At 50.6% G+C, this 60948-nt stretch overlaps 4 protein-coding genes across 4 annotated transcripts in view; all 4 read right to left on the bottom strand.

The window, feature by feature from the left end:
• Positions 1–2261: 2261 nt before the first annotated feature.
• On the bottom strand, positions 2262–11093 carry LOC142471094 (vomeronasal type-2 receptor 26-like). The gene is made up of 6 exons (XM_075577890.1): positions 10888–11093; positions 9578–9728; positions 7951–8013; positions 7488–7715; positions 3372–3495; positions 2262–3297 (listed from the first exon to the last, which is right to left on the bottom strand). Exons 1-6 carry the CDS (start codon positions 11091–11093, stop codon positions 2381–2383), a joined length of 1689 nt encoding a protein of 562 aa, XP_075434005.1. The 3' UTR covers positions 2262–2380.
• Positions 11094–16894: 5801 nt separating this feature from the next.
• On the bottom strand, positions 16895–26800 carry LOC142471093 (extracellular calcium-sensing receptor-like). Its single transcript, XM_075577889.1, has 4 exons — positions 26680–26800; positions 25827–25917; positions 18711–19002; positions 16895–17746 (listed from the first exon to the last, which is right to left on the bottom strand). The coding sequence occupies exons 1-4, from the start codon at positions 26798–26800 to the stop codon at positions 16895–16897; spliced, it is 1356 nt and encodes a 451-aa protein (XP_075434004.1).
• A 7146-nt stretch (positions 26801–33946) lies between these two features.
• Positions 33947–43221, bottom strand: LOC142471092 (extracellular calcium-sensing receptor-like). Its single transcript, XM_075577888.1, has 6 exons — positions 43100–43221; positions 40589–40880; positions 39115–39936; positions 36295–36522; positions 35933–36056; positions 33947–35858 (listed from the first exon to the last, which is right to left on the bottom strand). Exons 1-6 carry the CDS (start codon positions 43219–43221, stop codon positions 34942–34944), a joined length of 2505 nt encoding a protein of 834 aa, XP_075434003.1. The 3' UTR covers positions 33947–34941.
• An 11292-nt stretch (positions 43222–54513) lies between these two features.
• Positions 54514–60948, bottom strand: part of LOC142471091 (extracellular calcium-sensing receptor-like) — a 9422-nt gene continuing 2987 nt past the window's right edge. The window contains exons 3-6 of the mRNA XM_075577887.1: positions 60136–60215; positions 58729–59370; positions 56216–56408; positions 54514–55427 (exon numbers count right to left, since the gene is read on the bottom strand). Coding sequence (XP_075434002.1) covers positions 54514–55427; positions 56216–56408; positions 58729–59370; positions 60136–60215 — 1829 coding nt within the window. The remainder of the gene's footprint in view (positions 55428–56215; positions 56409–58728; positions 59371–60135; positions 60216–60948) is intronic.

Here is a 60948-nt window from a genome sequence, read left to right as displayed (position 1 = left end):
AGTCTAGGCGCAAAGTTCACCTTTCCTGTCTCACCCTCAAATACTTTCTGGGCAAGCTACCCAGCTACCTGAACAAGCTCCTCACCCCTACCACATGCAGTACCTATCACCTGAGATCAGACTCCAAAAGACTATTCATGGTCCCAAGACTCAACAAAGTATCCGGACGTTCCTCCTTCTCCTTCCGTGCACCCTAAAACTGGAACAACCTACCAGAGACTCTCATATCCACCAACAGCTTAAGTTCTTTCAAATCTAAGGCTGTCTCACACTTTAATCTGGTCTGTAACTGTTTCATACGCTCATAATATATATTTTCTTTAACTGTGCATTCAATGTCTTGTATATAATGTATACCTTGTTCATTTATGTAACTGTATTTGTAACCATGTATTATTTTGTTTTACTCTGTGCCCAGGACATACTTGAAAACGAGAGGTAACTCTCAATGTATTACTTCCTGGTAAAATATTTTATAAATAAATAAACATTGCATCCCGACCGCAAACCGCAGATCGGGGAAAATTTTAACCACAGACCACATCATACCCCTCACCCAATTAAGCAGCTAACTTTGGATAGGAACGTCCTAGCTTTCTAATTTTTGGTGTGCAGAGGGCTAGGGGGTAGACATATCATATAATAAAGTTATTAGAACTGTACTATTTATTTAAAAGGTATAAATGGGAAATAGCTGGGAGTTTAATACTTTAAAGTTTTAGGAACCACGACATTTGCATTTCAGTCAGGCAGGACAGTGGATACATTAAGCAATCACCATTGTCACATGTGGTCAGGGATGAGTCATGCATAATGTCAGTCAGGTCTTCTGAGACCCCCTGTGGTGCAGGCTCCAGAGTGTCTGCAAAAGTCTGTGGCTTCAAAAGACACCGACCGGGTCAAGTTCTAAACGTCAGGAACTGTATGTAAACTGTTTGCCTAGCAGAGGTCCGGGCATCCTGAGGAAAGGTAGACTTTCTGCCACCGTGCAGGGGGGCTTGGTCAGGTATGCTAAGCAGGTGAAGTGTGAAGTTAGCGCATGACCCTCAGCATACCGTGAAGCCCTTTGCCCGGTTACAGGAACTACTGGCAAACTTGCCATTGGTTGGGAATTTAATTCCCACGCCAAGATTGGCTGTGTATTACCCAGATGGCTTGCACGGGCTTATAATACCCTCCCAAGCCTATCAGGTGTGTGTTCTACATGGTTTATCTGTGTGTCATCGGAAAGGACAGCGTGCGGTACAAAGACGTTTCGTCGCAGCCAAGGAATGTACCTCGCTGTAAATGTTCATTAGAACTAAGGAGTTGGGAACTAATTCTGCAAGTGCAGAACGAAGATACTTCCTTCGGCGGAGAAATAGGGGCTGCAAGCGGCTCCCCTAGCCAAAGACAGTTCTGCTTCTCTTGTTCGCTTATTAACCCCGCTCCTGGGAACTAATACCAAGAGACTGCATTTCGTGGACTTTCGTTCTGGAAACCAATTATTTCGTTTGACCCCATTCCAGTAAGTGTTATTTTGTGTTATATTGTAAATTAAGATGTGCGTGTTTCTCGTGTGAATAAATATAATTTATTTTATCTCCCGTTTTGACAGTCAAAGGATCCAGGTATATTTTCGTAAGGTAAGCACTGGTCTCCCGTGACAGATATCATGGATGAAAAGTCACTGGGGTTTTTGGTTTGCCTTCCTATGGATCAATAAGTAAGTATTGATATAGGATAAAGTATCGGTCGTCTAAAATCTAGCATAGGTTGAACTTGATGGACACATCTTTTTTTAAATCTCATCTACTATGTGACGAGTATGTAACTATATATCTCTTTCTCTCCCCCTCTCGCCCTGCCTTCCAACTGGCTCTCTCTCTTTCTTTCTTAACCTCTCACTTTCTTCCTCACACCCTCTCTCTCCCTTTGTGTGTAGTAACACAAGTGTCTCTTCTCACACTTTGTAGTGTTATTGTGAGGCATTTATTAAAGAGTTGTGTAAAGGATACATACATATACAGTACACACACACAAGCATGTCTGTGTTTTACATTGTTATATATACAATAATGATACAATTATTGTTTGTGGGTTAGTACAGGAATAGCAATGGAGGCTACAGAGAGGGATGGAGGTGCAGTGACAGAGCTGTGTACACAGGAAAAGCAGAGGAGGCTGCAGAGAAGGATAGAGGTGCAGTGACAGGGCTGTGTGTACGCAGGAATAGCAGAGGAGACTGCAGAGAAGGGTGGAGGTGTAGTGACAGGGCTGTGTGTACGCAGCAATAGCAGAGTTGGCTGTAGGTCAGTACTGAGTGAAGAGACAATCTCCAAGACTTATTCTCTATCCATTTGCGACCTCCATTCAATGGTGGACCTCCTGAATAAACAGTCTACTCTTTGTCTTTACTGGCATGGGTCCTTAGCAGATGCTTCTTCGTGTTCACCTGGGGTCTGAAAATTATAATATAGCACTTGGGCACAAAGATACAGACCACTAGAGCCCAGCTGGAGGACAGGATGGCGAAGACCTCCATGGCCACGGTGTACTTGCCACGTGCACTGAGGGAGGCCGGGATATAGGACACCCAGACACTGAGGAAGGCCAGCATGCTGAAGGTGATGAACTTGGCCTCGTTGAAACTGTCAGGGAGCCGCCTGGCTAGGAAGGCAACAATGAAGCTGATAGTGGCCAGGAGGCCAAGATATCCCAGCATGCACCAGAATGCAATGGGGGAGCCCTTGTTACACCCAAAGATGATTACCCCAGGTTGAGTTTGGATGTCGTGTTCTTGGAAGGGAGGGGAAATGGACAACCACATCACGCACACGCAAAGCTGAATGAAAATGCTTGGTATGATGACAAAGTAGGACACCTTTGTCCCTGTCCATTTTTTTAATGTGCTGCCTGGCTTGGTGGCCTTGAAGGCGATGACAACTGTAATGGTTTTGGCCAAGACACAGGAGACACAGAGTGCAAAGTCTATGCCAAATGCCACTTGCCGCAGAAGGCATTTCTCAGGCTGCGGGTAGCCGATGAAAGCCAAAGAGCAGAGGAAGCCGAGGCACAGGGACACCAGGAGTAGACAACTGAGGAACCAGTTGTTGGCACGGACAATGGGCGTTGTCCTGTGGCCGATGAAAACTCCCAGAATGCCAATTGGGATCATTGAAGAGGAGAGGGAAATGGCTGCTATGCTGATACCAAGTGGTTCTTGGTAAGAGAGGAACTGTATGGACTTTTGGAGGCACCTGTCATGTTGAAGACTGGGCCACGTGTCCCAGGAACATCTGTGACACTCCACAGCATCTGGAAGGGGACACTGATGTCAACTTTTGTCAGGAATTGTATGAGTTTTCCTAAAACATCTGTGACCTTCTTACCTGTTTGGTTGGAAATCTCTCCTTGGGGACATGGGACGCATTCAAAACAACAGGCAGCTTTTCCTGGTAAGGTCATCTTCCTAAACCCCAAGGGACAACTTGGGCTACAGATCGAGAGAGGAACCTATGGGAGGTTCAATAGATAAAATAAGTTCAAAATTCTACATATCTATCTATCTATCTATCTATCTATCTATCTATCTATCTATCTATCTATCTATCTATCTATCTATCGCTCTCTCCTCTCTCTCTCTCTCTCTCTCTCTCTCTCTCTCTCTCTCTCTCTCTCTCTCTCTCTCTCTCTCTCTCTCTCTCTCTCTCTCTCTCTCTCTCTCTCTATATATATATATATATATATACAGCTAAACCCCATTATAACGAGCCTCGTTATACCGCGATTCGGTTATAACGCGGTTTTCCCGTGGCTCCCGTTTTTTTTTTTGCACACTGCACACACTGCACACACTCACTGCACACACACTGCTCATTGCTCACACTGCCACACTGCACACACACTGCACACTGCACACACACTGCTCATTGCTCACACTGCACACACTGACACACTGCACACACACTGCTCATTGCTCACACTGCACACACTGACACACTGCACACACACTGCTCATTGCTCATACTGCACACACTGACACACTGCACACACACTGTACACTGCACACACACTCCTCATTGCTCACACTGCACACACTGACACACTGCACACACACTGTACACTGCACACACACTCCTCATTGCTCACACTGCACACACTGACACACTGCACACACACTGCACACTGCACACACACTGCTCATTGCTCACACTGCACACACTGACACACTGCACACTGCACACACACTGCTCATTGCTCACACTGCACACACTGCACACACTGCACACACACTGCTCATTGCTCACACTGCACACACTGACACACTGCACACACACTGTACACTGCACACACACTCCTCATTGCTCACACTGCACACACTGACACACTGCACACACACTGCACACACACTGCACACTGCACACAATTATTATATAGAAATAAACAGACAACTGCACTTTAACAGATGTATTTTGCCTGTACAACGTCTTGTGACTTTTGTTTGACAAAGTTAAGGGGGTGGGAAGTCATTGTGCTGTGGGGGGGTGGGGGGGTGGCGGGGCCCTTCACTGCGGCTACGGCGGGCGCTGTACTGCGGCGGGGGGGGGGGTTGGTGGTCTGTGTGTGTGAGTGCGAGTGCCTGTCTGTGTGTGTGTGTGTGTGTGAGTGCGTGAGTGCCTGCATGTGTGTGCGCGTGTGTGTGTATGAGTGCGTGAGTGCCTGTGTGTGTGTGTGTGTGTGTGTATGTGTGTATGTGTGTATGTATGAGTGCTCCAGCCCGAGTCCGTGGAGGGGGGGGGGGAGAGTAGCGGGTCCCTCCTGCAGCCAGTGGAGGGAGTGGGGGGAGAGTAGCAGCTCCCTCCTGCAGTCCGGGGAGGGGGGGGAGAGTAGCAGCTCCCTCCTGCAGTCCGGGGAGGGGGGGAGAGTAGCGGGTCCCTCCTGCAGCCCGTGGAGGGAGGGGGGGGGGGAGAGTAGCAGCTCCCTCCTGCAGTCCGTGGAGGGATGGGGGGGAGAGTAGCGGGTCCCTCCGCTCAAGCCACGCCCCCCCCCTCCCTGTGAAACCTCCCACCTCCCGCTCACCTCCCGCTCCGGCTCTAACACTTACCTACACACACACTCAGACACGTATACATACTCACACACACTCACACACACTCACGCACACTTACGCACACTTACGCACACTTACGCACACTCACACACTTACAGACACTCACAGACACTTACACATTCTCACACACACTTACAGACACTCACACACACTCACACACACTTACACACACTTAGACACTCACACACACTCACACACACTCACATACACTCACACACACTCACACACACTCACACACACTCACAGACACTCACAGACACTCACGCACACACACGCACACGCACGCACACTCACGCACACTCACGCACACTCACGCACACTCACGCACACTCTCGCACACTCTCGCACACTCACGCACACTCACGCACACTCACGCACACTCACACACACTTACACACACTTAGACACTCACAGACACTCACACACACTTACACACACTTACACACACTCAGACACTTACATACACTCACAGACACTTACACACACTCACACCCACATACACACACCCATATACACACACACTTTCTCTCCCATATATACATACACACACACTCTCTCACTCTACACAGACGGGGGGTGGGGTCGGAGCAGAGGAAAGGCCGCGACCAGCACCACCACCCGCTCCCCCCCTCCTCCCGCGCAGGCAGCGGGAGCACCGGGGACAGCGGTGGGGAGAAGAAACCCCCCGCTACCACCTCCATGCAGGCAGCGGGAGCACCGGGCACGTGGAGGGATCTGAGGTAAGCGGGGACAGGAGGGACATCCCCGCTCCCATCTCCTGCCCCGCGGCCTGTCCCGCGGTGACAGGGGGAAGCGGGGACAGGAGGGACATCCCCGCTCCCATCTCCTGCCCCGCGGCCTGTCCCGCGGTGACAGGGGGAAGCGGGGACAGGAGGGACATCCCTGCTCCCATCTCCTGCCCCGCGGCCTGTCCCGCGGTGACAGGGGTAAGCGGGGACAGGAGGGACTTCCGCGCTCCCATCTTCTGCCCCGAGGGCTGTCCCGCAGTGACAGGGGGAAGCGGGGAGCGGAGGGACATCCCCGCTCCCATCTCATGCCCCGCGGGATGAATATGCGCTAAAGCGGCGGCCATTTTTTTTCTCGCGACCCCGTTAGTAACGCGGTGGTCTCGGGGTGGACCCTGAGACCCGCGTTATAACGGGGTTTAGCTGTGTATATATATATATATATATATATATATATATATATATAGAATATGTATATATATATATAGAATCCAATGCACAGCCGGCACACCATATGCAAGTAAATAAGTTTTGGTGCTTATCCCATAAAGCAATAACAGACCATACGATACCGGTTGCAACACGACATCAAGGGACAGCACGCAGGTAAGTAAATAAAAAATGTTCTATATTTGATAGAAGACACAAAAACCGACGTTTCGGTCCCCCAGTGGGACCTTTCTCAAGGTGGTGCACCACCTTGAGAAAGGTCCCACTGGGGGACCGAAACGTCGGTTTTTGTGTCTTCTATCAAATATAGAACATTTTTGATTTACTTACCTGCGTGCTGTCCCTTGATGTCGTGTTGCAACCGGTATCGTATGGTCTATATATATATATATATATATATATATATATAAAAAAGGAAAAGAGCGTACACCCTAGTGCAATAATCTTCAAGCGCATCAGTGAGTGGATATATAATAAAAACTGGGCAATACACCTCCACAATACTCTCTACGCATTTCGTCTCAAAGAGACTTCATCAGGAGTATATATAAAAGGAAAAGAGCTTACACCCTAGTGCAATAACCTTCAAGACATAGAATAATTACAATTTTAATTAAATAGATGTGTGGTAAACAGTGCACACTTACAAGATGGATACAGAACAATTCATATAAAGGTATCTTTGGTAGTATCGTGTGGTTAGCCGGATTAACGGAAAGGGATGCAACCGCCAATACTCACTACCACAGCAAGCCCGTGGTACACCGCCGTGGACTGTAGGTAACAGCAGAATACTGATATCAACAGGCAACGATGTCCCGATCACTTCAGGTTGATGCAAATGGGTCCGATAGAAACTGAGAACTCTGGCTTACCACCACAATAAAAATCCAGTGTACTAGTGTCCACGATAAACTAAAGACACCACGTGATCAACGTGGTGACGTCAGTCCGACGCGTTTTGTCGTTCTCAGCTGACTTCATCAGGGGTTTATATATATTTCTCTCTCTCCTTCTCCCTCACACAAACTGTTTAAAACACCATTACCTCCTTCTCTCTCTCTTTGTTTTCTCTCTGTCTCCCACTGCTTTATCAGCAAGCTGAGTTTGTGGATATAAAAAGGTTCCCTGGGTTGAAAAGCCATTCATCCAACCTACTCCATGTATTAGTTCATAGTATAAGGTTTGCTCAGACATACCTGTGTATTTCCAATGGCCCAAATAATAGCCGCACTGTCTACTCTTAAAATCTTTCCATCGGGGGCGCTTGAGACATAACTTCCCACTTTCACCTGCTCCAAGGTGCCTGTGGCGCTCAGATGCCAGTTCACGATATCGTAGAGGGCTGGGGGGTTCCCTTTAGCATCGAAAAACATCTGGGTCCTGTCTTTGGTCTCAAAGTTTACACCCTTAATGTAATGGAGAAGCTGGAAGAAGAAGACGATGTGAGACATTTAACCAGTGAATTAAATGGTCAGTCCCACGTAGAAGCAACGTGACCTAATGATAGTGACGACTTTAATGGGTTAAAGGGTCAGTCCTATGTAGGAGCAAACAACCCATAAAAAAGTGAACAAAATCAGGAACTCATTGGTCAGAGCAGATCTGGGAGCCAAATTGTCACATCGAACCTTCATCAGCACCCCTACATTTGGGACATACCATTGTTGTAACTGTTAAATAGTCGATGAGGTAGAAAAGACATAGATGTCCATCACGTTCAACCTGTGTTAAATGAACATGACAGAAACGTATTTTATATTTGTATTTACAGTATATTGATAAAGAGGAAGGGAACCCCCCCTAGCCCCCCCAGGAAATATTTGGTATATCCCGGTACACCTTTCCTTTCTTTTTTTTTTTTTTTTTTTTTTTTAAATATCTTTCCTTTATTGGTGTCATACAGCGGGTAGGTACATGTTACAGAAACTGGTTAACAAGCCAACTTGTATATACGGCGCAGTACATGTACATTACATGGGGGAGGTAAGCGACACACAATAATCCCTTTTCCTTTTTTCAGAGATGAAAAGAAGAGGGGGAGACAAAGGAAGGGTGGATAGTTGGGAACGACTTTGGGAAGAGAGAGGGGGAGGACGGGGGGGGGGGAAAGGATTTTGAGGTTCGTTGGTCGGGGGGGGGGGGGGTGGGTGTTGCTGTAAGGTTTATGTGGGGGTTGGTAGTCCTGGCCAAGGTTCCCAGACTGAATAAAATTGTGGGTTTTTTTGTTTCAACATTGCCGTCAGTTTTTCCATAGTCATAATTCCGTCTATCCTAGAGATCACTGTCCTTCTGGAGGGGGCTTTAATTTTCTTCCACGCCGCCGCAACACAGCATCTCGCAGCCGTCAATATTGCCGCTGTGAGTCTGGCAGCAGGGGCAGGGAGGTTGTCGATTGGTTTTCCCAGCACGTAGGTCAGCGGGTCCAGGGGTATTTCTATATCCAGGGTCTCGGTCAGGAGGCCCTGGATCCGGGACCAGAATCTTTGGATCTCCGGGCATGTCCACCAAATATGGGACATGTCCCCCCTTTGACCACAACCTCTCCAGCATTCATCTGAAGTGCCTGGGTAGATTTGGCTCAGTCTACTCGGGGTCAGGTACCAGTGAAATAATATTTTATAGATGTTTTCTTTTGTGACGGAACAAATTGATGTTTTGGTGGCTGCCTCCCAGATATCCTCCCAGTCCTCAAGGTCCAAGTTGGTATTTAGAGCTTCGTTCCATTTCTGCATATACAGGTGATTGGGGGGGGGGCTGGGATGCCTCGAGCGTTTTATATATCTCTGATATGAGGCCCTTTTGGTATTCGCCTTTGAGGCAGAGGGTCTCGAATCTGGAGCGCGGCGGGAACTTTAGGGTAGGGGACTGGGTTCTAAGGAAGTGTCGAAACTGTAGGTATTGGAATGTGGGTAAATCGGGGGACGAAAATTTAGCTCTTAGTTCCAGGAGGGGCATGGCCTCGTCTTTTTCCAGCAAATCCGCAACCACTCTGATGTTTAAGCCTTGAAATTGGCTGAATTGGGTTCGGGCACACCCGGGTGGGAAGTCCGGGTTTCCGAATAAGGGGGTCAATTGAGAGGGGGTTGAAGCTAGGCCGTATTTCCCTTTGGTTTTTAACCATGTCGACCATGTGCATCTCATAGCCCCGAGGCCAAGTCTCAACGATTTCTTGTTTTTGTGGGATGGGGACCACAATAGAGTTGGGAGGGTGTTCGGGGACGCGTGGTGTGTCTCTATCTCCAGCCAACAATTGGAGGTGGGGGGGCTGTTCCATACTACCGCCTACCTCAATTGGGCTGATTGGTAGTATCGGAGTATGTCCGGTGCCCCCAGGCCCCCTCTCGTCCTCGAGGCCAAGAGTACTGACCGTGGGGCCCTGGCTATCCGTTGTTGCCAAATAAACCTTAGGATATGGGCCTGGATATTCCTCAGTTCTGCTAATGGTACAGGGACGGGGAGGGTCTGAAAGAAATAGAGTAAACGGGGTAGGATATTCATTTTGGTGGATACTATTCTTCCGAACCAGGAGATCTGGTGGGTTAGCCAGGTCTCTAGATCTTTTAAGATTTGGCGGAAGAGGGGGGGTAGTTAATTTGGTATAATGAGTTATATGAGCTCGTTATTTTAATTCCAAGGTACTTGATATGGGAACTATTCCATTTGTATTTAAATTTCTTTTGTAGGGCTGACCAAACGGGGTTCGGTAGGGAGATGCTGAGCGCCTCCGACTTGTCAGTATTGACTTTATAGTCTGACAGTTGGCCAAATTCGTTGAGGAGTTTTTCAAGGTTAGGGAGGGAGGTGAGGGGGTCTAACATGGTGAGGATTATGTCATCGGCGAACAGGGATATTTTGTATTCCCTGTCTCCGATTGGGATACCTTTAATAGTGGGTTCAGTTCTAATTCGGGCGGCCAGGGGCTCTATGGATAGGGCGAAAAGTAAAGGTTAGAGGGGGCAGCCTTGTCTAGTGCCGTTTTGTATTTTTATTGGGTTGGAGCGGCCTCCCGGGAGTTTTAGTAGGGCTGTTGGGTTAGTATAGAGGGCCCGTACGCCAGCCAGAAATGGTCCGGAGAAGCCGAATTGGCTCATCGTTTGGTCGAGGTAGGACCATCTGATGCGGTCAAAGGCCTTCTCCGCGTCGAGGCTTAGTATCAGGGCCTGGGATTGTTTGAGGTGCACGTGGTCTATTATATCAATAATTTTGCGGGTGTTGTCAGAGGCCTGTCTTCCTGACACAAATCCCACCTGGTCTATATGAATTAGTCTTGGGAGAATAGGATTCAGCCTGTTTGCGAGAATTTTGCTGAAAAGCTTGAGGTCGGAGTTTAGCAGGGATATTGGGCGGTAGCTGCCGCATTGAAGTGGGTCTCTGCCCTCTTTATGTATAATAGCCAGATTGGCTGCTGACATAGTGTCTGGGATCTGTTGATCCTGCATGAAGGAATTGTACATTTCTAGGAGGTGAGGGGACAGGGGGCCTACAAATTTTTTATAATAACCGTTGGTAAATCCATCCGGTCCAGGTGTTTTAGCTATTTTAAGTGAGAATATTGCTTTTTTTAGTTCCTCTTGAGTTATTTTCTTATTTAAGAACTCGAGTTCTTCTTGTGTGAGGGTTGGGAGGTTGCATTTGGTTAGGTAGTCGGAGGTATTTTTGGCGTTATCCTTTGGGTGGCCAGTGGGGGGAAGGTTGTAGAGATCCGTGTAGAACTCTGCAAACTCACTTGCGATATCTTTCTCATTATAAGAGATTAGACCGCTTTTAGTCCTGATCTTTGTGATCTGGGTCTTTGCTTTCATGCCTCTTAATTTGGAGGCCAGAAGTTTGTCCGCTTTGTTGCCCCTATCGTAAAACCGCTGTTTGGTCCATTTCAGGGCTCTCTCTACCTCGTCAAGTTGAAGCAATTTTAGGTCGGATCTCGCTTTCTCGAGTGCTCTGAGCACCTTTTTCGATAGGGATAGCTTGTGTGAGCGCTCTAACGCAAGAATTTTATCAGTAAGTTCGTTCTGGGCTTTCTGTTTAAGTTTTTTCTTGTAGGAGGCTATTGATATGAGTTCCCCTCTGATGGTGGCTTTGTGGGCCTCCCATAGAGTTGCTGCCGAAGGTACTGAGCCTTTGTTTATTTGGAAAAAGGTGAGCAGTTTTTGCTTAATTGTTTTGACTACTTGTGGGTCGTTGAGAAGCGAGTCGTTAAGTTTCCAATTATATGTTAATGACTTGACGAAAGGCAGAGAGAGGGTGAGTGCGATAGGGGCATGGTCGGACCACGTTATTGGGCCTATTTCGGAGTGGGAGGATGCCTGGAGAACATTATTGGTGCCTAGAAAATAGTCGATCCTCGAGTAAGACTGATGGGGGGTTGAGTAGAAGGAGTAGTCCCGCTGACCCGCGTGCTGGGCCCGCCAAATGTCTGTCAGAGAGTACTCTCTGAGGATATCTTGGAATTTTTGGGCTTTTGTCTGTAGTTGGGTGGAGTATGGGGCAGTAGTTTGGCCTGATCTGTCATGGTCTGGACTAAGTACCATATTTACGTCTCCGACAAGGAGAAGGGAGGAGAGCGTCGATTGGTCGAGAGTGCTAAGGAGGTTCTGTAGGAATTGAGTTTGGTTGGCGTTTGGGGCATAAATATTAAGGATAGCTATGGGGGAGCCTGAGAGCGTGCCTTGGAGTAATATATATCGTCCCTCGGGATCTTTAGTTATCAGCGTCGGGGCAAATGGTATATTGTTTTTAATCAGGATGGCCACCCCTCTTTTCTTGCTGGGGGAGGAAGCAAAAAACGCTTGGGGGTACGTGTGGTTAAATGTGTTTGGTGGGTCTGTATTGTTATAATGGGTTTCTTGAATGCAAATTATATCACCTTTAGTCTTTTTAAATTCTTGGAGGGCTAATTTGCGTTTGCGGACCGAGTTAAGGCCTTTGACGTTCAAGGAAATAATTTTGATCGACGCCATTAGTGGGGGGGGGGGGGGGGTCTCGGGGATAAGCCCCTGTCCCTGAGTTATTCCCATGTCAGGGTTGATTTGAGCGTCGGGGTGCATGTGCGGGGGGAAGTTTCTGGTTTTCCCGCGGGGGGTGCTGGGGGAGGGCCGACGGGGGGAGGATGGGGTGGGGGGGGGAGAGAGGGAGGGGGGGGAAGACACAAGAGGACAAGAAAGAGAGTGGGCTATCCTGGAGCCCGAAAAAGGTTCCTCTTGACATTCTAGTGTCAAGGGGCTGGGGTGCAAAAAGACCCCTAGGAGAACTTTCGGGGTGTCACTCACGGACCGCAGCCAGTAAGAAGGGTCCGGCGCCCCCATCCTATTGCTAGTAGGGGGGGGGGGAAGGGTCCTAAGTAAGGAGGGAGAACTCTGGTTTACGGAGGCCTTACTCTCCTACGGTTAGTACTATAACTGGTCTTTTACATCCTTTGCGAACATTGTTTCCTTTTTTGTGTTACGTTCTTGTTTCCCCGGGGGGGGGGGGAGGGGGGGAAGAGGAGGGGGAAGGGGGGAAGAGGAGGGGGGGGGAGGGGGAGGGGGGGGAGGAGGGGGGGGGAGGAGGAGGGAGAGGGGGGGGAGGAGGGGAGGGGTGGGAGGAGGAGGGGGGGGGGAGGGGGGGGGGGAGAGGGAGGGAGGGGGGGGAGGGGGGAGGGGAGGGGGGGGGAGGGGGGGAGGAGGGAGGGGGGGGAGGAGGAGAGGGGGGGGAAGGGGAGGGTCTGGTGTTTATAGTTTGCACTGGTAGGGCAGCGTTACTCTTTAGTGGGGGTATGTCCTCAGGTTGATTCCCACATTAACCTTGTGATTGTACATTGATATGCAGTAAGCAAAGGTGGATATACATGCAATATTTCGGTTTTGAGGGGGGGAGGGGGGGGTAGGGGGAGAAAGAGGGGGGGTGGGAGGGGGGGGGGGTAGGGAGGGGAGGTGTGGTGAGAGGGGGAGGAGGGAGGAGGGGGGTGGGAGGGGGGGGCGGGGAGGTGGGAGCATATAGGATACACATGGTTGGCAGCTGGTTTAAACATTACTCTCGGGGGGAGTTCCATTCCCAGGCCGAGGTCACTCTTATACATTGCTGTTTGGCTATGCATTTATACATTGATATGTAGCATTACTGGTTGGTTTGACATAAGACATTTCTCCTCTAGTGGGGGGGAGGGGGGGGGAGGGAGGGGGGAGGGGGGGAGGGGGGAGGGAGGGGGGGAGGGGGGGGAGGGGGAAGGGGGGAGGGGGGGAGGGGGGGAGGGAGGGGGGGGGAGGGAGGGGGGGGGGAGGGAGGAGAGGGGGGGGGGAAAGGGGGGGGTCTGGTGTTTATAGTTTGCACTGGTAGGGCAGCGTTACTCTTTGGTGGGGGTATGTCCTCAGGTTGATTCCCACATTAACCTTGTGATTGTACATTGATATGCAGTAAGCAAAGGTGGATATACATGCAGTATTTCGGTTTTGAGGGGGGGGGAGAGGGGGGGGGGGGGGAGAGAGAGGGGGGGGGAGAGGGGGGGGGGAGAGAGGGGGGGTAGGGAGGGGAGGTGTGGTGAGAGGGGGAGGAGGGAGGAGGGGGGGATGGGAGGGGGGGTGGGGAGGTGGGAGCATATAGGATACACATAGTTGGCAGCTGGTTTAAACATTACTCTCGGGGGGAGTTCCATTCCCAGGCCGAGGTCACTCTTATACCTTGCTGTTTGGCTATGCATTTATACATTGATATGTAGCATTACCGGTTGGTTTGACATAAGACATTTCTCCTCTAGGGGGGGGGGGGGGGGGGGAGGGGGGCAGGTGGGGGGGAGGGAGCATACATTATTCGTGACCTTGACATTTTATTTAAACATTGCTCTCGGGGGGAATCTCATTCTTAGGCCTAGGGGTCCCTTGCATTATGTCTTTTTCATCTAGTCAGTCAGTAGTTGGTCATACATTGGCATATAACTATACAGACTGGATAAACATAGTACCGATGGTTAAGCATAGTACAGGTCTTCTCTTGGGGGGAGGGGGGGGAGGTGGGGGGGGGGGAGGGGGGAAGGTGGGGGGGGGAGGGCTGAAAGCTATCCGTGGGGGGGGGGGGGGGGGGGGCAGGAGGAACACTTGGGGGGTTATCTAACATAGTAATTTGTCTGATTAGTGAGGGGGGGTGGGGGGGGGGGCATATTGTATATAGCCTTTTCTAGCATTTGGGAATTATCACTGAGGTGGGGTTAGTTTCGTGCCGGGATGTTGTTTGGAGGTGTATGGTTGAATCTTGAGGCTTATATGATGTGTCAATTGCTGTGATGTAAGCTGTTGTGTCTGGTGCTACTCTGGTTCTGTTCAGGGGGGGTGGGGGTGGGGGGAAGTATACGGGGCGGAGAGGGGTGAAGGGGGGGGCAAGGGGAGACAAGGGGGTTCAGGGGGGGGACCATACAATTGCGGGTTCAGTTGGGAGCCTTATAATTCTGGGGGGGGAGTTTCAGTAGGGGTGTTCAATTGGGTCTGGATCTTGTACACATATATCCTCGTTTTGGTGGTAAGAGGGGAGAGGGGGGGGGGGGAACTCGGGGGGGTCGTGGAAAACCAGAGAGGTAGGATATCTTATATACCTTTGGGGAATATCGGGGTACATCATAAGGGGAGAGAGAGAGGGGGGGGGAAGTTTCTGTTTATACAACCTGCCCCCTGTGGAAGAGGGGGGGGGGGAAAGGGTGGCTCCGGGAACGGATCCTGGGTTGCAGTGTCCATAGCAGGAGTCTCTGGCTCTGTTATCTTGGCGTGCGGGCACATTGAATCAGGAATCCAGGGCACTTCATGCTCGTCAGGAGCACCGACCAGGTGTGCCTGTGTAGGTATGCAGCAGCCGACCCGCGTCTCCGGAGCCCGGATCTTCGTTGGTGCAGCTCTGGAGCACGTAAGTGTCACGAGAGGACCGCGCCCGGGGAGGAGCAGCGCGGATGCCGTTTCCTCCCGTTGCAGTCCGAGACACCACGGGTGGGGCCTCTATTCCCCTCGGTCTCGGGGAGAGACAGAAAAGGTGAGTGGACGTTTTACTCGTGGGGGGGCGGGAGGTAGGAGAGGGCTTTGGTTAGATAGTGGCGGGGGGGGGGAGGGGGGGAGGTAAGAGAGGAGGGGGAGAGTGGTGAGGAGTGGAGGGGGGGGGGACTGGAGGGGGGGGACTGGGGGGAGGGGGCGGGGAGGGGGAGATAGTTCGTGGGGTGGGAGTTGGGGGGCCTCTCGGGGCCAGAGGGGTGCTTTGTGCACTGAGGGTTCTTGCGTTGGGTGCTTGCTGTTATCTTCAGGGCCTCTGGGTCCGCGTGGGATGACTGTGGGGGCCTCTTGTGTTTTTCTTGGGCCTCGTAGTTGTCTGGATCATCCGGATTCACCGTTGGCGCTGGCTCGCCAGTCTCTCCGATGTTCGGGGGGCTTCTTGTAGGGGCGTCTCTGACGTCTCCTCGGTATTGGGGCGGCTGCTCTTCTGTGGTGGGAGAGGGATCCCTAGCGCTTTCAAGAAGTTTTTAGCGCCTTCAGGGGTTGTCACTGTGTGGTGGCGGCCATTACGGAGCACCACTAATTTGAAGGGGAACCCCCAGCGATACTTTACCCCCTGGTCTCTGAGGTAGGAGGTAAGTGGGCGCAGCGCGTTTCTTTTATTCATTGTTATCTGGGAAAGGTCGTTGTAGAGTTGGATTTGTGCCCCGTCCATGGACACAGTCCTCATTTCTCTGGCCGCCGCCATGATGCGGTCTTTAGCAGAGTATGCTTGCATTCTCAGCACCACATCTCTGTGTCTATTTGGGTCCGATGATTTCGGGGCCAGGGCTCTGTGGGCACGGTCCGTGTGCAGGTCATGATCTGATAGATCAGGGACGAGCTGCAGAAAGAGTCTGCGGAGGAATGGTTGGAGTTCTTCGTGGGAGATAGTTTCTGGGATGTTTTTGAGGCGGATGTTTTGCCTTCGCTCCCTGTTCTCCATGTCCTCTAACTTGTCCTGTATATGCTGAATCGCCTCTCCACATCTCAGTACTTCTTCGCGTGTCTCAGCCTGTTCATTTGAGGCTACCTCCATCTTAACCTCCAGGTCTTCCGTCCGCTCCGTCAGTGCTTCTACTTCTGCCCGGATGGTTTGGAGGGCTTTTCCGTGTCCTCCTGAACTCCCCTCCTCATTTTAATAATTAGGGCATCAAAAAAGTCTTTATTTAGGACGGGGGGATCTGAGTCAGTCGGGCTCTGTCGGCCGCTGCGCACCTCGTGCTCCGGTTCTTCTCCGGCGCCATCTTGCTCCTCGGAGCTGATCTCAGCTAGGCGTTGCGCCGGAGCGAAGAACTTGGTGACGGGGCATTGACTCTTCCTCTGCGGCTTCCCTGCCATCTCTTCAGAGTGAGTTCTCGGGGTGGGATCGATTTTCGGGGGGTTTGGGGTGGGGAATGAGCTTATTCTATTATTTATCTTGGTGAGGGCGCCGGGAGCTCCTCCACTAGCAGACCATCGGCTGTGACATCACCGGAAGTCTCCGTACACCTTTCCTTTCTAAAGAGATGCCCAATCTTTTTTTTAAATATCTATTGTATCTGCCAGTGTGCATCTAAGGGAAGTGAGTTAACGTGCCTGACCCTACCTCTTAGTTACAAGGGGCTAGATGGCCAGAACAAGTCTTATGAAATACTTAGCCTTACTTGCCAAGGTTGAAACGATGAGATGTTGGCACAGGCACCATGATGGAATGGTCCTCTTCCGGGCTTACAGTGGAGCAGGCTTTGTAAGGCCCATGCAAAGGCGTAAACTGATATGTACACATTGAAACTTATTCTCAGATCTGCTTCAGCCATGTCGCTGTCCAGTTTCTCTCTTCCTGTACATTGTGGAATTGTGGTGTTATCTGTCCAGTCATCTAAATTCTTCTGGTCCCACCACTTACAAGAGAAAGTCTGTTCCCAAAACTCCCTTATGAATATATCATTTGGGGATTTGGAGGAGTTGGAGGAGTGGAGGGTATGGAAATACTCAAAGAACCCTGGCATCTTCCCAGAATGGATGGCGAAACCTATGGTGCCCACCAGGACCCTATGAAACTTCTTCTTGGAAAGTTGAACAGAGGTTGACCAAGATTCACTTGCCACCCAAATTTTCCCAGTCACGTTCTGCCTCACCAGCTCTTCTACAACTGGCAGAAATGCAGATTCAAAAGAGAACACCACAACTGCATTGGCCGTTGACTCCCTGATGACGTGGACGAGGTGGGGAGCATTACTGTTGGGTTGGCTGGTCAAAATGTTCTCAACAAAGGCCACGCAAGCTCCGTACTTGACGATCTCCTGCTGGACCACCTGAATCCCAAATTGACCATAGTCATCGTCAGTGGCAAGGAGACCAATCCATTTCCATCCAAAGTGAGACACCAGCTGGGCCAGACCTTTGGACTGAAACTCATCACTGGGGATGGTCCGAAAGAAGGACGGGAACAGATTCCGGTCACTGAGGAGAGGGCTGGTTGATAAATAACTGATCTGTTGAAAAAAAAATTACAAATGAGAATGAAGAGAACTTCTACAAAGTAACATTTGGCACTGTCTGTTTTATTATTAACCAGGGTTTACAGTTGAAAAAGAGACCTGTGTGATTTGGAAAAATCTGTACACATGAAGAACAAAAACACGCTCCCTTTATGGAATACGAATCTAGGAAAAAGATTGGCCCCACATATATGGAAAACACGCACACTCCCTGCGCCCCTCCCAAATTGACTGCAATTTATCCATGAGATTTCTACATTTTGAACCTAAATCTCATAACTGAAGAGCCATTTAGTGGCATCTTTTGATCCAAAGATGATGAAGCCTGCCAGGGTAACCTCCAGTTTAGCAGGTGCCTGTACTCAATAAATTGCATTTCTTATTGTACTATGTGCTAAACGTGTGATAGTGTCTAAATGGTTAAATGAATGAAGCATAATGCTACCTGTGATTTAGTGAAATTAATGACTGACATAAGTCATTAACAAGGTAACAAGTAGCATTGTGATGGGAAACGGCGAGCGCGCAGGTTCCTTAGTGATACATAATAACACAACACACACATTTCTCTCAAAAATACACACTACAACGCCCACCGTTTCCCGTCACGATGCGAAGGGAACCTTGTTACTGGCTTCTGCCTGTTATTAATTGCACTAAATCACAGGTAGCATTATGCTTCATTCATTTAATCCTCTGGGCACTGTCACATATTTTACAGAGTTTAGTCCATAGTACAATAAGAAATGTTTCATAATGAGTATACTATAGGTACCTGCTAAACTGGAGTTTACCTTGATGGGGTTAACAGCCTTGAATCATTTTTTTGATCAAAATATGCCACTAAGTGGCTCCTCTGTACCCATGAAGAAGAGACCTCCTGGGGATCTAAAACCGAAGCTCATGTGCCCTCTTATTTCATGTCCGTCTATTTATAACACACTCGTAGCTCTCTTACCTGTGGGTATCTGTACAGTCCCAACATGTGGGCTATTAGGATGGAGCGTGTGGTCGCAGAATCTCCAATCACACCTGCTAGAGGTGGCCCTCTGTGACACCGGTAATTGGGAATGCTTCCTTGTCCTACTGATAGCATCCAGAATATCCCTTCTACTGCCCGTCTCATGGAAATGCAGGAGTCAAATATCTGGAAGCCCAGGGAGATGTTGGGGAGGAGGTCGGGGTTTAAGTTAATCTCTTCTATAGCAAATATCATCGCTCGCATGCCCTGATATCTCTGGGATTCAAACCTAGAGGGTTAGGTGGAAATGTCACAGACAGTGTTAGTGTCCCACACACAAACTGGTGGACTTTGGACTGTAAGACCTAAAGAAGAGACCATCACAGCAAAGAGACTGAGTAATATTAATGTTATAATGCAGAATAGGGTTAGTTTGAAGAAGATAAACAAAACATCTGGTCAAGATGCCGACAAATATAGCGTCAGCAACTTTCAGTAATTGCGCAATGGACAATAGACGATGGACCATCACTAAAGATAAAGACTTCGGCAACACAATTATCTTGACTAACCCCAAGTTTGATAACATAGGAACAAGGCCATCCCGTCCCCTACACTAATGCACAGAACGAAGATAGCAGAGAAGTGCTAATGGAAAATAAAAGCTAGGGTGTAAGATATCTGGCTGTGTCACACACAAACACACACACACACACACACACACACACACACACACACACACACACACACACACACACACACACACACACACACACACACACACACACACACACACACACACACACACACACACACACACACACACACACACACACACACACACACACGAGAGGTGCTCAGTCTGTCAGTGTCACACACACAGGATGATGGGCTCCCTCAGTCTGTCAGTCACACACACACACACACACACACACACACACACACACACACACACACACACACACACACACACACACACACACACACACACACACACACACACACACACACACACACACACACACACACACACACGGAGAGGGGTCCCTCAGTCTGTCACTATCACACACACAGGGAGAGGGGCTCCCTCAGTCTGTCAGTGTCACACACACAGGGAGAGGGGCTCCCTCATTCTGTCACTATCAGGAGCTGGTTTGCCCTCAGTGGAAACTAAAGATTTCTTAAGACACACGCTTCCGCAGACGTGCACGAGCCCCTGCTAAAGCTGCTCTCATTGCGGCTGCAGGGGCTCAGTGCTGAGCAGCAGCACGCCTCAGCACAGGTCAGCGCCTAAGCGCTGACCATGCCCGAAGCCTCAGTCTGTCAGTGACACACACACAAGAGGGGATCCCTCAGACTCTCAGTGTCACACACACACACACACACAGAGGAGACAATGGCTTACCTGTCAGTGTCACACACACACACAAACAATGTCCCCTCTGATAGCAACAAAGATAGTACCATGCAATTAAAACTTACGTCTGACATATAAGATCTGCAGGTTTGCTTGTGAAAAGGTTTTCGCTGTAGCTTCTGCCCACGTGAATTGGAAAAGTCCCCCCTATAATAACGTCTCCAGCCCCGCTCAGATATTCATTCATATTTCCACCAAACAGATTGCATCCTCTCCCTGACCCCCAGCACATACACACTTCCACAGCTAATGTGTATAACACCCACATTATAACGGGGAGCAATCTTCCAATTCTGTATAAACAGCAGCTCTGTCTGTGTCTGTGATTCATATCTAACTCACAGGGAGAGGGGACCCTCAGTCTGTCACTGTCACACACACAGGGAGAGGGGACCCTCAGTCTGTCAGTGTCACACACACAGGGAAAGGGGCTCCCTCAGTCTGTCACTGTCACACACACAGGGAGAGGGGACCCTCAGTCTGTCAGTGTCACACACACAGGGAGAGGGGTCCCTCAGTCTGTCAGTGTCACACACACAGGGAGAGGGGACCCTCAGTCTGTCAGTGTCAAGGGAGTGGTTCCCTCAGTCTGTCACTGTAACACACAAAGGTAGAGGAGCTCCTTCAGTATGTCAGTGTCACACACACACACACACACACACACACACACACACACACACACACACACACACACACACACACACACACACACACACACACACACACACACACACACACACACACACACACACACACACACACACACACACACACACGGAGAGGGGCTCTCTCAGTCTGTCACTGTCACACACAGGGAGAGGGGCTCCCTCAGTCTGTCAGTGTCACACACACAGGGAGAGGTGACCCTGAGTTTGTCAGTGTCACACACACAGGGAGAGGGGCTCCCTCTGTCTGTCAGTGTCACGCACACAGGAGAGGGGCTCCCTTAGTCTGTCACTATCACACACACAGGGAGAGGGACTCCCTCAGTCTGTCAGTGTCACACACACAGGGAGAGGGGCTCCCTCAGTCTGTCTGTGTCACACACACAATGTCCCCTCAGTCTATCAGTGTCACACACACTGTGTCCCCACAGTTTATCAATGTCACACAGACAGGAGATGGACTCTCTGGGTCAGTTTTATAAGTTGTGTAGATGTCCTGGGAATGCAGATATTAATTACACCTTCTCTCCTCAATTATCTTATCAGGGAAATGACTGCACCCAGGGAATCAGTGCTAATCCCAAATGTACATTGAATTATTTTCCTGCTCATCCATTCCCACGAGGGACACATGACAGCAGTCTCAGTGTGACGGCCCTAGCAATGAGAGGAAGCAACATATTGTGTCCTGATTTGGCAGTGAGAGATTTGGAGAACCATTATATGGCTCCCAATTTTTATATTTATATATACTTTACAACACGATTGTTGGCGTCTTAAATACTTTATTGTACAATGCTTACAATTGTACATTATTTCTAACGCGATCCGCTTATAACGCGACGTGATTCTTTGGACCCCCAAGCACAGCGTTATAAGGGGGCTGAGCTGAATTTTGTTAAGAAACAGATTTCTACATTATCATATAGAATATTATAGTATAAAATGGCCAGTAGGGATGGGCACATTTTTGGGGCAGATCGCCCGGTTTCTTTAATCCGTGGAATTCAGCGGTTCAATCTCAAAAAGGGCGAGTCGCGTTTTGTGGACGTTTCGGTTATTATTACCAGTACACTCTGCGTATTTCCGCCAACATTGATGTTTTTGTAATGTTCCTTCAACGGGTCGCGGAATTCGCGTATTTTGTCCAAAAAATGCATGCGCGGGGCTGTATCCAATGGTGGAATTTGGTGAATCCGCGCAGATTATAACCGGATCAAATCCGTTTGCGGATTTTACATTGTGTAATGCATTTTTTTAGGAGGAGGAGGGGAAGGGGGCGGAGGTGCGATTAAATCCAGGAATCGGATTTGGGTGGAGACACCCGTCTCTGATCTCAGGAGACGTGCACCGAGGTGTAACAGTTCACAGGTGGAGGTCCGTTAATTTTGGCTGGAGTAGGGTTCTGTGTTTGTGTGCAGGGTTCCTCTCCCCAGCGGTCCAAGGTCCAGTGTCCAAGGTTCAGCGTCCAAGGTTTAGGGTCCAAGGTTCAGTGTCCACAACCTTCCTGGCCAGATCTCAGTAGTGAGTCTCTGTGGGGTTTTACACCCCTGACGAGTCATACAACTTCACACTGATGAGACCCATTAAGGGTGAAACATGTCTGTGAGTGGTTCCTCTGGCTTTGCATCTGATTCCCATGTGAATAGAAGTGAGAATAGGTGCGCAACTACAAACAATACACAACGTGGAGTGATAATCAGTGATAAATGTATAAATCAATACGTGAACTCTTAGGTACTGAACAAATGGAGCGTCTGCAGCTGTGATACCAGGGATGGGTCAAAACACCCCCTACAAGTTTAGACAAATACACAAAAAAACACAGCGCACAACGCTCATAGTGTATTAAAGATACATTAAGAATAACCAACAAATAAGGGTAAGTATTGTGCGTACATCAAAACAAAATAAAAAATTCCCTGATGAAGAGACCGTAAGGTTTCGAAACGCGTTGGAAAGAGGTTCGATCTGCTGTATCTCATTGGACTCTTTACTCCATCACTGCGGGCTTACTCGGCGACTGGAGAAAAAGATCGCGACGCGAGTTGCAGTGTCGCTCCCCAGTGACGTCACAAACCCGGAAGTGCCGGATTGGCGGGCTGAGAAGTTTGTATCCAGCCAGTGTATGAACTTCACCGATTTCGTGATGCCACTCGTGTACATCACGAGTCTGTTGGACATTCTAACCTTGCGAGTGGATCTATCCAGGTTCTACTTGATCTGATGTGGGACCGAGAGACCGAGAGACGGGGAACTGCTTAAACCATCGCTGATGACATTCGATTTGGCGTTCTGTCTGGTGCATGGGTAACAATAACCCTTGACATGCCTGTTTAATTTTGTTTTGATGTATGCACAATACTTACAGTACCCTTATTTGTTGGTTATTCTTAATATATCTTTAATACACTATGAGCGTTGTGCGCTGTGTTTTTTTTGTATCTGATTCCCATGCTGTGCTTTAAAGCTGTGTTAACAGCGAGCATTAGCTTATATGGGCACCATGTAACAATGGGTTTTCAGGCAAAAGGTGACGCATTGGGTGCTCATTTGCATGTCATTTCCCAGGATCCCTTGCTGCAGTGGAAGCACTGAATGCGGGGGGGATAATGGTGAAAGGCGGGGTTGCAGACCTGCCTAAGACGTGAATGTGCTCACAAGTGATATTCTTTATTTGCTACTAGCTGAGAGACCCGGCGTTGCCCGTGAGTTACATTTAGCGCTAGGAAAAGGGGGGGGGGGGGAGAGGGGGAGAAAAGGAGGGGGGGAAAGGAGGGGAGGGGGGGACAGTGGACAGGAGGGGGGGGAGAGTGGACAGGGGGGAGGAGAGTGGACAGGAGGGGGGGGACAGTGGACAGGAGGGGGGGACAGTGGCCGGGGGGAGGGGGGGTGCAGTGACCGGGTGGGGGGGGACAGTGGAGAGGACAGTGGACTGGAGGGGATGGGAGGGGGGGGGAAGTGGACAGGAGGGGGGGAGAGTGGACAGGGGTGGGGGGCAGTGGAAAGGACAGTGGACAGGAGGGGATGGGAGGGGGGAAGAGTGGACAGGAGGGGGGGGGAGAGTGGACAGGGGGGAGGAGAGTGGACAGGAGGGGGGGAGAGTGGACAGGAGGGGGGGGTGACAGTGGACAGGAGGGGGGGAGAGTGGACAGGAGGGGGGTGACAGTGGACAGAAGGGGGGGGCAGTGGACAGGAGGGGGGTTGGTTTGCTTTAAATTGACGGGTCCCTCCTCTCCACTCCCCCTGTATCTTTCTCCGCTCCTGACCCCCCCCGCCACCCCCCCCATGTGTAGCTCCGGTCCCCACTCTACAGTGTCTGAAACACAATGTAACGCACACAGACACACACACAGTGTCCCACACACACACACACTGTCACGCTGTGACACACACACACACACACACACACACACACACACACACACACTCACCTCTCCTTCTGGCCGCCGCCATGTTAGTTAGTCCGCGAGGGAGGAAGGGCTCCTTCCGTCTGCCGCCATCTTAGGTGCCGCGTGGCAGCGGTAGGCTTCCCTGGCCAATGCCTGTCCCCGCGCCAGGGAGGTGAGTGGGAGGGAGGTGAGCAGGAGGTGAGTGGAGGGAGCGGGAGGTGAGTGGAGGCAGCGGCAGGCTGCCCTGCCCACTGCCTGTCCCCGCACCGGGGAGGTGAGTGGAGGGAGCGGGAGGTGAGTGGAGGCAGCGGAAGGCTGCCCTGCCCACTGCCTGTCCCCGCGCCGGGGAGGTGAGTGGAGCGGGAGGTGAGTGGAGGCAGCAGCAGGCTTCCCTGCCCACTGCCTGTCCCCGCGCCGGGGAGGGAGTTGAGCGGGAGGGAGGTGAGTGGAGAGGGAGGTGAGTGGAGCGGGAGGTGGAGGGAGGTGAGAGGAGAGGGAGGTGAGTGTGATGGGGGGGGGAGAGGACAGAGAGAGAGGTGTGTGTGTGTGTGTGTGTCCCTGTGTGTCCTTTGGCCCATCACTCTGCCTCAGGCCAATGAGGGCGGGCGGGCCAAGGGACCAATGAGATTGCCGCTAGGGACACAGGCCATGCAGACATACAGTGCTTTCAGAAATATATAGTAGATATGCAATTCGGTGGAGTTTTCTTGTTGCCTTTTTCACACCCACCATAACTTAAAACGTATATATATATATATATATATATATATATATATATATATATATATATATTTATATACACACACACATACAAGTCTCGTCTAATTTTTGTTGTGTGCTGGGTCTGACTATAGTGTACTAGATGATGGACTCATGACCCCGCTCTGACAAATGCACGGAAATAAGAGGGGTTACATGTATAACGCGAAACTCAGTTTCAATTTAAAAAAAAAACCATAATGACGTTGAAGGTTCAATCAGAACTTAATCGGGCGCCAAAAACATACAACTGACAAAAGAAAACGTATAACAGACCTATCAGTAATAAATAATAATCAAACATAATGCCAGTGCAAGAACGCCACACTCCGTACGTCCAGGAGCAGTATGGGAAAAACACTCTGGAGTTAACGTCCCAAAGTCGGTAGCTGCTCTGCAAAGAGAGGCCAACAATCTGACCATAGGAAAGGAAATCCTTCCCCGGGGAGCTTACAATCCGTAGCGACAGGCGGACGTGACATGGAATAGAGACGGGGCGGGGACATACAGGTGTAGCGCTATTTACTGTCGCTGTGAGCTCAATGTGAAGTGGATGGAGCTCAGGCTGAGCGTGGCCACCTCGAGGCTCGCTGTTCGCATGGCCCAGCATGGAGTGCATTCCCCAAGGTATAACATTAAAGCAACGGTCAGTGAATATATCACCGCCACGAAGAAGAAAGTCCTCCGTTGGAGAAATGTTGCATGGCTCTCCAGATGAACAGCTTACACGTCTCGATGGTATAAAACGCCTTGCTGTTAGTGTACGAGCTCCCTGCTTCCAGTCTGAGTACTATTCCTGGCACGATCCGGCCTCGATCGTGTCTCCACGTGATGACGTAGTGCCGTGTTCAAAGGGGCCCTTACGCGTTTCGCAGCTCACAGCGACTTCATCAGAGGCTGGTTGGTAGCGTCGGACAGCAGCGTCTGAAGTACTCTCACGTTGCTAGCTGTAAAAATCAAACCAATCCAGACTGCCAGACAACAAAGGACCAATTGGGATCTTAATACTAGATCACCAATAGGAGATCTCCCCATACAGTATACACAGTATAGTACAGTATGTCTTTGCAACATTCGCGTTCTGTAACCAACCACTATACCCCTTTTGTATATGCAATCTACAATGCAGTAAGTGCTGTCCCTGGGCTCCAATTGAACATGGGAAACATGTTGTATAGTGCTCAAAAGAAAAAGCAATACCAAAAAAAATGATAATCTTCTTGTAGAATAATGAACCCAATAAACAGATGTAACAGATAGTTCCAATAGATGTATAGCTGGTAACATTAATCCCACACAGCACGATAGTAAGGATATAATTATAGCAAACACCTGCCGGTGACCAGTGTAATGAACATCTAATTCTATGGAACAAAATGATATGAACAATGTCCACAAAAGGTCAACTGGAATAAACTCACATGGGATGAATGTCCACGATAAACAGCAAGTCCAAATGTATCCAGCGATCCAAGGGTTAAGTGTGCCTCCGCCTGTAGATGAACATGATGAACGAGGGAGAGAGAAAAACGGAGCACTACGTCCACTGCTGGCAAAGCCAGAAAAAAGTACAAGGATGCGTTCCCACAATAAAAAATATAGCTGGATCAAAAACAAAAACCACACCAACGCGTTTCGGACTATAAATAGTCCTTTATGAAGGTGAATAACTACTTACCCACTGCTGTAATTGGTAATGAAGTAGGGCGCATCAGTGCTCTCAAAAGGCGTACCTAGGTCAGATTTATCTAAATCCATATTGATTAGCAAATCTCTTTCAGTGCCCAGGGCTATTTCATAGGCTGTATCTATGGCCTTTTTGGCATACCCTCTTGCCAGAAATCTGTCCCTCATCTCACCCGCCCTGTGTACAGTATAAAGGCCTCCAGACAGGAACAGTTCCGACGCAAGCGAAGGAACTGGCCCCTCGGGATGCCCCTAACCAGAGGGCGGGAGTGACAACTTTTAGCGTGAAGTAATGAATTCCTGGCATTTTCTTTTCTAAAAATATCAGATTGGATTTTGTGGTCAATATCAATGTATAAATTGAGACCAAGAAATTGTATTTGATACATATCAAACACATGTGTAAATCTGAGATTTAGTGTGTTGTCTGCCAGATAGACAAAAAACTTTCTAAGGTCCTCCTCCCCACCACTCCAGATCATAAGCAGGTCATCTATATAGCGCTTGTAGAACGCTATATGATGCCTGAAGGGATTTGAATCTCCAAACACGTGGGACATCTCCCACCAACCCATGAATAGGTTAGCACTAGCTGAGAGACCCGGCGTTGCCCGGGATGTAATGTTCCCGCTCCTCTCTGTCTCCTCTCTCCTCCCCCCTCTCTCTGTTTGTCCCCCATTCACATCAATCCAGTCCCCCACTCCCTCCTTTACAGCTCTGTTTGTCCCCCTTTACAGCTTCATGCAGTGTGTGCGTCAGTCATTGTGTGTGCGTCAGTCAGTCAGTGTGTGTGTGTGCGCGTGCGTCAGTGAGTCTGACGCAGAAATACAAACACACACACACAGACTGAGTGACGCACACACACACACACACTGTCAGTGTGCGTGCGTGTGTGCCTCAGTCAGTGTGTGTGTGCGCCAGTCAGTGTGTGTGTGTGTGCGCCAGTCAGTGTGTGTGTGTGTGCGCCAGTCAGTGTGTGCGTGTGCGGCAGTCAGTGTGTGTGTGTGTGCGCCAGTCAGTGTGTGTGTGTGCGCCAGTCAGTGTGTCTGTGCGTGCGTCAGTCAGTGTGTGTGTGCGTGCGTCAGTCAGGGTGTGTGTGTGCGTGCGTCAGTCAGGGTGTGTGTGTGCGTGCGTCAGTCAGGGTGTGTGTGTGCGTGCGTCAGTCAGGGTGTGTGTGTGCGTGCGTCAGGGTGTGTGTGCGCGTGCGTCAGTCAGGGTGTGTGTGCGCGTGCGTCAGTCAGGGTGTGTGTGTGTGCGTGCGTCAGTCAGGGTGTGTGTGTGTGTGCGTGCGTCAGTCAGGGTGTGTGTGTGCGCATGCGTCAGTCAGGGTGTGTGTGCGTGAGTCAGTCAGGGTGTGTGTGCGTGCGTCAGTCAGGGTGTGTGTGCGTGCGTCAGTCAGGGTGTGTGCGTGCGTCAGTCAGGGTGTGTGTGTGCGCGTGCGTCAGTCAGGGTGTGTGTGCGTGAGTCAGTCAGGGTGTGTGTGCGTGCGTCAGTCAGGGTGTGTGTGCGTGCGTCAGTCAGGGTGTGTGCGTGCGTCAGTCAGGGTGTGTGTGCGCGTGCGTCAGTCAGGGTGTGTGTGTGTGCGTGCGTCAGTCAGGGTGTGTGTGCGTGCATCAGTCAGGGTGTGTGTGCGCGTGCGTCAGTCAGGGTGTGTGTGCGCATGCGTCAGTCAGGGTGTGTGTGTGTGCGTGCGTCAGTCAGGGTGTGTGTGTGCGTGCGTCAGTCAGGGTGTGTGTGTGCGCGTGCGTCAGTCAGGGTGTGTGTGCGCGTGCGTCAGTCAGGGTGTGTGTGCGCGTGCGTCAGTCAGGGTGTGTGTGTGCGTGAGTCAGTCAGGGTGTGTGTGCGTGAGTCAGTCAGGGTGTGTGTGCGTGCGTCAGTCAGGGTGTGTGTGCGTGCGTCAGTCAGGGTGTGTGCGTGCGTCAGTCAGGGTGTGTGTGCGTGCGTCAGTCAGGGTGTGTGTGTGTGCGTGCGTCAGTCAGGGTGTGTGTGCATGCATCAGTCAGGGTGTGTGTGCGTGTGTGTGCGTCAGTCAGTATGTGTGTCTCAGGTGTGTGCGTTAGTCAGGGTGTGTGTACGCGCGTCAGTCAATGTGTGTGCGCGGGCGCCATTCAGTGTGTGTCAGGCAGTCAGTGTGTGTGTGCCTCAGTCAGTGTGCGTCAGTCAGTGTTTGCGTGCGGCGGTGAGTGGGCGAGTGTCTGTGTGTGACTGTGTGTCAGTCAGTGTGTGTCAGTCAGTGTGTGACTGTGTGTCAGTCAGTGTGTGTCAGTGTGTGACTGTGTGTCAGTCAGTGTGTGTCAGTCAGTGTGTGTCAGTCAGTGTGTGACTGTGTGTCAGTCAGTGTGTGTCAGTCAGAGTGTGACTGTGTGTCAGTCAGTGTGTGTGTGTGTCACTGTGTGTGTGTGTGTCAGTGTGTGTGTGTACCTCCTTGCGCCAGCGGGGGGGGGGGGGGTTGTGTGTGTGTGGGGTTGTGTGTGTGTGTGGGGGGGGGTTGTGTGTGTGGGGGGGGGGGGTTGTGTGGGGGGGGGGGTTGTGTGGGGGGGAGTTGCGTGGGGGGGGATGTGTGGAGGGGGGGGTTGTGTGGAGGGGGGGTTGTGTGGAGGGAGGAAGGTTACCTCCTGTCGCCCCCGGTGCTCCCGGTTCGGCCGCGGGGGGGGTTGTGTGTGGTGGGGGGGGGGGAGGTTACCTCCTTGCGCCCCCCGTGCTCCCGGCTCGGCCGCGGGGGGGTTAACTGCTTGCTGGCGCTCCCGGCGGTAAGACGGGGCCACGATGAGAAGAGCTGAGTGAGGCGGTGTGTGAGAGGCGGCGGGAGTTTTGCTGGCGGTGTGTGAGAGGTGAGGTGGAGGAGGCTTGGCGCCGGGGAGGCTGAGGTTTGCGGTGAGGGGGGGCGGGGATTTTGCGGTGAGGGGGGGCGGGGAGTTTGCGGTGATGGGGGGCGGGGAGTTTGCGGTGAGGGGGGGAGGCGGGTTTGCGGTGAGGGGGGGCGGGGGGTTTGCGGTGCGGGGGGGATTTGCAGTGAGGGGGGGCGGGGAGTTTGTGGTGAGGGGGGGCGGGGGGTTTGCGGTGAGGGGGGGCGGGGGGTTTGCGGTGCGGGGGGTTTGAGGTGAGGGGGGCACACACACACACACACACACACACACACACACACGACGGGAGTGAGGGGGTGGAGAGTGGGACTGGCGCAGATCCGAGGAGAGTGAGTGTGTGTGTGTCTCTCCTTTGGCCCGTCACTCCGCCTCAGGCCAATGAGAGGTGTGCAGGGGCGGGCGGGCGGGTGGGCCAAGGGAGCAATCTCATTGGCCTGGCCCAAGGTCCAATGGGATTGCCGCTAGGGACACAGGGAGGGACACAGGGAGACACATACAGACATAGAAACATATGACTGTTTGAGAAATATATAGTAGATAGGAGGGGGCAAACGAAGTCCCCATGGCTGTCCCACGTGTTTGGAGTTAAAACTGACGATCAAAGAGAAAATAATTATGAGTAAGTTAAAATCTAATGCTATCCAATAAAAAAGCAATATGTGCAGGGGAAAGAGAAGAATGATCAGTGAGAAAGAATTCCACAGCTGTGAGCCCATGGTCATGGTGAATGATGTTGTAAAGAGAAGCTACATCCAGTGTAACCCAGATGTAGTGTGAGTGCCATGTGAAAGGTGCTAAGAGTGCTAAAACATGCTTGGTATCCAAAATGTGTGAAGGTAAGGTGTGCACAAGTGGTTGTAAAAAGTGATCTATGTATTGAGAAAGGTGCTCTCCCAGGGATCAATTACTAGAAATCATTATTACCACTATGACATTGGCTAGTTCCCTTTGCTGTGTTCCTCCTTGCATATGTAGTCCAGCATCTTCGCTGTTCAGTCTGCATTTTTAATCTTTGCCTTCGCGTTGCTATGGTTACCGCGATCACACCTCTGATGTGTTTTACTGCATGTACTATACCCTTAGTACTCAGCCATGTCTCACTTTATATTAAGATTATTGCGATTGTTTGTGCGGCACGAGAAGTTTCACAATTTGTGCGGCTCCGGGTGATTTTCCCGGAGGTTGTATCTTCTCTACGAATTACACAAGATGGCTGCCGACCTCAGCCATGGAATGTATCCAGTGGGTGGTTGGGTGGGGGCTCGGTGACCGTGGCAACATATGGCGATTTTCCCGGCAGCCATTCCATTGCTAATCATTAAAAGAACTCAGCTGCTTTTTTTAACCTCGATTTTGGCTCGAAATCACTTGGTGTTTTCTCCTAAAAAATAAGCCGGTTTTCTCTTCCTCTCCCAGAAGAAAACTGCTTGTCGAAATGCGTTGGAGCGGGAGCTCTTGCAGGGGGGCCCCTTTCTCCTCACCACGCTTCAGGGACTGTGCTTCAGCACTCATTGATTTTTTTTTTGGTGATGTATTGAGATATATTAAGAATAGGATTTTTTATTTTTTTATCCTGGACTTTGTTTTTTTACTTGGACTGACTTTGTTGGCTCTTAATGTGTATTACCTGCTTTAAACATCAATGTGAAGCGTTCCCAGCACCGTGTCCCTGCTTTATCTCTGTGTGTGTGTGTGTGTGTGTGAATATGTATGCTTACTTTCTCTAGTTGCATGGCCTTGGTACTATTCAGGTATTTGGGCATTCCATTGTGTGTGCTAGGAGAGTTACTTTGTAGCAAGCTTGGATACTGAGTACCACTTTGTATTTTGTATCAAGTCACACCAATTGCTGGTATATGTCCAATACTCACTCTTTTGTCCCTTTGTGGTTTGTTTGAGCCCCCCTTCATTTGAGATTTTCTCCCCTGTTTTTAAGTTCATGAATAGTTAGTTATTTTCATTCTTTGGTACACCTGTGGGCTCCACTCTGGTTCTATTTTTTGTTCTCATATTATTATTGTTCCAGGAGCACCGCTGTCTGTTGGTCACGGTAATGTATATTTGACAGCTTTTGGTAACCAGTTTTTATATTAGGCGTGTATGCGGTATACTGTGTGTTTGTGATATATATATATATAGATATATATATATACTGTAGTCACACTATTAGAGAGTCGGTCTGTTACAATGTATCTGATCTCAGACGCGCTATTAGAGAGGGTTGGGGTTCCATACAATGCATCTGATCCCAGACGCGCTATTAGAGAGGGTTGGGTTCCTAACAAAGCATCTGATCTTAGACGCGCTATTAGAGAGGGTTGGGGTTCCTTTACAATGTATCTGATCACAGACATGCTTTTAGAGAGGGTGGGGGTTCCTAAAAAATGCCTCTGATCTCAGACGCGCTATTAGAGAGGGGTGGGGTTCCTTACAATGCATCTGATCTCAGACTCGCTATTAGAGAGGGTTGGGGTTCCTTACAATGCATCTGATCTCAGACGCGCTATTAGAGAGGGTTGGGGTTCCTTGTAATGATCTGATCTCAGACGCGCTATTAGAGAGGGTTGGGATTCCTTATAATGCATCTGATCTCAGACGCACTATTAGAGAGGGCTGGGGTTCCTTACAATGCATCTGATCTCAGACGCGCTATTAGAAAGGGTTCGAAGAAGCAGAATTTATCATTATTAATTTATATACTGTACTAGCTGAGAGACCCGGCATTGCCCGGGATGTAAGTGCGTAATAGGTAATATCTACTATATATTTTTGAAAGCACTGTATGTTTGTCTGCATAGCCTCTGTCCCTCAGGCCAATGAGATTGCTCCCTTGGGCCGGCCGCCCCCGCACACCTCTCATTGGCCTGAGGCGGAGTGACGGCCCAAAGGGGAGAGACACACACACACACTCTCTCTCTCTCCCCCTCTCTCCCGTCCCCCCACCGTCCCCCCCTTCACGTGCGCCGCCCTGCACCGGCTCCGGACGAGGAGGAGGAGATAGCGCCGGGGAGGTAAGGGAACGCTGGTGGCTGGGGTAGGAGGGCCGTGCTTCCCCTCCGTCCGGAGCCTTGGGTAGGAGGGCCGTGCTTCCCCTCCGTCCGGAGCCGGTGCAGGGCGGCGCACGTGATGGGGGGGATGGTGGGGGGATGGGACAGAGGGGGAGAGAGAGAGTGTGAGTGTGTGTGTGTGTGTTTGTGTGTGTCCTTTGGGCCGTCACTCCACCTCAGGCCAATGAGAGGTGTGCAGGGGTGGCCGGCCCAAGGGAGCAATCTCATTGGCCTGAGGGACAGAGGCTATGCAGACAAACATACAGTGCTTTCAAAAATATATAGTAGATATATAATATAATGAATATAATTATTCAGTTTCTTAACCATACAAAAGTTTAAAAAAAACACTGCTCTAGCTAAACAAAGAAATACAAAACCAATAGAGAAAGCTTAGAAGCTGAATGGACGGATCGGTAATGAGATTTACATGACTATAAATAAAACGCTTGTTCAAGTAAACACTCGTAAACAATACCGCGGTTTAACTGCAAGGCTCCAGTTACGAAGACAAGTAAAAAGGCAATTCGCAGATACTGAGCGAATGTACAGATGTACAGTACAGTAATAACCTGTTCTCTACCACATCATGGGACAAAGGCACGACCATCTGACGTGTTTCGCAGGTGACTTAATTAATCTACATTCCCTCCAAGTCGCGACAAGTTGCTGAGTTGTCCATCACACCTGTATTTACACCAGTAGATGTCAGAATGAAATCTGATTTGAGTGGCTGCAGTTGTGCGCGTGTCCGGCAGATGGCAAAGTGAATATCTTTGCCTGCGGGGGACATTGGATGCTACAGTACATATAACAACTCAATGTCTGAAAACAGGTGTCTCTAAAGCCAGATAAAAAGCACGGCCATTACAGTAATCCATTGTTAAATGACCTTGGTCAATCAAGACGTTATCAAATGTAGGCGTTTCACATTTTATTACAAAGCAGAGTATCCAGTACTTTATTTAACATTGACTTCACTGCCGACTTGTGCATGGGACATACAGTACGACGTCAACTCATTTTATTAGAGCCCGATGCAGTTTCACATACAGACGAGACTACAAGTATTCTAAAGCTTGCCTTAAACTAGCCAGTTACATGCTGGGTACATGCTGTGTGTAGCCTGGCTAGTTTAAGGCAAGTTTAAGGCATTTCTGCATTGACTAATTACCCATCGGATTAACACAGCAGGGGTCCCTGGCAGTCCTATTCAGTTTGATTGGGACTGCCAGGGACCAACACTGTAAATCTGATGGGCCATTAGTCAATGCAGTAATGCCTGAAACTTGCCTTAAACTAGACCCAGCATGTACTCAGCACGTACCTAGGTCTTTTTGGCGATTGCCACTGGTTTGTGTTACAATAACTGTCGGCACAACAGTACATTATATTTTCTGCTATTAATACTGCACCAGATAAGAAATCGACTTTATCTGTGATCTATGACTAGACTGTATCATTGACAAGTAAGAATACTTCAAACATTCACCAAACCCGCATGGCTGGAAGAATTCTATACAGCATAATTTGTCAATAAACGATTGCTTTATTAGAACCACACGCGTGCAGGCGGCAAAAGAGGTTTGTTGGTCACTGCACCCATCTTTTGTGGGTACGTTTGATCATGGCAACTTCAAAAAGGAGAAATATCGGTACAAAGAGGTTGAATAATCGTAGTTCCTGAGTATCCAATGTGCCACCACCGTTTCCCCAGTCGGAGTACCAGCCATACCAACTCTACAACTATTATGGTCCAACCGGCACTGAAAAACCCCTACCGTAGTACCAGCCTCAACCTGATAATACTTGTATAGCTCCATCTAGCTACCTGTCCCAAAATAATAATAATAATAATAATAATAATATAGCTTATAGTATAAAATAGCTTATAACCCTATGGGGGACAGTATAAGGGGAAAAGAATTACAGGGCAACACGGTAATGTACAATTTTAGACCCAAGAGCTGACACTCTCAGCCCTTGCCATACAGTTTAAGGGGTAACGAGCTGGGCGTGACCTCTATTAATGAAGGTCGGCTACCCCTTACCGTCCCATTCCACTTCCTGGTTAATGACAAGCAGGGCTGTTGCGTTCCACTTCCCACGCATGCTAGATAGCATGGTTGTGCAGTGACAGAGCTGTGTGTACACAGGAATAGCAGAGGAGGCTGCAGAGAAGGATGGAGGTGCAGTGACAGAGCTGTGTGTACACAGGAATATCAGAGGAGTCTCCAGAGAGGGATGGAGGTGCAGTGACAGAGCTTTGTGTACACAGGAATAGCACATGGGGCTGTAGGTCAGAACTGAATGAAGAGACCTCCTCTAAGCCTTATTCTCTCTCCATCTGCTACCTCCATTTAATGTTGGACCCCAGGAATAACCATGGATAAAAAGCCTATTCCTTGCCACCACTGGCATGGCTGCTTAGCAGATGCTTCTTTGTGTTCAGCTGGGGTCTGAAGAGGATGATGAAGCATTTGGGCACGAAGATGCAGACCACTATGGCCCAACTGGAAGACAGGATAGCAAAGATCTCCATGGCCACGGTGTACTTGCCGTGTGCGCTGAGGGAGGCCGGGATATAGGACACCCAGACACTGAGGAAGGCCAGCATGCTGAAGGTGATGAATTTGGCCTCGTTGAAGTTGTCAGGGAGCTGCCTGGCCAGGAAGGCAACAATGAAGCTGGCGCTGGCCAGGAGGCCAAGATATCCCAGCATGCACCAGAATGCAATGGGGGAGCCCTCATTACACACAAAGAAGATTACCCCGGGTTTGGTTTGAATGTCGTGTTCTTGGAAGGGAGGGGAAAGGGACAACCACACCACACACACACACAGCTGAATGAAAATGCCCGGCCCGATGACAAAGTAGGACACCTTTGTCCCTGTCCATTTTCTTAATCTGCTGTCCGGCTTTGTGGCATTGAAGGCGATTACAACTGTAATGGTTTTGGCCAAGACACAGGAGATACAGAGGGTAAAGACTATGCCGAATGCCACCTGTCGTAGAAGACAATTCGCAGGTTGCGGGAAGCCGATGAAAGTCAAAGAGCAGAGAAAGCAGAGGAACAGGGACACCAGGAGTAGACAACTGAGGAACCAGTTGTTTGCCCGGACAATGGGCGTTGTCCTGTGGCTGATGAAAACTCCCAGAATGCCAATTGGGATCATTGAAGAGGAGAAGGAAATGGCTGCTAAGTTGATTCCCAGTGGATCTTTGTAGGAGAGGAACTGTATGGTCTTTGGGAGACACCTGTCATGTTGAAGACTGGGCCACGTGTCCCAGGAACATGTGTGGCACTCCACAGCATCTGGAAGGGGACACTGAGGTCAACTTTTATCATTAATTATATGACTTTTCCCAAAATATCTGCAACTGTCTTACCTGTTTGGTTGGAAATCTCTTCTTGTGGACATGGGATGCACTCAAAACAACAGGAAGGTTTTCCAGGTGAGGTCATCTTCCTAAACCCAGAGGGACAGCTTGGGCTACAGACCGAGAGAGGAACCTATGGGAGATTCAATGGAATTGAGGGGAATTGCTCCATATATAAAATAAGTTCAAAGTTCTACATGGTCTCATGGGCTTTCTCTCTCTCTCTCTCTCTCTCTCTCTCTCTCTCTCTCTCTCTCTCTCTCTCTCTCTCTCTCTCTCTCTCTCTCTCTCTCACGTGAATATAAAAGGTGGCCTGGGTTGAAAAGCTATTCATCAAACCTACTCATAGTATAAGGTTTGCTCAGACATACCTGTGTGTCCCCACTGGCCCAAATAATTGCCGCACTGTTTACTCTTAAGATCTTTCCATCGGAGGCGCTTGAGTCATAACTTCCCACTTTCACCTGCTCCAAGGAGCCTGTGGCGCTCAGATGCCAGTTCACGATATCGTAGAGGGCTGGGGGGTTCCCTTTAGCATCGAAAAACATCCGGATTTTGTCTTTGGTCTCAAAGTTTACACTCTTAATGTAATGGAGAAGCTAGAAGAAGAAGTGAGACATTTAACCAGTGACAAAAACGGTAATTCCCACATAGGGGCAAAGTGACCTTATGACAGGGGGGTGTTTAATGGGTTAAAGGGTCAGTCCCACGTAGGGGCAAATTGACCTAATGACAGGGACGTGGTTAATGGGTTAAAGCAGCAGTGCGCAAACTGTGGGGCGTGACCCCCAGGGGGGGCGCGACACTGCCGACGGGGGGCGCGGGGTTTACAGAGGCCCCGCGCGCTTCCCGAAGGCACTTGAATTAAGTGCCGGGGGAGCTGCAGGGCCTCTGTAAACCTAACTTACCGTGGCTCCGGCGGCTTCCTCCCTGTGTCGCCATGGCAACGCGGCGTCAAAATGACGCTGCGAGATCATGTGACGTCACGTTGCTATGGCAACGTGACGTCATTACGCCGGAGCGCGGGTAAGTTGGGGTTGGGAGGGGGGCGCGGGAGTGAGGGGACAGCCGGCAGGGGGGCGCAGGGAAAAAAGTTTGCCCCCCCCTGGGTTAAAGGGTCATTCTTTTGTAGGAGCAAAGAATTCACAAAAAGGGGGAAAATATCATGAAATCATTAGTCAGAGCAGATCTGGGAGGCAAATTGTCACATCGAACCTTCATCAACACACAGATTTGGAACATGCCATTTTAACATACCAGCTGTTAAATAGTATATGAGGTAGAAAAGACATAACGTTCAACCAACAGTATGTTCAATTTAGATGACAGATACTTTTTCTGTATTTGTATTTACAGTATATTGATAGAGAGGAGGGGAGACAAAAAAAACCACTCAGTGAAACATGTGGCATATCCCTGTATATCTTTCCTTTCTTAAAAGATGCTCAATCTTTTTTTAAAGATATCTATTGTATCTGCCATCACAGTCTCCATGGGTGATGAATGCCACATTGTAACTTCCCTCACTGTAAAGAACACTTTCATTTGTTGCTGGTGAAATCTCCTTTCCTCCAACCTTAAGGGATGACCCCGAGTCCTTAGTACTGCCCGTGGGATGAATAGTTATTTTGAAAGGTCCATAAATTGTCCCCGATTAATAGGGACATGTTTAATAGATTAAAGGGCCAGTTCCACGTTGGAGAAAAGTGACCTAATGACAGGGATGTGTTAAATGGGTTAAAGGGTCAGTCCCACATAGGGGCAAAGTGACCTAATGACAGGGACATGGTTAATGGGTTAAAAGGTCAGTCCCACATAGGGGCAAAGTGACCTAATGACAGGGACATGTTTAATGGGTTAAAAGGTCAGTAACACGTAGGAGCAAAGTGACCTTATGAGTCTGTCCCTCCCCCTGCAGGGTGAAAGTGACACAGACAGAACTGAGCAATGAGTCGGTCCCTTACCCCGCAGGGAGACACAGACAGAAGGGAGCTATGAGTCTGTCCCTCCCCCCCGCAGGGTGACACAGTGACATAGACAGAAGGGAGCTATGAGTCTTTCCCTCCTCCCGCAGGGTGACACAGTGACACAGACAGAAGGGAGCTATGAGTCTGTCCCTCCCCCCGAAGGGTGACCCAGACAGAAGGGAGCTATGAGTCTGTCCCGCCCCCAGCAGGGTGACACAGTGACACAGACAGAAGGGAACTATGAGTCTGTCCCTCCCACCCAGGGTGACACAGACAGAAAGGAGCTATGAGTCTATCCCTTCCCCCGCAGGGTGATACAGACAGAAGGGATCTATGAGTATGTCCCTCCCCCCACAGGGTGACACAGTGACACGGACAGAAGGGAGCTATGAGTCTGTCCCTCCCCCGCAGGGTGACCCGGTGACACAAACAGAAGGGAGCTACTGTATGTGTCTGTCCCTCCATCCGCAGGGTGACACAGTGACACAGACAGAAGGGAGTTATGAGTCTGTCCCTCCCCCACAGGATGACACAAACAGAAGGGAGCAATGAGTCTGTCCCTCTTTCCACAGGGTGACAGTGTTAAAGAGAGAAGGGAGTATTGAGTACGTCTCTCCCCACCCGCAGAGTGACACGTGACAAAGACAGCAGGGAGCTACTGTTTGAGCTTTCCAAAGAACTATTCATCCCACAGGCAGTACAAAGGACTCAGGGTCATCCCTTCAGGTTGGAGGAAAGGAGATTTTACCAAAAATATACTGTATGTATAAACATACTGTACATCTACATTGAGCCTGCCTGCCTCCCACACTGCTGCCCCTCTCCATCACTGTCCTGCCGGTGGCTGCGAGGGGCCCAGCCATGCTGGAGTCTCCCCAGCTGCTAGCCAGCCTCTCTTCTGCACTGTCCCATGCCAGGCCTGTCTTTGACGTCCGCTCATGCCAGAAGTTGCGGCACACGCTTCCAGTGTGCACCGGCATTTTAGAGCCTGGTGTGGTACAGTGCAGGAGAGAGGAAGGCCACTGTGGAGACGCAGGGCCTGGCAGCAACTGAAGCAGGACTCCAGCCACACAGAGATGCAGAAAGAGCCACTTGCAACTTGCGAGCCTCAGGTTGCTGACCCCCTGGTCTAAAGGGTGTGTCCCAGGTAGGAGAGAAGTTACCTTATGGCAGTGACCTTTTTAACAGATTATGGGAAGGAACACAGTACATTCTTAGACTTACTTGCCAAGGTTGAAACGATGAGATGTTGGCACAGGCACCATGAAGGAATGGTCCACTCCCAGGCTTACAGTGGATCAGGCTTTGTAAGGCCCATGCAAAGGCGTAAACTGATGTGTAGACATTGAGACTGCTTCTCTGACCTGCTTCAGCCATGGAGCTGTCCAGCTTCTCTCTTCCTGTACATTGTGGAATTGTGGTGTTACCTGTCCAGCCATCGACATTCTTCTGGTCCCACCACATACAAGAGAAAGTCTGCTCCCAAAACTCCCTTATGAATGTATCATTTGGGGATTTGGAGGAGTGAATGGCGTGTAAATACTCAAAGAACCCAGTCATCTGCCCAGAATTTATGGCAAAACCGATGGTGCCCACCAGTACCCTATGAAACTTCTTAATGGATAGGAGAGCAGAGGTTGACCAAGATTCACTGGCCACCCAAATTTTCCCTGTCACGTTCTGCCTCACGAGCTCTTCCACCACTGGCAGAAATGCAGTATCATAGGACAACACCACAACTACCTTTGCTGTTGACTCCCTGATGACATGGACGAGGTGGGGAGCATTACTGTTGGGTTGTCCGGTCAAGATGTTCTCAACAAAAGCCACACAAGCCCCGACCTTGACTATCTCCTGCTGGAGCACCTGAATCCCAAATTGACCATAGTCATTGTCAGTAGCCAGGAGACCAATCCAAGTCCATCCAAAGTGAGACACCAGCTGGGCCAGACCTTGGGACTGAAACTCATCACTGGGGATGGTCCGGAAGAAGGACGGGAACAGATTCCGGTCACTGAGGAGAGGGCTGGTTGAAAAATAACTAATCTGTCGAAAAATGACAAATGAGAATGAAGAGAACTTCTACTAAGGAACATTTGGCGCCGTCAATTAAGTTATTAACCAGGGGTTACACATGAAAAAGAGACCTGTGTGGTTTTTAAAGCGCTGTACCCACAGACAAAAACATACCCCCTTTATGGAATATGGAGCTAGGAATAAGATCGGCCTCACATTTATACACATACACAATCCCTGCTCTCCTCCCAAATTGTCTGGCAATTTATTTGTGCGATTTCTAAATTTTGATCCTCAGTCTAATAACACAGGAACCATTTAATTAAATCTTTTGAAAGAAATTTGTGTACGTATTATTATGTATCACTGAGGGACTTGCGCATTGCAGTTTCCCATCAAAATATTAATTGCACTAAATCACAGATAGCTTTATGCTGCATTCATTTAACCCTTTGGGTACCGTCATATATTTTACTAAATTTAGTCCATAGGACAAAAATAAATACGATTAATTTAGTACGGGTAACTGATAACCTGGAGTTTACCTTAACAGGGTTAACAGGATGCCACTAAGTGGCTCCTCTGTACCCATGAAGAAGAGACCTCCAGGAGATCTTAAACTGATGCTCATGTGCTCTCTTATTTCAAGTCCATCTATTTATAACACACATATCTCTCTTACCTGGGGGTATCTGTACAGTCCCAACATGTGGGCCAATAGGATGGAGCGTGTTGACGCTGAGTCTCCAATGACACCTGCTAGAGGTGACCCTTTGTGACACCGGTAATTGGGGATGCTTCCTTGTCCACCCGACAGCATCCAGAATGTCCCCTCTACTGCCCGTCTCATGGAAATGCAGGAGTCAAATATCTGGAAGCCCAGAGAGATGTTGGGGAGGAGGTCGGGGTTTGAGTTAATATCTTCTGTAGCAAATATCATCGCTCGCATGCTCTGATAGCTCTGGGAATCAAACCTAGAGGAAGATGAGGAAATATCACAGACAGGGTGTTAGTGAAGACACACACAAACACTCACACACAGTCTGTCAGTGTCAGACATGCCCACGTGGACTTCACTCTGTTAGACCCCCCATAAGAGACCACCATAATAGAGAGACCGAGTAAGACAATGGGACTATGTGAGCATGAGTCAGCAAGGGATGGGTTAATGTTACAATGCAGAATAGGGTTAGTTTGAAGAAGGTAAGCAATGTATCGTATAAAGAAACAGGCGGATAAAGCTGAAGGCAGATTTCAAGAATTGCGCAGGGTCAGCGGACAACGGACCTTCCCTGAAGATAAAGACTTTAGCAACACGATTATCTTGGCTAAACCAACTTTTCTAACATAGGACAAGTATGTCAGTGTCACACACACAGGGAAAGGGACTCCATCAGTCTGTCACTGTCACACACACAGAGAAAGGGAATCCATCAGTCTGTCAGTGTCACACACACACAGGGAGAGGGGCTCCCTCAGTCTGTCATTGTCACACACACACACACACACACACACAGGGAGAGGGGCTCTCTCAGTCTGTCAGTGTCACACACACAGGGAGAGGGGCTCCCTCAGTCTGTCAGTGTCACATACACAGTGTGCCCTCAGTCTGTCAGTGTCACACACACACACACACACACACACACACACACACACACACACACACACACACACACACACACACACACACACACACACACACACACACACACACACACACACACACACACACACACACACAGGGAGAGCGGCTCCCTCAGTCTGTCACTGTCACAAACACACACAGGGAGAGGTGCTCCCTCAGTCTGTCAGTGTCACGCTCACAGGGAGAGTGGCTCTCTCAGTCTGTCAGTGTCACACTCACAGGAGAGGGGGTCCCTCAGCCTGTCAGTGTCACACTCACAGGGAGAGGGGCTCTCTCAGTCTGTCAGTGTCACACACACAGGGAGAGGGGTTCCCTCAGTCTGTCACACACACACACACACACACACACACACACACACACACACACACACACACACACACACACACACACACACACACACACACACACACACACACACACACACACACCACACACACAGGGAGAGGGTCTCCCCCAGTCTGTCAGTGTCACAAACACAGGGAGAGGGGCTCCCTCAGTCTGTCACTGTCAAACACACACACAGGGAGAGGGGCTCCCTCAGTCTGTCACTGTCACACACACAGGGAGATGGTCTCCCTCAGTTTGTCAGTTTCAAACACAGGGAGAGGGGCTCCCTCAGTCTGTCAGTGTTACAAACACACACAGGGAGAGGGGCTCCCTCAGTCTGTCAGTGTCACACACAGAGTGTGCCCTCAGTCTGTCAGTGACACACACACACACACACACACACACACACACACACACACACACACACACACACACACACACACACACACACACACACACACACGGAGAGGGACTCCATCAGTCTGTCATTGTCACACACACACACACACACACACACACACACACACACACACACACACACACACACACACACACACACACACACACACACACACACACACACACACACACACACAGAGGCTCCCTCAGTCTGTCACTGTCACACACAGGGAGAGGGACTTGGGCTCCATCAGTTTGTCATTGTCACACACACACACACACACACAAGGAGAGGGGCTCCCTCAGTCTGTTAGTGTCACACACACAGGGAGATGGGCTCCCTCAGTCTGTCAGTGTCACACACACACACAGGAAGAGGGACTCCTTCAGTCTGTCAGTGTCACACACACACAGGAGAGGGGCTCTCTCAGTCTGTCAGTGTCACACACACAGGGAGATGGGCTCCCTCAGTCTGTCAGTGTCACACACACACACAGGAAGAGGAGCTCTCTCAGTCTGTCAGTGTCACACACACAGGGAGAGGGGCTTCCTGAGTCTGTCAGTGTCACACACACACACACACACACAGGGATAGGGGCTCCCTCAGTCTGTCAGTGTCACACACACACACACACACACACACACACACACACACACACACACACACACACACACACACACACACACACACACACAGGGAGAGGGGCTCCCTCAGTTTGTCAGTGTCACACACACGGGGATAAGGGCATTTCTGTCAGTGTTACACAGGAACACAGATTCCTCTGATTGCAACACAGATAGTAACATTCAATTAAAACTTACTTCTGACATGTAAGATCTGTAGGTTTGGTTGTGAAAAGGTTTTCGCTGAAGCTTCTGCCCACGTGAATTGCAAAACTTCCCCCTATAATAACGTCTCCAGCCTCGCTCAGATATTCATTCATATTTCCACCAGACAGATTGCATCCTCGCCCTGACCCCCAGCACATACACACTTCCACAGCTAATGTGTATAACCCCCACATTATAACGGGGAGCAATCTTCCAATTCTGTATAAACAGCAGCTCTGTCTGTGTATGTGATTCATCTCTAACTCACAGGGAGAGGGGACCCTCAGTCTGTCACTGTCACACACACAGGGAGAGGGGACCCTCAGTCTGTCACTGTCACACACACAGGGAGAGGGGCTCCCTCAGCCTGTCACTGTCACACACAGGGAGAGGGGTCCCTCAGTCTGTCAATGTCACACACACAGTTAGAGGGGACCCTCAGTCTGTCACTGTCACAAACACAGGGAGAGTGGACCCTCAGTCTGTCAGTGTCACACACACACAGGGAGAGGGGTCCCTAAGTCTGTCACTGTCACACTCACCTGGAGAGGGGCTTCCTCAGTGTGTCACTGTCACACATACAAGGAGAAGCGCTCCCTCAGTCTGTCAGTGTCACACACACACACACACACAGGGAGAGGGGCTCCCTCAGTCTGTCAGTGTCACACATACAGGGAGAGGGGCTTCCTCAGTCTATCAGTGTTCACTCAGATTATAATTGAAACACACAGTCTATCAGTTTCACACAAACAATGTCCCCTCAGTCTATCAGTGTCACACACACAATGTCCCCTCAGTCTATCAGTGTCACACACACAGTGTCCCCACAGTTTATCAGTGTCCCACAGACAGGAGATGGATTCTCTAAGTCAGTTTTTATAAGATGTGTAGATGTCCTGGGAATGCAGATTATAATTACACCATCTCTCGTCAAGGAAATGACAGCACCCTGGGAATCCGTGCTAATCCCAAATACACATCTGTCTATTTTCATGCTCAACCAACAAGGGACCAATGACAGCAGTGTCAGTGTGACGGCCCTAGCAATGAGAGGAAGCAACATATTGTGTCCTGCTTTGGCAGTGAGAGATTTGGAGAACCATTATATGTACAGATAAGAATAGTTATAGGGAACGGTTATATGGGGTAATAGGAGCAGTTATAGGGAGCTGGTATATGGGGTAATAGGAGCAGTTTTAGGGAGGGGTAATATGTGGTAATAGGAGGAGTTATAGGGAGGGGTAATATGCGGTAATAGGAGGAGTTATAGGGAGGGGTAATATGGGGTAATAGGAGGAGATAGGGAGCGGTTATATGTGGTTATAGGAGGAGTTATATAGAGAGGTTATATGGGGTAATAGGAGGAGTTATATGGAGAGGTTATATGGGGTAATAGGAGGAGTTATAGGGAGCGGTTATATGGGTTAATAGGAGGAGTAATAGGGAGCGGTTATATGGGGTAATAGGAGGAATTATAGGGAGGGGTAATATGGGGTAATAGGAGGAGATAGGGAGTGGTTATATGGGGTAATAGGAGGAGTTATAGGGAGAGGTTATATGGGGTAATTAGAGTAGTTATAGGGAGAGGTTATATGGGGAAATAGGAGGAGTTATAGGGAGCTGTTATATGGGGTAATAGGAGGAGTTATAGGGAGCGGTTATATGGGGTAATAGGAGGAGTTATAGGGAGCGGGTATATGGGGCAATAGGAGGAGTTATAGGGAGAGGTTATATGGGGTAATAGGAGAAGTTATAGGGAGTGGTTATATGGAGTAATTGGAGGAGTTATAAGGAGGTTTTCATGGAGCAATAAGTGTAGCATGCGCGACGCGCCACCTGAACGAAAAATAAATGAACTGGAGAGACGGTAACTACAAAATAATATTTTAATAATTCATCTGATCAACGGACCGGCAATAAACCGGATCCGGCGCTTTTCATGCTTGCAAGGCTCCCCTGATATAGTTCACAAGCCAAAACGTGCCGGCTCCGTTTTTTGGTTTTTGAGGGAGAGAGTTATAAGGAACAATTGTAGGAGTTACAGTATAGGGAGAGATTATTTGCGACAATAAGAGGCGTGACATGGATCGGTTATGTGGGGCAATAGGAGGAGTTATAGGGAGAGGTTATATGGGGCAATAGGAAGACGTACAGTTAGGTCCAGAAATAATTGGACACTGACACAATTTTCATAATTTTGGCTCTGTACGCCACCACAATGGATTTGAAATGAAACAATGAGATGCAATAGAAGTGCAGACTTTCAGCTTTAATTCAAGGGGTTGAACAAAAATATCGTATGAAACGTTTAGGAATTGCAACCATTTTAATACAATGTCCCCCTTATTTCAGGGGCTCAAATGTAATTGGACAAATAAACACAATCATAAATAAAATGTTAATTTTAAATACTTTTCGAGAATCCTTTGAAGGCAATGACTGCTTGAAGTCTGGAACGCATGGACATCACCAAACGTTGGGTTTCCTCCTTTGTGATGCTTTTCCAGGCCTTTACTGCAGCTGTTTTCAGTTGTTATTTGTTCATGGGTCTTTCTGCCTTAAGTTTCGTCTTCAGCAAGTGAAATGCATGCTCGATCAGGTTGAGATCAGGGGATTGACTCGGCCATTGCAGAATATTCCACTTCTTTGAAAGTCTGCACTTAAAAAACTCATGGGTCCAATCAACTTTGCTGAATTTTGCTGAATCTGAGCAGACAATATATCCCTATACACTTCAGAATTCATCCGGCTGCTTCTGTCTTTTGTCACATCATCAATAAACACTAGTGACCCACTGCCATTGGAAGCCATGCGTGCCCATGCCATCACACTGCCTCCACCGTGTTTTAAAGATGATGTGGTATGCTTCAGATCATGAGCCGTTCCAAGCCTTCTCCATACTTTTTTCTTCCCATCATTCTGGTACAGGTTGATCTTAGTTTCATCTGTCCAAAGAATGCTGTTCCAGAACTGGGCTTGCTTTTTTCTCAGAATGTACCAAACTGTTGATTTGGCCGCTCCTAATGTTCCTGCTATCTCTCTGATGGATTTTCTTTTTTTTTTGCAGCCTAAGGCCTGGGACATAGTAAGCGCTTAGGCTAAGGCCCCGCTCCCTCCGTCAGCGCTCCCGCACTGCAGACAAGCGGGGCGCTGACATACACAGACCGCGATATGCGGTCTGTAGGGAGCGGGAGCCGGAGCGGGAGGTGGGCGGGAGTGGGAGGCTTGAGCCGTGGGGACCCGCTACTCTCCCCCCCTCCCTCCCTCCACGGGTTCGGGCTGGCATTCATACACACATGCATGCACACATACACAAACACAGACAGGCACTCAGACACACACATACACACACACAGACAGGCACTCATGCTGCTTTCCCTCCACACTCCCCCCCGCTCCCCGAAGCCTCTCCTCCCGAAGCCTCCCCTCCTCATTGGCTCACAACCACACCATGTGACGCGTCAACGCTAGGGATCACCATTCTCTTGTATCCCGTAGCGACTGACGCGTCACAGCGTGTAGTGCGCTGTGCAGCCAGGGGGGACCGGGACCGGCTTGGGAGGATTTCCCTGCTGGTGGGGAACTCGCGTGTGGCCGCCCGCGCCACCGAGCGCAGCGGATCCCAGGCCTCAGGTGCTGCTGCTCGCCTTGGGAGGCGGGTATCACTGTGTGTGTGTTTGTCACTTGGCAGCTGTCAGTGTGTGTGTGTCACTTTGAAGTGGTCTGTGTGTTTGTGTGTCACTGGAGAACGTGTGTGTGTGTGTGTGTGTGTGTGTGTGTGTGTGTGTGTGTGTGTGTGTGTGTGTGTGTGTGTGTGTGTATTATATAATATTTTAACAATTAAAAAAAAAGACATGTTGTGAGAATAAATTATTTATTATCATTGTGCAACTTAAATATAAAGATAAATATATTCACACACGCGCGCGCACATACACACACACATGCACACGCACACAAACATGCACACGCACACCCACACACACGCGCATACACACACGCGCGCATACACACACACACGCGCATACACACACACATGCATACACACACATGCATACACACACACACATGCATACACACATGCACAAACACATGCACACACATGCACACACATACACATGCATACACACACACACACAAACGCAAATGCACACACACAATGCACACACACACACACACAGGAGACAGGGATCGGGCAGAAGGGAGACATGGATTGGGGCAGAAGGGGGACAGGGATCGGGCAGAAGGGGGACAGGGATTGGGCAGAAGGGGGACAGGTATCGGGCAGAAGGGGGACACGGATCAGGCAGAAGGGGGACAGGGATCGGGCAGAAGGGGGAAAGGGATCGGGCAGAAGGGGGACAGGGATCAGGCAGAAGGGGGACAGGGATCGGGCAGAAGGGGGACAGGGATCGGGCAGAAGGGGGACAGGGATCGGGCAGAAGGGGGACAGGGATCGGGCAGAAGGGGGACAGGGATCGGGCAGAAGGGGGACAGGGATCGGGCAGAAGGGGGACAGGGATCTGGCAGAAGGGGGACAGGGATCGGGCAGAAGGGGGACAGGGATCGGGCAGAAGGGGGACAGGGACCGGGCAGAAGGGGGACAGGGATCGGGCAGAAGGGGGACAGGAATGAATCGGGCAGAAGGGGGCAGGGATCTGGCAGAAGGGGGACAGAGATCGGGCAGAAGGGGGACAGGGATTGGGCAGAAGGGGGACAGGAATGAATCGGGCAGAAGGGGGACAGAGATCGGGCAGAAGGGGGACAGGGATTGGGCAGAAGGGGGACAGCGATCGGGGCAGAAGGGGGACAGGGATCGGGCAGAAGGGGGACAGTGATCGGGCAGAAGGGGGGCAGGGATCGGGCAGAAGGGGGACAGGGATTGGGCAGAAGGGGGACAGGGATTGGGCAGAAGGGGGACAGGGATTGGGCAGAAGGGGGACAGGTATCGGGCAGAAGGGGGACACGGATCAGGCAGAAGGGGGACAGGGATCGGGCAGAAGGGGGACAGGGATCGGGCAGAAGGGGGACAGGGACCGGGCAGAAGGGGGACAGGGATCGGGCAGAAGGGGGACAGGGATCGGGCAGAAGGGGGACAGGGATCAGGCAGAAGGGGGACAGGGATCGGGCAGAAGGGGGACAGGGATCGGGCAGAAGGGGGACAGGGATCTGGCAGAAGGGGGACAGGGATCGGGCAGAAGGGGGACAGGGATCGGGCAGAAGGGGGACAGGGACCGGGCAGAAGGGGGACAGGGATCGGGCAGAAGGGGGACAGGAATGAATCGGGCAGAAGGGGGGCAGGGATTGGGCAGAAGGGGGACAGGAATGAATCGGGCAGAAGGGGGCAGGGATCTGGCAGAAGGGGGACAGAGATCGGGCAGAAGGGGGACAGGGATTGGGCAGAAGGGGGACAGGAATGAATTGGGCAGAAGGGGGACAGGGATTGGGCAGAAGGGGGACAGGGATTGGGCAGAAGGGGGACAGCGATCGGGGCAGAAGGGGGACAGGGATCGGGCAGAAGGGGGACAGTGATCGGGCAGAAGGGGGGCAGGAATGAATTGGGCAGAAGGGGGACAGAGATCGGGCAGAAGGGGGACAGGGATTGGGCATAAGGGGGACAGCGATCGGGGCAGAAGGGGGACAGGGATCGTCGGGCAGAAGGGGGACAGGGATCGGGCAGAAGGGGGACAGGGATCGGGCAGAAGGGGGACAGGGATCGGGCAGAAGGGGGACAGGGATTGGGCAGAAGGGGGACAGGAATGAATCGGGCAGAAGGGGGCAGGGATCTGGCAGAAGGGGGACAGGGATTGGGCAGAAGGGGGACAGCGATCGGGGCAGAAGGGGGACAGGGATCGGGCAGAAGGGGGACAGTGATCGGGCAGAAGGGGGGCAGGAATGAATTGGGCAGAAGGGGGACAGAGATCGGGCAGAAGGGGGACAGGGATTGGGCATAAGGGGGACAGCGATCGGGGCAGAAGGGGGACAGGGATCGTCGGGCAGAAGGGGGACAGGGATCGGGCAGAAGGGGGACAGGGATCGGGCAGAAGGGGGACAGGGATCAGGCAGAAGGGGGACAGGGATCGGGCAGAAGGGGGACAGGGATCGGGCAGAAGGGGGACAGGGATCGGGCAGAAGGGGGGCAGGGATCGGGGCAGAAGGGGGACAGGGATCGGGCAGAAGGGGGCAGGGATCTGGCAGAAGGGGGACAGGGATCGGGCAGAAGGGGGACAGGGATTGGGCAGAAGGGGGACAGCGATCGGGGCAGAAGGGGGACAGGGATCGGGAAGAAGGGGGACAGGGATCGGGCAGAGGGGGGACAGGGATCGGGCAGAAGGGGGACAGGGATCTGGCAGAAGGGGGACAGGGATTGGGCAGAAGGGGGACAGGGATTGGGCAGAAGGGGGACAGGGATCGGGCAGAAGGGGGACAGGGATCGGGCAGAAGGGGGACAGGGATCGGGCAGAAGGGGGACAGGGATCGGGCAGAAGGGGGACAGGGATCGGGCAGAAGGGGGGCAGGGATCGGGGCAGAAGGGGGACAGGGATCAGGCAGAAGGGGGACAGGGATCGGGCAGAAGGGGGACAGGGATCGGGCAGAAGGGGGACAGGGACCGGGCAGAAGGGGGACAGGGATCTGGCAGAAGGGGGACAGGGATCGGGCAGAAGGGGGACAGGGATCGGGCAGAAGGGGGACAGGGACCGGGCAGAAGGGGGACAGGAATGAATCGGGCAGAAGGGGGCAGGGATCTGGCAGAAGGGGGACAGAGATCGGGCAGAAGGGGGACAGGGATTGGGCAGAAGGGGGACAGGAATGAATCGGGCAGAAGGGGGGCAGGGATTGGGCAGAAGGGGGACAGGGATTGGGCAGAAGGGGGACAGCGATCGGGGCAGAAGGGGGACAGGGATCGGGCAGAAGGGGGACAGTGATCGGGCAGAAGGGGGGCAGGGATCGGGCAGAAGGGGGACAGGGATTGGGCAGAAGGGGGACAGGAATGAATCGGGCAGAAGGGGGCAGGGATCTGGCAGAAGGGGGACAGGGATTGGGCAGAAGGGGGACAGCGATCGGGGCAGAAGGGGGACAGGGATCGGGCAGAAGGGGGACAGTGATCGGGCAGAAGGGGGGCAGGAATGAATTGGGCAGAAGGGGGACAGAGATCGGGCAGAAGGGGGACAGGGATTGGGCATAAGGGGGACAGCGATCGGGGCAGAAGGGGGACAGGGATCGTCGGGCAGAAGGGGGACAGGGATCGGGCAGAAGGGGGACAGGGATCGGGCAGAAGGGGGACAGGGATCAGGCAGAAGGGGGACAGGGATCGGGCAGAAGGGGGACAGGGATCGGGCAGAAGGGGGACAGGGATCGGGCAGAAGGGGGGCAGGGATCGGGGCAGAAGGGGGACAGGGATCGGGCAGAAGGGGGCAGGGATCTGGCAGAAGGGGGACAGGGATCGGGCAGAAGGGGGACAGGGATTGGGCAGAAGGGGGACAGCGATCGGGGCAGAAGGGGGACAGGGATCGGGAAGAAGGGGGACAGGGATCGGGCAGAGGGGGGACAGGGATCGGGCAGAAGGGGGACAGGGATCTGGCAGAAGGGGGACAGGGATTGGGCAGAAGGGGGACAGGGATTGGGCAGAAGGGGGACAGGGATCGGGCAGAAGGGGGACAGGGATCGGGCAGAAAGGGGACAGGAATGAATTGGGCAGAAGGGGGCAGGGATCTGGCAGAAGGGGGACAGAGATCGGGCAGAAGGGGGACAGGGATTGGGCATAAGGGGGACAGCGATCGGGGCAGAAGGGGGACAGGGATCGTCGGGCAGAAGGGGGACAGGGATCGGGCAGAAGGGGGACAGGGATCGGGCAGAAGGGGGACAGGGATCGGGCAGAAGGGGGACAGGGATCGGGCAGAAGGGGGGCAGGGATCGGGGCAGAAGGGGGACAGGGATCGGGCAGAAGGGGGCAGGGATCTGGCAGAAGGGGGAAAGGGATCGGGCAGAAGGGGGCAGGGATCTGGCAGAAGGGGGACAGGGATCGGGCAGAAGGGGGACAGGGATTGGGCAGAAGGGGGACAGCGATCGGGGCAGAAGGGGGACAGGGATCGGGAAGAAGGGGGACAGGGATTGGGCAGAGGGGGGACAGGGATCGGGCAGAAGGGGGACAGGGATCTGGCAGAAGGGGGACAGGGATTGGGCAGAAGGGGGACAGGGATCGGGCAGAAGGGGGACAGTGATCGGGCAGAAGGGGGGCAGGGATCGGGCAGAAGGGGGACAGGGATTGGGCAGAAGGGGGACAGGAATGAATCGGGCAGAAGGGGGCAGGGATCTGGCAGAAGGGGGACAGGGATCGGGCAGAAGGGGGACAGCGATCGGGGCAGAAGGGGGACAGGGATCGGGCAGAAGGGGGACAGTGATCGGGCAGAAGGGGGGCAGGGATCGGGCAGAAGGGGGACAGGGATTGGGCAGAAGGGGGACAGGAATGAATCGGGCAGAAGGGGGACAGGGATCGGGCAGAAGGGGGACAGGGATCGGGCAGAAGGGGGACAGCGATCGGGGCAGAAGGGGGACAGGGATCGGGCAGAAGGGGGACAGTGATCGGGCAGAAGGGGGACAGGGATCGTCGGGCAGAAGGGGGACAGTGATCGGGCAGAAGGGGGGCAGGGATCGGGCAGAAGGGGGACAGGGATTGGGCAGAAAGGGGACAGGAATGAATTGGGCAGAAGGGGGCAGGGATCTGGCAGAAGGGGGACAGAGATCGGGCAGAAGGGGGACAGGGATTGGGCATAAGGGGGACAGCGATCGGGGCAGAAGGGGGACAGGGATCGGGCAGAAGGGGGACAGTGATCGGGCAGAAGGGGGACAGGGATCGTCGGGCAGAAGGGGGACAGTGATCGGGCAGAAGGGGGGCAGGGATCGGGCAGAAGGGGGACAGGGATTGGGCAGAAAGGGGACAGGAATGAATTGGGCAGAAGGGGGACAGGGATCTGGCAGAAGGGGGACAGAGATCGGGCAGAAGGGGGACAGGGATTGGGCATAAGGGGGACAGCGATCGGGGCAGAAGGGGGACAGGGATCGGGCAGAAGGGGGACAGGGATCGTCGGGCAGAAGGGGGACAGGGATCGGGCAGAAGGGGGACAGGGATCGGGCAGAAGGGGGACAGGGATCGGGCAGAAGGGGGACAGGGATCGGGCAGAAGGGGGACAGGGATCGGGCAGAAGGGGGGCAGGGATCGGGGCAGAAGGGGGACAGGGATCGGGCAGAAGGGGGAAAGGGATCGGGCAGAAGGGGGCAGGGATCTGGCAGAAGGGGGACAGGGATCGGGCAGAAGGGGGACAGGGATTGGGCAGAAGGGGGACAGCGATCGGGGCAGAAGGGGGACAGGGATCGGGCAGAGGGGGGACAGGGATCGGGCAGAAGGGGGACAGGGATCTGGCAGAAGGGGGACAGGGATTGGGCAGAAGGGGGACAGGGATTGGGCAGAAGGGGGACAGCGATCGGGGCAGAAGGGGGACAGGGATCTGGTAGAAGGGGGGCAGGGATCGGGCAGAAGGGGGACAGGGATCTGGCAGAAGGGGGACAGGGATCTGGCAGAAGGGGGACAGGGATCTGGCAGAAGGGGGACAGGAATCGGGCAGAAGGGGGACAGGGATCGGGCAGAAGGGGGACAGGGATCGGGCAGAAGGGGGACAGGGATCGGGCAGAAGGGGGGCAGGGATCGGGGCAGAAGGGGGACAGGGATCGGGCAGAAGGGGGACAGACCGTCAGGGGGAGGGCCGGGGGCGGGCCAGTGACGTCACGGAGCTGGTTCGCCCTCATTGGGCGAACCGCTCACGTGACCGGCCTGTCTCGCCGGCAAGTGGGGCAATTTTAAATTCCCCTCAGACCTGCGCTTTCGCAAGTGCGTGGAAGCGCAGGTGAGCCCCTACTAAAGCCGCTCGAATTGCGGCTGTAGGGGCTCAGTGCTGAGCGGGAGCGCGCGTCAGCATGCTTCCGCCAGCAAGCGCCAAACATGGCCGAGGCCTAAGGATGCCCTGTTTCACTTGCATTGAGAGCTCCTTTGACTGCATGTTGTGGTTTCACAGCAACAGCTTCCAAATGCAAATGCCACACCTGGAATCAACTCCAGACCTTTTATCTGCTTAATTGATGTTGAAATAATTAAGGAACAGCCCACACCTGTCCATGAAACCTTTTTTGAGTCAATTGTCCAATTACTTTTGGTCCCTTGAAAAAGAGGGGGCTACATATGAAAGAGATGTAATTCCTAAACCCTTCCTCCAATTTGGATGTGAATACCCTCAAATTAAAGCTGATAGACTGCGCTTTAAGCCCACATTCATTATTTAACTGTAGCTTGAATTTATTTTGGTACACAGCCGAAATAACAAAACTTGTATCAGTGTCCAATTATTTCCGGACCTAAGTATAACTATGTAATGGTTTCTCTCCACCTCTCTCGCTCTCTGTCTCATCCTTTCATCCTCACATCCCCTGTCTCCTTATGCGAGTAGTAACACAGGAGTCTCTTTTAAAACTTTGCAGACACACGCACACACACAATCTCTGTCTTTTTAAAAGTCATATACAGTATAACAACATGATACAATAATTGCATGGGTGTGTGAGTCAGTACAGGAATAACAGAGGATGGCTGCAGAGAAGGATGGGGGTGCAGTGGCAGAGCTGTGTGTATGCAGGAATAGCAGAGGAGGCTGCAGAGAAGAATGGGGGTGCAGTGACAGAGCTGTGTGTATGCAGGAATAGCAGAGGAGGCTGCAGAGAAAGATGGGGATGCAGTGGTAGAGCTTTGTGTACGCAGGAATAGCAGAGGTGGCTGCAGAGAAGGATTCAGGGCAGTGACAGAGCTGTGTGTATGCAGGAATAGCAGAGGAGGCTGCAGAGAAGGATGGAGGTGCAGTGACAGAGCTGTGTGTATGCAGGAATAGCAGAGGATAGCTGCAGAGAAGGATGTGGGTGCAGTGGCAGAGCTATGTGTATGCAGGAATAGCAGAGGAGGCTGCAGAGAAGGATGGGGTTGCAGTGGCAGAGCTGTGTGTATGCAGGAATAGCAGAGGAGGCTGCAGAGAAGGATGGGGGTGCAGTGGCAGAGCTGTGTGTATGCAGGAATAGCAGAGAAGGCTGCAGAGAAGGATGGGGGTGCAGTGACAGAGCTGTGTGTATGCAGGAATAGCAGAGGAGGCTGCAGAGAAGGATTCAGGGCAGTGACAGAGCTGTGTGTATGCAGGAATAGAAGAGGAGGCTGCAGAGAAGGATTCAGGGCAGTGACAGAGCTGAGTGTACACAGAAATAGCAGATGGGGTTGTATGTATTGACTGTGTGAAGAGACAACCTCCAAGCCTTATTCTCTCTCCATCTGCTCCCCTAATTACTGCTGCACCCAACTGAGTAAAATAGGCTCAACAGTCTACTCTCTGCCTCCCCTGGCTGCTTAGCAGATGCATCTTCGTGTTCACCTGGGGTCTGAAGAGGATGATGAAGCACTTGGGCACAAAGATGCAGACCACCAGAGTCCAGCTGGAGGACAGGATGGCAAAGACCTCCATGGCCACGGTGTACTTGCCACGGGCACTGAGGGAGGCCGGGATATAGGACACCCAGACACTGAGGAAGGCCAGCATGCTGAAGGTGATGAACTTGGCCTCTTTGAAACTGTCAGAGAGCCGCCTGGCCAGGAAGGCAACAATGAAGCTGACACTGGCCAGGAAGCCAAGATATCCCAGCATGCACCAGAAGGCGAGTGGGGAGCCCTGGTTACACACAAAAATGATTACCCCGGGTTGAGTTTGGATGTCGTGTTCTTGGAAGGGAGGGGAAAGGGCCAACCAAATCACGCACAGTTGAATGAAAACGCTTGGACCAATGACAAAGTAGGACACTTTTGTCCCTGTCCATTTTTTTAATCTGCTGCTCGGCTTGGTGGCCTTGAAGGCGATGACAACTGTAATAGTTTTGGCCAAGACACAAGAGATACAAAGGGCAAAGACCATGCCAAATGTCACCTGTCGCAGAAAACATTTCTCAGGATGCGGGTAGCCAATGAAAGCCAAAGAGCAGAGGAAGCACAGGGACAGGGACACCAGGAGTACACAACTGAGGAACCAGTTGTTTGCCCGGACAATGGGCGTTGTCCTGTGGCTGACGAAAACTCCCAGAATGCCAATTGGGATTGTGGAAGAGGAGAGGGCAATGGCTGCTAAGTTGATACCAAGCGGTTCGGTGTAGGAGAAGAACTGTATGGTCTTTGAGATACACCTGTCCTGTAGGAGACTGGGCCACGTGTCCCAGGAACATCGGTGACACTCCACAGCATCTGGTAGGAGACACTAATGTCAACTTTTGTCGTGAATTAAATGAGTTTTCCCCAATTATCATGACCGTCTTACCTGTTTGGTTGGACATCTCTCCTTGGGGACATGGGACGCACACAAAACAACAGGCAGCTTTTCCTGGTATGGCCATCTTCCTAAACCCCGAGGGACAACTTGGGCTACAGACCGAGAGAGGAACCTATGGGAGATTCAATGGAATTTTGGAGAATTGCCCTGTGTATAAAATAATTTCAACGTTCTTTATACATTGTATGGAGTGGGACATAATGACAAATATTCTGCAATAAATAATCTGATCTGTGATTTCACGAGTTATCTTTGACTTTAAAACTAGGTAAGAATTTAACAATTAAAACTGAAAACATGCTTAAGTCCCATTTCAGTTGTATACCTCATGTGGAGAGATACCTGGGCGTAAACACCCCACATGAGATCTGTTAATGATTTGAATAACTCACCTCTGTGGATCTGGGCTAATTCTCACACACACCAACTCTCACACATTCCCTCTCTCTTTTCCCCTCACCACTCTTTCTCTCGCACTCCCCCCTCTCCCTCACTCTGTTTCCCACACCGTCTAATACTCTATTTCTCTCTCTGTGTTTTCTCTCTGTCTCCCACTGCTTTATCAGAAAGCTGAGTTTGTGGATATAAAAAGGTGGCCTGGATTGAGAAGCCATTAATCCAATCTACTCCATGTATTAGTTCATAGTATAAGGTTTGCTCAGACATACCTGTGTGTCCCCACTGGCCCAAATAATAGCCGCACTGTCTACTCTCAAGATCTTTCCATCGGGGGCGCTTGAGTCATAACTTCCCACTTTCACCTGCTCCAAGGTGCCTGTGGCGCTCAGATGCCAGTTCACGATTTCGTAGAGGGCTGGGGGGTTCCCTTTAGCATCGAAAAACATCCGGGTCCTGTTTTTGGTCTCAAAGTTTACACTTTTAATGTAATGGAGAAGCTGGAAGAAGAAGATGATGTCAGACATTTAACTAGGAGCAAAGTGACCTAGTGACAGGGACGTGTTTAATGGGTTAAAGGTCAATCCTATCTAGGATCAAAGTGACCACAAAAGTAGGGAAAAACATCAGGGACTCATTGGTAAGAGCCATTCTGAGAGGCAAATCAGCACATCAAAACTTCATCAACACTCCTACATGTGGGGCATACCTTTATAGTCACACTAAAATAATGTAAGAGGTGGAAACCATTTAGCCACCCCAAAACTGGGAAGAAATATTACGTAACCTAATATTATACACGCATGTCATTATTTGTAGTATATCTCATTATGTGCCCCTGTGGACTGGGGTACGTGGGAGAAACCACCCAACATGTCAAAGATCGGACTCGACAGCTGCTGTATATGCAGGAAGCCTGAAGAAGCTCATTTTGCTCACCACGTCCCACATGCCGGGGCACAATGTAAGCCAACGTAGATTCCAGGTCATCGGTGGGACTCCACAATCGCATGGGGGAGGTAATAGAGTCAGAGCGTTATTGCAATAAGAAGCTAATTGGATAAGAGACTAGATACCATGATTCCCCATGGCATAAACAAGCATCTAGATCTCCATTGTTCATATTGAATGGTGTGACTCCTAGTCATATGCCGGGTGAATGCCCACCAGTGGATCCACGGGGCATTGACCTGGTAGAGTTTTCTTATATGTTGTACCCTTTGTCGAAAGATGGTGGTACACATTGGGAAGGACTCATTGGGACCAGTGAGGCCTATTCATGGTCCCCCTTAGTCAAAACGGCCCATCGATTGCCTTGTCTCTTGGACACACACCAATCCATGGTCAATTCATCTGCAGTGGCAGTGTTGATGTCTCCATGGCAACAGAGGCTGTCACGGAGCGGTCTCGGATATTTTGCTTCTGCCGTATAGCTGCCGTTGCTTCAACCCCAGGACATTGGGCCGACAGTTCAGTTTGCTGCAGGTAATGTGTCCTTTAACCCTTTTATGCCCTACAACCTGTAACCTTGACCACTTACCCTAAAAACCTTAGCCCCTTACCCTAACAACCCTAACTTTAACACATAATTCTAAGGTGAATCGCCTACCTCGCTGAGTCTAGAAGTTCCCCATTCTGTGTACGGAGGAGAATTTGGTGGTCACCTGGGATGCTACGATAAGGTTTCTATGGTAACACAGAGAACCTCACAGGGATCCGTAGCAATGGGGCGTGCCCATTATGTATGATGTAACACAACCAGCCATATTGCGACTCTCACACCGCATGTGGCCGCTGCTGATGACACTGCACTGAGCAGGCACAGGACTCGGCAGAGAGATGTATGAGGGGGCTGATGCCTATAACTGTTTGCAAAACATTACCCTCTGTTTTTTTATGTTACAGCAAGTAGTTGGTAATAATGAGAGTGACAAAAGTTCCACAATTATTTTGTGTGGGAATAGACCAGAAGAAGGCATAGGTCCCCAAAACAGTGCCCCCCTTGTTAATAGTTGCCTATAACCCTCTTTTTAGGGGGGGGGGGTTGAATATACCACTACTCCCTGTGTTCAGCATTATTTCTCTCAATGGAACATTAGGGGAGTAGTAACAATGGAACATTAGGGGTGTAGTAACATTGGAACATTAGGGGTGTAGTAACAATGGAACATTAGGGATGTAGTAACAATTGGACATTAGGAGTGTAGTATCAATGGAACATTAGGGGTGTAGTAACAATGGAACATTAGGTGTGCAGTAACAGTGGAACATTAGGGGTGCAGTAACAATGGAACATTAGGGGTGTAGAAACAATGGAACATTAGGGGTGTAGTAACAATGGATTTCTGGAAATAAACCCTTTGCATAGGCTCTCTTAGCAATGTTTCCACACATGTTTTACCCGGGGATATGTATTATATACTTTGACCACCTTTCCGGAGAGAAATGGCGCAGACAACAAAGTGTTCACACAGTTTTCGTCTCCTTCTCGCGGTCCTGGGAAGTGTAAGTCTTGCTATATCTGTACCTGTTCTGTACATAAATATCGATTGTGTAAAGTTGTTCTACAGAGAGATTGCAACTTGTTTGATTTACTAATCTATTTCTAATAAGATCTAACATAAGCGGCAACAATTTTGTGTTTTTCGTGTGTTCTTTTTGAGTTCTGGGGACCATACTATTTTCACCTAATAATATTGAGATGTTTAATGGGTTAACGGGTATATCCCAGGTTGGAAAGAAGTGACCTAATGACAGTGACCTCAATAATTAGTTAAAGGGTCAGTCCCATGTAGGAACAAAGTAAATACTTAGCCTTACTTGCCAAGGTCGAAACGATGAGATGTTGGCACAGGCACCATGATGGAATGGTCCATTTCCAGGCTTACAGAGGAGCAGGCTTTGTAAGGCCCATGCAAAAACGTAAACTGACGTGTAGACATTGAGACTGATTCTCAGATCTGCTTCAGCCATGGAGCTGTCCAGCTTCTCTCTTCCTGTACATTGTGGAATTGTGGTGTTATCTGTCCAGCCATCAAGATTCTTCTGGTCCCTCCACTTACAAGAGAAAGTCTGCTCCCAGAACTCCTGTATCAATGTATCATGTTGTGATTTGTTGGGGTGGAGGGCATGGTAGTACTCAAAGAACCCAGTCATCTGCCCAGAATTGATGGCAAAACCGATGGTGCCCATCAGGACTCTCTGGAACTTCTCCTTGGAAAGGAGAGCAGAGGTTGACCAAGATTCACTGGCCACCCAAATTTTCCCCGTCACGTTCTGCCTCACCAGCTCTTCCACCATCGGCAGAAGTTCGGTGTCAGACGATAACACCACGACTGCCTTGGCTGTTGACTCCCTGATGATGCGGGCAAGGTGGGGAGCGTTCCTGTTGAGTTGGCCAGTCAAGATGTATCCAACAAAGGCCATGCAAGCCCCAACTTTGACTATTTCCTGCCGTACCACCTGAATCCCAAATTGACCGTAGTCATTGTCAGTGGCCAGAAGACCAATCCAAGTCCATCCAAATTAAGATACAAGCTGTGCCAGACCTTTGGACTGAAACTCGTCACTGGGGATGGTCCGGAAGAAGGATGGGAACAGATTACGATCACTGAGGAGAGCGTTTTTTAGGGGTAACCAGTCGGGCTTCACCTTTATTTGTGAAAACTGGCTACTCCCCACCATTACAGTGTGATTATATATCATCTGAACTTATAGTGCCAAACAAAATACTCTAATAATACGTGTATACATAATATTGTGCTGATCTAATTATACTGGTGCATGTAATCCCAACTCTAATCATATGGTGATTCCCTATAATAATCCTGTGCTAATAATCCAGAACAAAGTGATTATAATACTCCTATACATTACTCAGTGCTGACTGACTTGAATTCCCACCAGATAACTAATGGACCCCATAATATAATGCAGGTCTCATATATCCCTGTATAATAAGGAGCTGAGGGGTGGGTGTGATTGAAACATCTGATCTCAGATGCGCTATTAGAGAGGGTTGGGGTTCCTTAAAATGCATCTGATCTCTTGCCCCGACACCGAGACCTCAATTCGCCAAAAGTTGGTATCTTTCTTTAAGTATAACAAAGGCACTGCTTCAACCCCAGCTATGCTATGGGAGGCACATAAAGCCACTATCAGGGGAGACTTAATTTCTATAGCCTCATACAAAAAAAAAAAAAAACTCAAACTCCAAAAAGAACTTACAGAAAAAATCTCCCAGTTAGAAGCCCAACATAAAATCTCAACCTCCAAGACGACACTAAAGCAATTAACACTAGCCAGAGCTGCCCTCAAACAGACACAGCTAGAGGAAGTTGAAAAAGCCCTCAGATGGTCTAAACAAAAATACTTTGACAAAGGCAACAAAGCCGACAAGCTCCTGGCCTCGAAGTTAAGGGGTGCCAGAGCAAAAGCCCAGATCGCAAAAATTCAGACGAATAAAGGACAGGTCACATATCTAGAGAAGGAGATAACACGAGAGTTCGCGAAATTTTATTCAGACCTGTATAACCTCCATCCCCCAGGCCAAGACCCAGTTAATATCACTAAAATAACCCAATACCTAGAGCAGTGTAGCCTACCCACACTCACTCCAGAAGAGACTGAGAGCTTAAACAAAGCAATAAATCAAGAGGAACTGTCCCTAGCCATACAATCCCTCAAGATAGCAAAAACCCCGGGCCCAGATGGCTTTTCTAATAGCTATTATAAACTGTTTTTACCTATCCTATCCCCCTACCTCCTCCAAATGTACAACTCGTTCCTACAAGGAGAGCCGATACCCTCTACTATCACAGCGGCAAACTTAGCGATTATTCACAAAGAGGGAAGAGACCCTCTCCTCTGCGGGAATTATAGGCCCATATCCCTGCTGAATACCGATCTCAAAATCTACAGTAAGATCCTGGCAAACAGGCTAAACCCAATTCTCCCTAGACTCATACATGTAGATCAAGTAGGGTTTGTGTCCGGAAGACAGGCCTCCGACAACACACGTAAAATAGTGGATATAATAGA

Source organism: Ascaphus truei, chromosome 20, assembly GCF_040206685.1.
Source record: "Ascaphus truei isolate aAscTru1 chromosome 20, aAscTru1.hap1, whole genome shotgun sequence".
In the NCBI taxonomy this organism is placed as follows: Eukaryota; Metazoa; Chordata; class Amphibia; order Anura; family Ascaphidae; genus Ascaphus; species Ascaphus truei.
This window is presented reverse-complemented; position numbering and strand designations above follow the sequence as displayed.

What these genes read in the sequence shown, in the direction of transcription:
- LOC142471094 (XM_075577890.1), bottom strand. Translation starts at nt 11,093, where the DNA reads ATGAAAGCAAAGACCCAGATCACAAAGATCAGGACTAAAAGCGGTCTA. An exon ending in TACCAATCAGCCCAATTGAG is followed by an intron (nt 8,014 to 9,577) that starts GTAGGCGGTAGT and finishes CATTTAACACAG; the next exon opens with GTTGAACGTGATGGACATCT. An exon ending in ATTTAACAGTTACAACAATG is followed by an intron (nt 7,716 to 7,950) that starts GTATGTCCCAAA and finishes TTCTTCTTCCAG; the next exon opens with CTTCTCCATTACATTAAGGG.
- LOC142471093 (XM_075577889.1), bottom strand. Translation starts at nt 26,800, where the DNA reads ATGAGGGACAGATTTCTGGCAAGAGGGTATGCCAAAAAGGCCATAGAT. An exon ending in TTTAGATAAATCTGACCTAG is followed by an intron (nt 25,918 to 26,679) that starts GTACGCCTTTTG and finishes GTTGTCTGGCAG; the next exon opens with TCTGGATTGGTTTGATTTTT. An exon ending in CAGCCTCTGATGAAGTCGCT is followed by an intron (nt 19,003 to 25,826) that starts GTGAGCTGCGAA and finishes CTAACCCTCTAG; the next exon opens with GTTTGAATCCCAGAGATATC.
- LOC142471092 (XM_075577888.1), bottom strand. Translation starts at nt 43,221, where the DNA reads ATGAATGAATATCTGAGCGAGGCTGGAGACGTTATTATAGGGGGAAGT. An exon ending in ACAGATCTTACATGTCAGAA is followed by an intron (nt 40,881 to 43,099) that starts GTAAGTTTTAAT and finishes ATCTTCCTCTAG; the next exon opens with GTTTGATTCCCAGAGCTATC. An exon ending in AGAGATTTCCAACCAAACAG is followed by an intron (nt 35,859 to 35,932) that starts GTAAGACAGTTG and finishes GTCCCCTTCCAG; the next exon opens with ATGCTGTGGAGTGCCACACA.